The sequence below is a fragment of the Mytilus edulis genome, chromosome 7 (assembly GCF_963676685.1).
Source record: "Mytilus edulis chromosome 7, xbMytEdul2.2, whole genome shotgun sequence".
In the NCBI taxonomy this organism is placed as follows: domain Eukaryota; kingdom Metazoa; phylum Mollusca; class Bivalvia; order Mytilida; family Mytilidae; genus Mytilus; species Mytilus edulis.
Genome location: NC_092350.1, coordinates 264,403 through 336,491, shown reverse-complemented (window position 1 = coordinate 336,491; position 72,089 = coordinate 264,403). Strand labels below are relative to the sequence as shown.

Genomic DNA, 72,089 nt, shown 5'->3' with positions numbered 1-72,089 from the left:
GGGTATCATCAGCTCAATAGTCAGTACGTGGGTACTAGATGATTTATAACAAACCTTTCTAAAAATTGTCCGTTTATAAAAACTTTAAATTGTAAAGAAACTGATCGAAGTTTCAACTCTCTCAGGCAAAGGATACATTAGATGGATTTGGTTTTTATTTTAGGATTCTTTTTGTCATAAAGCTCTTCAACTATTTCGTTTCTTAAACATCCTTGGCTTTTAAATATTTGGCTTTGAGTTTTCCTAATGAAGGTTAATCCAAAAAAGCTCTCTGGACGCATAAAACTATTTAACGTGTTGTTTTATTATTTTTTTTAAAGCTTTTTGAACTGGTGTCAAGGGGTTTCTGTCGTAAAAGTGCAAAGGAGTGTGCATCACCAACCCAAATGAAAATGCAAAAATTAGAAAATGTTGTGCAATTGCCGATGCCATATTTCACTCACGTGCTAAAAGAGGGACGAAAGATACCAAAGGGACAGTCAAACTCATAAATCTAAAACAAACTGACAACGCCATGGCTAAAAATGAAAAAGACAAACAGAAAAACAATAGTACACATGACACAACATAGAAAACTAAAGAATAAACAACACGAACCCCACCAAAAACCAGGGGTGATCTCAGGTGCTCCGGAAGGGTAAGCAGATCCTGCTCCACATGTGGCACCCGTCGTGTTGCTTATGTGATTACAAATCCGGTAAATAGTCTAATTCGGTAGGTCACATTCATGAAAGGGAAGGGGATTGTAGTTACGACGTAAGGAACATATCCGATATCATTTGTTAAACGGTTATTCCATAACGGTCAACCAACTCGTGATGGCGTCCGTAAAATTTACGAAGGGATGATTTCAACTTCACCATTTGAAACTCTTGGTTTAATAGCTTCCTTGTGAGCAGTAACCCTCTATCAAGAAAATCATGATAGGAAATGCAAGCACGGGAATATCGTATCAATTGGGAGATATATACCCCGTATGCAGGTGCTGCTGGAATGTTGCTACTTAGAAATGGAAAGTTCACAATTGGAAAGCTAAAATCATCTCTTTTGTCGTAAAGTTTTGTTTTCAACCGACCCTCATTGTCAATTTCTAGATGTAAGTCAAGATATGAAGCCGACTTAACTGTATCTGTAGTATCTTTTATCTCCAATTCGATGGGATAGATGCGTTCCACATAGTCACCAGTAATAAATAACGAAATTGCTATACCATCACAAGATATTCTGATAAAAAGCCAGTCCAAAACAAGATCTACTCATCAATTAACATTCAGACAGCTCCAATGCAATAAAGACAGTTTTAAATTAATTCTCATTCTTCAGCCAAACAATCAAAGACTGGAATAAACTACCACCTGAAATTTCAAACAAAACTTCTACAGACAACTTTAAGGATGCACTTACCCATGAAGTACTCCTTAAAACCTTTTCTCACTTAAACTAAATGTACCTATTGTTTTTATCTTAATTTAAAAAAAAAATAAAATAAAAAATGTAAAAATTAAAAGTTCAATAAAAATTGTAAAGCTTAAAAATAAAAAAAAATTGAAATAAATTTTAAAAAGCAACCTCAATCAGGCATGTGCCAGAAAGTTATCTTCAAAATGTTGATGGTTTCTGTAACTAAAGAAGAAAATTTTGAATTGTTTAGTGAAAGAACGTCATCTATATAGCGGAAAGTAGAGTTAAAGAATATTGCTAACTTCTTATCTTTCTTCCTAAGAAGTTCCTGCATGAAGTCAGTCATATAATAATAAAGAAACAAGTCGGCAAGTAGAGGGGCACAGTTTGTTCCCATTGGGTTAGCTAAAAGATACAGAACTATTTTTGTATTTTGTAATAAGTTTTACGGTGTGGAATTATAATAATTAAAGTGTGTATTAATAATGTTAATGTTTTTATAACAAAATCCGTACTATGAATTATGGTAATAAGTGAATATTAGTCATTTCCTTTTTTTTAGTCAAAGTTTGTACAAATTACATGCACTTTTTTTACACATTACAATTTGTACTAAGTCAAAATACAATTTATAATTTATACAAAATGAACTGATGAACTAATAATTCAGTTTTCGTAGGCCTAGTGTTACCTCTCCTCGTCAGTAGAATATAGAGTTGTTTTCTATTTTATTTGTTAACAACCAATAGTGCAATAAACTGAATAATTATTAAAAAAAAAGAGAAAAAAAAAGAATATAGAGTTGTAACACAGTGCATGATATATAAGCCATGCAGATGGATTTGATTGCACATTAGCTTTATATTTATCGTAAATAATTATAAGATACAGTCACAGAAATAATTATTTTAAGTACGTCCAAATAAATAAAAACTCTACCCAGATTCATCCGTTGGATCCCAAGTGAACGTGATACACGGGCGAAAAAACATATATACTATCAATAGAAGTATTAATCAATTAAAAAAAAACCCCTCAATTCTGCATAGATTTTAGCTGTTTAGTAGAGGTCAAACTTTGACCTTGTCGGAATATAATCGACTTTTAAGATAATAAGATCACTTCTCCAGATATATAGTTTGTGATTTTTCTCCAGTTTTTGTATCCAAATGCCTCTGGTCACAATAGTTATCAAGGGTACCAGGATTATAATTTAATACTCCAGACATGAGTCTACATTAGACTCATCAGTGCCGCTCAGATCAAAATAATTATAGAGCCAAAAAGTAAAATTACAAAAATACTGAACTTAGAGGAAGATCAATTGGGAAAGTCCATAATCACATGGCATAATCAAATAACAAAACGCATCAAAAACGAATGGACAAAAACTGTCATATTCCTGACTTGGTACAGGCATCTTCAAATGTAGAAAATGGTGGATTAAACCTGGTTCTATAGCGCTAACCCTCTCACTTTAATGACAGTTTCATCAATTTCCGATATTTTTACATGGATGCGAACAAGTACAAGATGAAGAGCATTGAGGAACTAAAATTCCAAAAAAAAGTTGTGCCAAATACGTCTACGGTATCTTTTCCTGGGATAAGAAAATCCTTAGTTTTTCGCATATTTTAAAGTTTTGTAACAGGAAATTAAAATAAATCACCATATTATTGATATGCAGGTCAACACCGAAGTGCTGCCTACAGGGCTGGTGATACCCTCGGACACGAAAAATCCACTAGCAGTGGCATCGACCCAGTGGTGTAAATAGTTATCAAAGGTACCAGGATTATATTTTAATACGCCAGACGCGCGTTTCGTCTACGCAAGACTCGTCAGTGACGCTCACGAGCATTTAGAACCCAAAATTCCAAAACAGTTGTGTCAAATACGTCTAAGGTAATCAATTCCTGGGATACGAACATTCTTAGTTTTTCGAAAAAGTTTTGTAACAGGAATTTATATAAATCACCATATTATTGATATTCATGTCACTACCGAAGTGCTAACTACTGGGCTGGTGATACCCTCAGGGACGAAACATCCCCCAGCAGTGGCATCGACTTTATTTATAATTGAGAGCGAATCCAAGTATTCAAATGATACATAGAAGACAGGCAGAGAGGTGAAAAAAAGTAAAATCACAAAAATACTGAACTTAGAGGAAAATCTTATCGGAAAGTCCATAATCACATGGCAAAATCAAATAACAAAACACATAAAAAAGAATAGACAAGATCTGTCATATTCCTGATTTGGTACATTTTCAAAAAAGATACTGAAAGGTACATTCAAACGCGTTAGTCTAACACAAACAGCAGTATACAATTCAGAACTAGAAACCAAAAAATCGATAAAGTGAGGGGGAAATCAGGTACTTCTGAAGGATTAAGTGATCCTGCTATACATGGATCCAATACAATACGTTAGTTAGTTATATTCTAATAAAATGACATTTTCAACAAAATAAAAAATAAGATGTGGTATGATTGCCAACGAGACAACTGTCCACGAAAGACAAAAATAACACAGACATTAACAACTATAGGTCACCGTACGGCCTTCAACAATGAGCAAAGCCCATACCACATAGTCAGCTATAAAAGGCCCCGATAAGACAATGTAAAATAATTCAAACGAGAAAACTAACGGCCTTATTTATATAAAAAATGAAAAAAACCACTGTATTACAGGCTCCTGACTTGGGACAGGCACATGTTTAAAATAATGTGGCGGGGTTAGACATGTTAGCGGGATCCCAACCCTCCCCTAACTAGGAACAGTGGTTTAACAGCACAACATTTAATAGCATAAGATTTTAATAGTTTTTTTTATCTTACTGTTTAAAAAAAAATAATTTATTATCTAAATTCTGAAATTCTTGTTTCCGTCGAAATTTGAAAGTAATATTAATTGATTACCTGCTAATTACTAGAAATTCGAAAATACATTCCCACCGATCAATAAATATCTTCTTACTTCTTGATCTGAGCAATGCAAAAGTGAGATATACATTTATGGATTTAGAATGATTTTCAAATTATAAATCAGCCAATTTCACCAAACAGTATCAGTATTTTAACCTATTCTTCACTGTCGGTTTTCATTTTAATTTACAATAATGGAACTTTGTTTGACAATTGATGATGTTTTCGGTAGAATTGCTCGAAGCATCCACAAAGCATTCTCCGTGGAGGCACTATGGAATAAACGTATGTTCCTTTGCAAACATTTTTGGCAAAGGTACATTATCATTTTTCGGTTTTTGTTTTTTTTTCCATGTCGTTAAGCACCATAACTGATTTGGCAGCAAAGTGTTCTTGTTCAAGAGATTTCGCTTATCCTTGAATCGATAGCGTAAAAAAAATCAAGGGTATGAATTTATAGACTTTGCATCTTTGATGATGTTTTTGTAATAGTAATTTCAATTCCAATATTACTCTTTCGAAGTCAGGAATATGTCAGTTGTTATCTATTCGTTTGGTGTGTGTTGGATTTTGATTTTGCCATTTGACTTTTCGTAGAGAATTTCCTGCGGAGTTTGGTTCTTTGGTTATTTGACATTTTAATATCATTTATTTTATTTTATTATGGATACGGATTTGCACTAAAATTACTTGGGTCTTATCTTTAAAGACCATTTCAATGTATTGAATCATACATCTTTTGAAACCTACAATTGAAACAGTTAATGTTTTTATTTAATCCTGTCTGATAAAATATATATCTATCAAAAGTGAACTGCTTCATAAATCAACTCTTATCAGCAGTAACCGACAAGAGGTATATAATAACTTTAAAGAACATGAAGGTTTACGCTTGCACAATCTTAAATGAGATAATTTCATAACAAAACATTGAGCACAAGCTTATGCATATTGAGTCTGGTAACGCACATATCTAGAATCTAAGTGAGTATTGTGTTGTTTTTACAAATATAATGAAAGTTATAAAATAAATACATTCAGTTGTGTGTTCTATGAATGTTTAAGTAAGTTATATAGCGACTAATTTCATCAAAATTTTCCTTTTTTGGGGTATATGTCAAGTAAAATAAAGGAAAGCAGACGTCTTTATCTAGTCAGTTACAGTTAATGAAAAATTGAATCCAATATTTGCAGCACATTATTAAGCTACCAAATGTAACAATAATTCAAATTTCTTAGGATACATGTAGCAGAATGAATTGTTAATGAAAACGTTTGAGTTTTTGAAAATGTAAATATATTCATTTGATGTGTTGTATAAAAACAAGGATAGATGGAACAATCTAAAAGTGAAATACCCTTGGGAGATTAACCTCTTTGATATAGAAATATCAGTCTATGCCTCAGATGTATGTTTACACAGTTTTGAGATTGGCAAGTTAATCAAATATGTCTGTTTATATTATTGATTCATTTTTGCAATATAACGGAACTATAAACAATACTCATACAGATGGGAGATTTAGCTTCCGATGGTTGATAACGTATGATGATGTAGTTTTTGTGGATTTCATCTTTTTGAAATCACAATGGAGTTCGATATTTATGTGATACTTTTGTGATAAAAATCGTACATGAAGAGGCTTTGCTATTGTTTCTACTAATTTTAATATGAAAGATATTCATGCTATGAGTTCAGGATCATTACGTTGTGAATATTGATATACATGTATTCTATACACATTGATCTTCAAAGTCGTATATATGTTGGAACTTTCTTTGAGCAGAATACAAACAGGGACAATGGAAATATATAAATTGGCGAGTGCTTCACATCACAAGCACTCCTATATGTGTTCGATGATATTTAATAGTTAAAAAATATATATAATGAAATTGTTAACATGACTTTAATCTGTTTAAGGGAAAAATGGCTTTCAGCTAGTTTTTAGAAGCTGTAAGTTCTATCTGATCAGTACTTATTTTCTTCAGTCTTTTTGTAAATTTATTTTGTACTTTGTATCGATCTCATGAGGCATGGATCTTTATGGATTTATTTTTCTTGTTTGTATTCATATGGTGCTGTTATGCCACTGACTATCTTACGAGAAGGGATGATGTAGGTTGGAGTTCGTGTTTTTTTAACAAAAACGTACAATTTACATTGTTTCTATTTACATTAGCAACACGACGCGTGCCGCACGTGAAAAAAAGACATGTTAACCTTTTCGAGCACACGAAATCATATCCAGTTTGGGGTTCATGTTGCTCTGTCTTTAGTTTTCTATGTTGTATTTTTATATACCGTGTTTCTGTTTTTTGCAGTGGTGTTGGCAGTATCTATTTGACTTACGAATTTGAATATCGCTTTGGTAACTTTCATAATTTTGAAGTTTACAGAAACGCATTTAACTTATAGCACGTTGTTTTAATTTTTTTTTGCACTTTGTCGATAATTCTGATTGTGGACTCTCAGTCCCAGAGGGTATAATCAGTTCAGCATTCAGTACTTCGGTACTAATATGATCTGTATCAAACTTTCTAAAATTGTCCGTTATTAAAGGTTTAATATAAGATTTCAACTCCCAAAGGAAAAGTTAGGCTTATATAAATTTGGCTTTTTTAAAGTCAGTTTTTGTTTATATCCGAAACGTTTTCTGTCCTCATTATTCCTTGTTCCTTATTGGCTTTCGAATATTCGACTTTTGGACGTACCTAGTGAATGTTAATCCAAACAACGATTTTGAAAACAGAATTAAACCAGATATGATATAAAAGTTAATTTGAGGCTGGTTTGCTAAACACTAAGTGCATTTGTGACCAAACATGCTATACATTAGTTTATGAAATAATTCAAATGTTTTTGGTATGAACATATACAGATTAATTGATAGGGGGCTCGGTTGCCGAGTGGTCTAAGTAGTTACTACTGTAATCACTAGCCAGTGAACACTGAGATTGTGAGTTTGAAACCCGATCGTACGGGTGCACTCGAATCTAATCGTAATTGACCAGGATTTTCAGTTTTCCTACCGAAGGTCGGTGGTTTTCTCCGGGCAGTCTGGCTTCCTCCACCAATAAAAAACTGGCCGCCACGAAATAGCCTAAATGCGGTGCTTAAAAGTGACGTTAAAACACCAAAAATCAATCAATCAATCTTTTGGTATAAACTTATACAGATTAATTGATATAGCCCGCTTAAAACTTTCCATAATCGTTATATTCATGATATTACATTTACATTTTTTTTATAAGCAACAGTAATATGATTCGTGACTGTTGAATTTTACCTGATCAACAAGTCGTTTAGTAAAACCAATGGGTTATTTATAAAAATGAAATTTAAATCTGTATTTTAAAATTCTCAGACACAACGACGAATTTGAAAATCGCTTTCTAACAATTGCAAGGGTTTACTAATTGTTCTTAAACTTTATAGAAGTTGATGGTAACGAAATATTTATAAAATGATATTTAAATCTGGTTTTTAAAATTCTCACACATCACGACGCTTGGCAAACATCATAAAAAAGACAAACATGTCATAATTTAAAAGCTTTGTAAACATTTTAAGCCTCTGTCGACATAGGTCATATTTTAGATGAAAATAAAATATAAATATAAATGGTAAAACAAAAAAATGAAAATCGCTTTCTAACAATTGCAAAGGTTCACCAATTGTTCTCAAACTTTATAGAAGTTGATGGTAAAGAAATAGTTATCAAAATGACTTCTAAGTTCCAAACATCTATAAATAGAACTTAAAAAAAAACAATTAGGTGCATGATTTTTTTATTAGTTGTTAGTGGATTTGAACTAGCTGTCAGTAACTGCTAGTACTATCAGATCAGTACTTAGTATCTTTTTATCGTTGGGATATACAAGTACAAGACCACGTCCACTCTATGTTATTATTAGATGTTTGGCTATTTATATCCTTCTGATGAGTAAAGCCTTCTTCAACTGATTTTTATAGTTCGTTCTTATGTTGTTCTGTTACACAACTCTCAAAATAGAGGGAGGGTTGGTATCCCGCTAACATTTTTAACCCTGCCACATTATGTATGTATGTTCCTGTACCAGAAGCCTGTATTTCATTAGTTGTCGTTTTTTAAAGTGTTACATATTTGTTTTTCGTTCATTTTTTGTACATAAATAAGGCTGTCAGTTTTCTCGTTTGAGTTGTGTTACATTGTCATTTCGGGGCCTCTAACAGCTGACTATTCGGTATGGGCTTAGTTCATTGTTGAAGCCGTACGGTGACCTATAGTTGTTAATTTCTGTGTCATATGGTTCATTGCGGACAGTTGTCTCATTGGAATCATAGCACGTTTTCTCTTTTATAAATATTATAAGTCAGGTAAAATAATTATTTTAGTAAACGTAAAGGTTGTATAATTTTGGGTTCTTTGTTGCCTTTGTTATAACGATGAGCGTATGTTAGTAGAGCGACGAATGTTGGGAAAGTCCCTTAGTTAACAAGTTTAAATTACCGAAATAGTTCATTGAATATTAATGTATTAAATTGTCCATCGATTATTAAGCGTCAGAAAAATGATTGTTGTGAATATTTAATGTTGTACCAATGACGTTAAAAAAGCCTTAACTAACGTTATCCAAATTGTAATATACACATCACTGCTGATTTGGTAGACATGTCTCATGACTAACCCTTCAAAAAATAGTTTGTGAAGAAGACAATAACAATCAAAACCAAGGAGTAAACAAAGATTCACAAAACCGAAGGATATTTACATCAACAGTTATAAATACTAATTAAGAAACAACACGAACTCCAATAAAAACCGGGATTGAAATCAGGTGCTCCAGAAGGGTAAGCATTTCCTGCACCGTATACGAAAATTGGTAAATGCAGTTTCAATTGAACCTCGTACACTATAAGGACACTTTAAAGAAGTCATATATGTAAAGTGCAGTGCATCTGAAAATGGTTAAAAATAGCCCTGAAAAATTATTTTAATCAGTTTAATCTAGCATTATTTGCATGTGCAGTATATGTGTACCTTAAAGATACAACAGTAAAGCTACACAGTTGAAATTCGTTTTAAGAAAACTCAGTGACATTCGAATACTGGAAAACTGTAACGAAATTCAACATGACTGCACATTTTTTTTTATTAACCAACAATGCATTTCGGATGCTCTTTTTAAAAAACTTTAAATAATTTAGAAATGCTACACTATTTATCAAGGTCAAATATTAAGATAATTCTGATACTGTTATGCTTTGAAACCCGTGTTACCTTTAAAACATTAAACAAAAAGTTTTTTTGACTTCATGATCAAATATGAAAAAAAAACACATTTTCTGCTTTTTAAACTATAAGCGTACCTACATCGTATTTAAATCTGATATCCTTGCATATAATTGTTGATGCAGTTCACATTTATGTGTGATCATTTTGTTATTTAATAAAAACCGTTGCATTGTTTTCTTCAAGTTTTTATACTCATACCATCAGTGATATTAATAAAAACTTATTTGTAGAGGGTGTCAATAACGCCCTTCATTGTAGCTAGTCCCTGAACAATTATCATACTAAAGAAATTATGAATTATTTGCTCTTAGTATATGATAAATATATTTATGCTGCACGCTTTCTATTTGAGCAGTCAAAATGCGTTGACTGTATAATTCTGTGTATACCTGACATAACTTTTCCAATGAATATTTAGATAGAAGAGCCATAAATGTATTTATTTATTCACGACGACCTCTTCAACCTGTCCTAGTTTCCTGTTTTATTCATAGTTTTCACATTTGTTAGTGGATACATCAAATACCGGTACCTTATCCAAGCCTCGTTAACCGTTAGAAGTATATAATAAATTATGTTAGTATTTGTTAGTTTATTTTGTCTGTAATACATACATTTATAAATTATAATATACCCATCTAATTGTTAGATAATTACAAATATAAATATATTACAATATATACATATATAATTACAAATCATTCACATTTATAATCACGTAATTTTGTTCCGTATTTGAGCTTTACTTTTACATCCTCATAATAGGATACAATCTACCTGACACATTTTGCTGGTTTAGAAAAATCGAACGTGTGTCTCGTTTGATCAAATAATCATGTCCTAGTTTCCAATGTATACAACGAAGCGTGGAACGACCCAAACTTATTTTTTTGCAGTTGTTTGAAAAACATATTTCACTTCTTGATAATTTTTTGTCAAGCCTGCAACTTTTGTTGCAGAAAGCTCAACATAGGGATAGTAATCCGGAAGCGGCGGCGCTGTTAGCGAACTTCTTAAAAGCTTTATATTTTATAAGGTGGGAGACCTGGATGCTTCATTCTTTGTATATAGATGCCTCATGTTACGAACTCTCTGTCAGTCACATGTCTAATGTCCTTGACCTCATTTTCATGGTTCATTGACTACTTAAAAAAAATGTTCAATTTTTTTTAATTTTTTAATTCTCTTTTATTATATGTAACAGGATAACCATATTTGGTATGTGCGTACCTTGCAAGGTCCTCATGCCGGTCAGACAGTTTCACTTGACCTCGACCTCATTTCATGGATCAGTAAACAAGGTTAAGTTTTGGAGGTCAAGTCCATATCTCAGATACTTTAAGCAATAGGTCTAGTATATTGGTGTATAGAAGGACTGTAAGGTGTACATGTCCAACTGGTAGGTGTCATCTGACCTTGACTGCATTTTCATGGTTCACCGGTTATAGTTAAGTTTTTGTGTTTTGGTCTGTTTTTCTAATACTATATGCAATAGGTCAACTATATTTGGTGTATGGAATGATTGTAAGGTGTACATGTCTAGCCGACAGGTGTCATCTGACCTTGACCTCATTTTCATGGTTCAGTGGTCAAAGTTAAGTTTTTGAGTTTTGGTCTATTTTTCTTATGCTTTATGCAATCGATCAACTATAATTGGTGTATGGAAATATTTTATGATCTACATGTCAGTCACGAAGGTTTTATTTTATCTTGACCTCATTTTCATGATTCATTGCTAAGTGTCAAGTATTTGTGTTTTGGTCTTCTTTTTCTTCATTTATAAGCAATAGGTCAACTATATTTGTTGTATTGAAAGAGGGACGAAAGATACCAAAGGGACAGTCAAATTCATAAATCTAAAGCAAACTGACAATGCTATGGCTAAAAATGAAAAAGACAAACAGAAAAACAATAGTACACATGACACAACATAGAAAACTAAAGACTGAGCAACACGAACCCCACCAAAAACTAGGGGTGATCTCAGGTGCTCCGGAAGAGTTGTTAGCTGTACATTTCTGTCTGGCATGGTTCATCTGACCTTAACCTCATTTTCATGGTTTATTGATCAATGTTTAGTTTTCTTTGTTAATGTTGAGGTTATGTGACAGTTGTAATAAAGCTTTATATATAGGACTATCAACATAATATCAATGGTTAGAAAAGAAGGCGAGACATTTCAGCGTGTGCACTCTTGTGTTTCGAACTCTATAACTTATTATGCTTCATACTTATTGTTGATATTTTAGGCCATATTCAAACGAATTCGTTCACCATCGATTGGTGTCAACAGGTTATGTCCATGCCATTTTGTTGTATATTTCTCCGCAAGATGTGAGGCCTCTTGAAAGGGGGATATTTCCCAAAGATTTAAATAAAAAATTTACAATAACACAATAAACAACAAGTGAAAATGTTTTTGTTTCTAGATTGCAGAATAAATACAATAATATTGACCTGGCAGAGCCTCACATTTCCCAGTTTCTAATTCTCATCCTTATATTGTTGATATGTCAAGTCAATACACTTTTATTGTCTGAATTGTTTAATGTCCTTCGGAATTTCATCAGCCATGTAAAGGTAATCCTTATGAATTCCTTTAGACACATCATTATAATCCTTCTGAATTCCTTCAGCCACATTATTCATATCCTTCTCATAATGCCTAACTAACTAACTAATCCTCTTCATGCCGGCTGGCATATAATGTTGATACCAGGTCTCTCTACTGTTATCTATCTTTTGTAATCTTCTCCATATCAACCCGGATCTTTCCCATGCTACTAAATTTGCTATCAATTGTCCTTCTCCGTGTTTCTTTGGTCTTTCTCTGTTTCTTTTACCTTCAGATAGTGTCCATTTCAGAGCTTTTTTGGTGATGTTATCTTGGTCTTTTCTTAAGATGTGTCCTAACCATCTGAATCTGCGTTTTTTTTTTTATGGTAGTCATTTGATCTTTTTGTCCTGTTCTTTTGTACAGCTCTTTATTTGATATCTTTGCTGGCCAATATATCTTACATATTTTCCTCAAACATTTGGTGTGGAATCCAGAGAGTCTTTGACTGTCTTTCTGTGTTATTCTCAAGCATTCTGCACCGTACAATAAGGTAGAAAGAACATTACTCTGGTAGATCTTTATTTTTTGTTTTTTTCACTTATGTTGCCTGTCCGCCATATTTTGTTTAGTTGGTGAATAGATGTTCTGGATTTGTGGATTCTGTTTGAAATGCCTTTTGTTGCGTTGTTTTTGCTGAGAATACTGCCCAAATAGGTAAAGTCGTCTACTTCTTCTAGTGCTGCACCCGCTAGTTTGATAGCATTGACGGTAGGTGTAAGTTGCATTGTTTTCTTCTTAATGATATTCAATCTAATTTGGTGTGCGTATTTGGCTAGATCTTGGGTTTTCTTTTGAAGATGGTCAACAATGCTTGAAAGATGAGTTATATCATCTGCAAATTCAGGATCTTGAAGCATTTATGTTAAGTTCCACCTAATTCAACAATTTTTATTCCCTATTGCTTGCCTCATTACCCAATCGATAGCAAGAAGGAAAAGCATAGGTGACATGATTCATCCTTGTCTTACTCCACTGTTGATATTAAACCAATTGCTTTTTAGTTGTTGAGGATAACGCTACACTAGAAGTTTTTGCAGAAGCTCTTGATTATAAAGATGAGTTTTTCTAGCAATTATATGATTTGAGGATCTGCGATAGACTTTCCCGGTGGATTTGTTTTTTGTCGCATCATACTGATCGTTCTTAATTCATCCAGACGCATTATTTTGATCCTTCTGAATTAATTTAGCCAAACCATTTTGATCCTTCTGAATTTTCTGAGCCATATCGTTCTGATCCTTTGGATTCCTTAACCCACATCATTTTAATCCTGAATTTTTTTAGCCACATTATGCTGATCCTTCTGAATTCCTTTAGCCATATCATTCTAATCCTTCTGAAATCCTTTAGCTCCATCGTACTTATCATTCTGAATTCTTTTAGCCACATCATTCTCATCCTTCTGAATTCTTTTAGCCACATCAAACCGATTCTTCTAAAATCCTTTAATCACATCATACTGATCCTTCTGAATTCTTTTAACCACATCATACTGATTCTTCCGAATTCCTTAAACCACATCATTCTAATCATTTTTAATTTCTTTAAACGCTACGTTATTCTAAACATTCTGAATGCCTTTAGCCACATCATACTGATCCTTCTAACTTCCGTTAGCCATATCATACTGACCCCTCTGAATTCCTTTAGCCACATCATTCAAATCCTTTTGAATGCTTTTAGCCACATCATTCTAATCCTTCTGAATTCCTTAAGCCACACCATTCCAATCCTTCTGACTTCTTTAAGCCACATTTTCCTAAACCTTCTGAATTCCTTTAGCCACATAATACTGATCCTTCTACCTTCCTTTAGCCACATCATTCTAATCCTTCTGAATTCCATTAGCCACATAATACTATCCTTCTAAATTCCTTTAGTCATATCATACTGATCCTTCTAAATTATTTTAGCCACATCATACTGATCCTTCTGAATTCCTTTAGCCATATCATTCTGATCCTTCTGAATTTATTTTGCCACATCATACTGATCCTTCTGAATTCCTTTCGCCACAGCATACTGATCCTTCTGATTTCCTTTAGCCACATCATTCTAATCCTTCTGAATTCTTTTAGTTGTTAATTTCTGTGTCATCGTGGTCTCTTGAGGAGAGTTATCTCACTGGCATTAATACCACAACTTCTTTTTCATATCAATTGTATTCAATGCATTCCATTTTGTTTCTCAAAGTGGTGTTCAACATTGTTCAAACTACTTTTGTTCATGCACTATTGGTCTGTTCCAAATTCAACAGTATTTATCGTACATTCTTTCTTTTTATAGATATGTTTGCATTATGTTTTTTATGGAATTTGGGTGTAGATGACTGATCATTAGTAGACTCTGTGGAATCTATATTAAAATGTACAAAATTTTAACTTTTATTTGTGTTAAATTGTGGCCATTTAATGCTTGTCATTGTAGAAACGTAGCTATTGTGGAAGGTTGTTTATGTTAATCGAATTCTTGAAAGACTTTAACAATATCGATTTATACCTATATAAATAATACATTGCGTTTAATTTTGCCTATCTTATTTTATTTTTTCTCCATGTATTGCCATGCCTTGATCCATTTACTTTTATAAAATACATCTCATAATTAAATACATATGTGCGTTGCATAGATTCAAAGAGGAAAAAGAAGAGCAGTATCCATGCGTGGCCTTTGAAGAATATAACACAAAAGAAAGCTTTTTATCGGGCTAAATGATCAATGTGTATTTCATTGACATCCAAAGATATGAAAAAATAGTTTGTAACATATCAACTGTTACTGAAAGGTAAATTTATATAGTATCCATACAAAACAGGAAATTGGTTTTCTATCTCGTTCTAAAGCTTGTACACAATGTTTACATTTGTTTTTTTTTTATATTTCAGACAGTATTGGTTTGATATTCTAACAATAACCGTTACCATTTCGATGGCTGTACAACTTAAAGGTATTACGCACGAGGGTCAACTCGGTGGCTTTTCAAATGATACTTTTGAAGATTTGGAAACTGAAAACCCTGCATCCAAGGTATTCATTTATTCTGTACATTCAAAGATGTGTAGATTGTTTTTTCAATGCATGTTTCAGTGGAGTTAAATGTTTTCGCAATGTTTTCGTACTGGGGCCTCTGATTATAATACCGGTAATTGTTAATTGTTCATCCTTTTTTCCATAGCATAAAAATATTTGTGTTTTCTTCATAACTGATGAGTTCGCTACCTGATAATAATGTTTGCTTATCAAAATGTTTGGTAGTGTGAATATTGTTTGTGTCCTTATACGTCAAGTTTGCTGCTCTCAACTTTTCCACATATACGGAGGCTGGAATGAACAATTTGTTACCTGCAAGATTAGTATACTGCTGTTCGAAATTCATCAATAGACCAACAAATAAAACTGAGGGAAACACATCAAATATAAGGGGAGAACTACGACACAACAGAACACAACACTAAAAGGTAGCACACAGAGAAACGAACTATAATATAACAATTGGTACAGGCAATTTTAAGAAAAATAATGGTGAGTTGAACCTGGTTTTGTGACTAGGCAAACCTCTCACTTAAATGGCAATGTCAAATATAACACTAAAATGACACCATTACATGGCAGGAATACAGTACAAATAAATTACACCGTTGATTTTCCCGCTTGAATGGTTTTACACTAGTAATGTTGGGGCCCTTAATAGCTTGTTGTTCGGTGTGAGCCAAGTCTCCGTGATGAAGGCCGTACATTGACCTATAATGGTTTACTTTTATAAATTGTTATTTGGATGGAGAGTTGTCTCATTAGCACTCACACCACATCTTCCTATATCTAACAACATTCAGGACAGAAAATTACGCAAAAAACAATACTAACAGTACATTTCGACAACGAAACAACAAAAAAACTGAAGTGAACAAAAAACAAACCACAAAGCAATACACACAGAAACACCTCTATCCGATAACAATTGCCATTTTCTCTTTATATTAACTACCTTAAAAAGATGTCTTTCAATATATAATTAAAACAAACTAATGTAAAATTAAGAATTTTGTATAAAAGCCCGTTCACTAGCAAATTGTTGTTTTACATTTTGATTTCTTCCAAATGTGTAATATTCAATGACAGATAGGTTTTTTATGACATAGACTCTGTAATTTCAGTATAATTCGGCAAATAACAAAAAAAATAATCTGCGAGAGAAGCAATGACTTGTGAAATAGACCCCTTTATAAAATTTGAAACTGCTACTCACATTAAAATATGGTATTGGACTATAAATTTTAACTGTTTGAACGAAACAATGACAGGGAAAAGTGGATCTACTATAATTAACATCGATCCCGTTTCATACTGTTTGAACAGCGGTTTACTACTTTTGCATTTATCTATGACTCATAAATAAAAGAAATAAAAGAAGAATAAAGACTGCATACATGACACTTATGTTGGATGAATAAATCTTGTTCAGTTGACATTTACGGTTTTCAATATTAACATTTCATATAATCGGGTATGTTTATGATCAGATCAGATATAGGATATGTCTCAGTTTATTTTCAATTGTTACCTGATAATTTGGTAAGGAATTCTAAATTGTGTATGGTATAGATATCAAACTATACACCTGGAAAAAAGTATTGCAACACCAAATATAAAATGAAAAAAAACAACTGAAATTTCAATTTTTTTATTTTCAATTTTATTTATCTGATAGAATACACCTTTCCTACTTATTGACCTTCGCCCATGCATTTCCCCATGAGATCTCCGTGCGTGGCCGTCACTTAAAACTTTTAAAAGTCAAGTTTAAGGTACGGGTCAAAATGTATGCTGTTTGTTTTTTTGTGAAAAACTTATCAACAGTTGATGAAAAATGTCCTCTTCAACTTTCTACTGATGTTAGATTGCCCATTATGGGCATGCGAGATGCTGGAATGTCGTTAAGGCAGTTTGGCGGACGCGTGGGCCACCACTGTTAAACCATCAGCAGAATTATAAATAAACATTAAAATACCAATTCTGTGATGGACCTTCCCAGATCTAGAAGACCTTCAGTAACCGATCGCGAAAACAGGACTCTTAGCCGATTTATTCGAAGAAACCCCTTCATTAACAGTACAGTATTGAAAAGACAGTAGTTTCCACATCGTGCACTGTCCTCAATAACTTGGAGAAATCGGCTCAAAAGGCAGGATACCGTTCCCGAAGGCCCGTGAAAAGGGCATTGTTCACGCCAAGACACACAGCTGAACAGTTACGGTTGTGTCGAGCTCGTCGTCGCTGGCATTTGGTACTATCTTGGAGAAGGGGGCATTGATCCGACGAAAGCAGATTTTTTTTTTGGATATCACGGATGGCCGAGTTCGTGTTTGGCGGCAGCCACATACGAGGCTTGTTTAGGGGGGGTATCAATATCCCATATCCTATTAAGTTTTTATCCCAATATCCCGTATCCCTATAATGTTTACCCCTAATATCCCAATAAATAATTTTTACAAATATCCCATATCCCTTAAACTATTTTGAAATATCCCAAAAAGTCATTATGAATTCATTCCCAAGCCCATTTTTTTCCTCATCATCACAACGTCAACAATTTTGACTGGGAAAACAAACTGTGTTCATGGTGTTAAAGGAAATTTACAGTGCATACTTCCTGTGTTAAATAAGAATATATGTGTCCAAAAGATGAAGTGTTCCATCTTAGAGCCTTGTATAACAATATCTTTTTATGTGATCTTAAACGACAAATTTAGTGTAAGGGGTCTAATTTCAGACTTTTTTTTTAATTGTTCAAACCGTGATGCTTATGACTGTAAAATTTCATTTTGATAGCATTCTTCTTTCATTGATAAGAAACTTCATCCTACACGTTAACCTATGTTGGAAAGAACAGAAGGACTCAAACCTGTCTCTTGTCCGAGATTGCTCTGACATCCAACGGCTGTTTTGCCAGACAAGCTGAGACTGTGGGACGTCAGAGAACGTCCATATCAAAAAGTGGATATTTAGCATGCAAGTTTAATAACTCAAAATAAACACAAGAAAGCTTTCTGCTAATGTACCTACATTACACTTAACTGTTGCAATATTTTTACAGCAGGCAAAATTTGCACAGCCCTTGTTTTGCAAAGAAATAACACAACATTTGACTTTATGAATTACATAGATCCCAATATTTTTGTTACTTTTTTTTTAATTTCCTTCCTCACAACACCAGTAATAGAAAGAACATATATTAATTCACATTGATTATTTAGTAATTATTCGTTATTAACATAGTTTATATCGCGAAATATCTACTTTTTGATATGGGACGTGCTCTGACGTCCCTCGGCCCCAGCTTGTCTGGCAAAACAGCCGTTGCACATCAGAGCAATCTGTGAAACGTGGAGACCTCTGAAGATTTGTCCAGAAAAAATAACCATAGCCCCCACCCAGAAAATCAAATGGTTGCTGCCTAAACTCATCAGATGGATACATTTTGTACATCTCACAAAAATCTATGATTATTTCAAGAAAATTATCAATGCATATGAGCATATACTATAAAAAAGATGTGGTATGATTGCCAATGAGACAACTCTTCACAAGAGACCATGTGACACAGAAATTAACAACTATAGGTCACCGTACGACCTTCAACAATAAGTAAAGCTCATACCGCATAGTTAGCTATAAAAGGTTCTGAAATGACAAATGTAGAACAATTCAAACGAGAAAACTAACGGCCTAATTTATGTATAAAAAAAATGAACAAAAAACAAATATGTAACACAGCAACAAACGACAACCACTGAATTAAAGACTTCTGACTTTGGACAGGCACATACATACAGAATGTGGCGAGGTTTAACATGTTAGCGGGATCCCAACCCTCCCCTTAACCTGGGACAGTGGTGTAACAGTACAACATAAGAACGAACTATACAAATCAGTTGAAAAAGGCTTAACTCATCAGATGGATACAAATAGAAATACATCTAACAAAAACAGAGAGTGGACGTGACCGAGTACTTGTACATCCCATCAACAAAAAGACACTAAGTACAGATCTGAGAGTACTCGCAGTTACTGACAGCTAGTTCAAAGCCAATTACAACTAATAAAAAGTAATGCATCTGAGACTAAATTATCAATCATTACACATCCAGCATCCAATGGCACGGTAAACAACATCTCCGTAAAAATGAGGATGTGCTATCCCGTTTGAAATAAGTTTTCTACAGGTAGAACCAAACTTCAAAACCAAATCTAGAATTTAGTAAATATTTTAAGTGATTTGTGGTAACGAAATCCATGACTAAATAATTTACCAGGAATACATAGATTTCGTTCATTAAAATCCAAACCGTTACAACAGACTAGGGCATAGCGGAGGAGTTGTGATATACAAACACCATAAGATAGTGCCAAAGGAACATCACCATCCAAAAAAGGAAAATTAACAATAAGGAACGAAGTATGGAAAGCAAAACAAATACTTTTAATATTATCAGTACATATGAGCATATAAATATCGAAAATAGATCAATACTTTTCACTTGGGTTAGGATAATTTTAAAATAAAACAACAATAAACTCAAATAAATCAACAAAGCACTAAAATGACCTTTAATATTAAACTTTTTTGGGCAATTTTATCAAGTGAGATGTAAATATTTCTGTACTGAACTTTTAAATTCCACTTATTTCTTTTCATGTTAAAAATTCAATATCCTTATAAATGCATCAATATCCCATATCCCATTTACTTTAAGGACAAATATCCCATATCCCTAAAATTAAAATGGCAAATATCCCGTATCCCAATATACCCTATACAAGCCTCACATACCGCATATGCCGAAAGGAACATTGTTGAGACAGTCACTTTCGGTGGTGGCTCCGTTATGGTGTGGGGATGCGTGTCTTATGACTGCAAGTTGGACCTGAAAACTGTTCGTGGTAACCTTTATGGGCAAAGATACGAGCAGGAAATCCTTGAGGCAAGTGTAGTGCCGCATTTTGACAATCACCTGTTGAGGACAAGGCCCATTTTCATGGACGATAATGCACGACCGCATCGATCGCAGGCTGAAACAGCGTATTTTCACGACGAGTCAGTGGAGACATTTCCCTGGCCAGCATATAGTCCCGATTTAAATCCGATAGTGCACATGTTGGAAATCATCGGTCGAAAAGGGCGAAAAATGACCTCTCCCGTTCAAAATCTTGCAGAATTGGACAATGCACTGCACCATGAATGGCAACAGTCAACACAACAACAAATACGACGGTAATGTGGTGGTATGAGAAGGCGGCTGGAAGCAGTGATCCGTGGGAACGGAAGTTATACAAATATTGAAATTTCCGGTTTTAATTGACAATAAACTCATCATAGATACCAAGATTAAAAGATTATATTTACGCCAGACGCGCGTTTCGTCTACAAAAGACTCATCATTCTTATTAATCTTTCTCTTTGAAAAAAAATCAATCTTTGTTTTTGACACATTAACAGTGAGCTTCCACTCAAAACAATATTGCTCAAAAACATTCAGAGCCTTTTGTAATCCTTCTTCCGACTCCGCAAAAATAATTGTATGATCGGCGTACAGAAGAATAAATAACTTGAAATACAAATCAAGATTCTCTATACGTTTTTTTTAAACATAACTTTTAGACCATCCACAGAGTTTTCATCCATATATTCCTCCAAGTCATTCAGGTATAAGGCAAAGAGAAAATGTGACATTTTTTCTCCCTGTCATACACCTACCTCGCACGGGAAAAAATCTTTTTTTAGTTCTCCATTTTTAACACAAGACTTACTATCTGTATACATGCTCAATATAGATTTAAGCACTTTCCCACCAATGTTATATTTGAATAGTTTTTGCCTTAGTCTAACCCTCCACTCTGTGTCAAAAGCTTTTCCTAAATCTACAAAGCGCAAGATAATTTCTTTCCCGAACTCACATATAGTAAAATTAAAGCATGTTTAGATAGACATTAAGAATGAATTTAAGGAATATGTTTGCTAAAAGATAAACCTAGTGAATAACGATAAACTATCAGTAGGTTGTATTTATAAGAGTCCATCTTCATCTGAAGAACAACACAAGGAATTAATCGATTTACTTGTGAAAATTAGCAAATTAGAAGACTCATATTCACATGTGACAGACGATATCAATTTTCCTGATATAAACTGGGAAACCTGGTCTGCTAAAGATAATATTAGTACTTACTTTGTAGAATGTATACGTGATTGTTATTATCAACAGATGGCAGATAAACCAACACGATATCGTATTAACCAAGAACCATCATTGCTTGATCTAATATTAGTAAATGATAAGAACTTTATCCAGAATATTGAAAATCAAGACCCGACTAGGCACAGTGACATATTTTTTTTAGTTTTTAACTTTAAATGTTATTTAACATATGAAAACTCGAAAAGCGTAAAATCTAACTATTTTATTGCCAACTACGACAAGTTAAAGGAACATATGAATGTTAACTTGGAAGAATTACTAGCTAATAAAGATACAGAAGATATGGTTAGCACGTTCATGGAAAATGATCGGATGCTATGAATTTACATATACCGAAAAAAAACATATATCAAAGAAGAAATTTAAAACACCTCTTAGTGCTAAGGCTAGATTATCAATCAGGAAAAAACACACGGCATGGGGAAAATATAGAAACAATAGAGATAACGAAAGCTACAGAGGATATACTAAAGCTCGAAATAAAGCAAAAACAACAGTTCAGTTGTTAGAGAAAGGAAAAATCGGGAGAAGTCTATAACAGAGTGTAAAAACAAACTGTAGAAGTTTTTGGTCTTATGTTAATGCAAAGCGAAAATCTAAAAGTGGCGTATCAGAACTTCATGTTAAAAGAGATGGTAAAAACTTTATTGCAAGTACATACGGAAAAGGTTGAGGTACTGGCTGAATTTTTCACTGTAGAGGACGATAATGATGATACATTTATTGAAAATATACCATATATTGAAGAATCTGGCAATGATAACTTTAAAACCAAAGAAATCATCAAACATCTTAAAAATTTAAATACTTCAAAATCACCAAGACCAGGTACCTCCAAAAGTATTATTTGAACTGGCTGATATAATAGATACCCACTTAACCATGATTAGACTAAAGATTGGAAAATTGGCCAAATTACAACTCTCTTTAAGAAAGGTGACAGAAAACTAGCTTCAAACTACAGACGCGAAAGCCTGACTAGTATTAAATGAAAGCTGATACTTATGAAACTTATAAGAAAGAAAACCGTAGACCATATGAACCGTTATAACCTTTTTACTGATACACAATTTGGTTTTATTTGAAGAAAATCAACCTCACTACAACAATTAAAAGTCCTAGATCACTGGACCAGTATTTTAGATAGTGGTGGGTCAATAGATGCAGTTTATACCGATTTTATGAAGGCGTTCGACAAAGTCCCACATAAACGACTAATCAACAAACTTAGATCATATGGCACAAGCTTACAAATATGTAATTGGATCAAGAACTGTCTGGATGACCGCCAACAAAGAGTACAAATTAATGGATTTTTTTCAAAATGACATGATGTTATTAGTGGTTTTCCGCAAGGATCAGTTTTGGGCCCAATTCTGTTTGTTATCTTTATCAACGATTTGCCGTCATGCGCAGAGTCTGATGTATACATTTTTGCAGATGATACTGAACTATATAGAGCTATAACAACGAAACTGACAACACCATAATGCAAAACGACATAAATTGTATGTTCAAGTGGAGCGAAAAATGGCTGTTACGTTTTCATCCGGATAAATGTAAAGTACTTCCAATTTCTACCAAATCCAATTATGGGCAAGATAGCACTTATAAAATGTCGACATACGATTCATGATCTGAAATAACACTAGAAACAGTTCAATCAGAGAAAGATGTAGGAGTAACTATAGATTCAAAGCTAAAGTTTGATAAACATATACAGACTCAAGTCAACAAAGCAAACCGACTAGTTGGGATTATTAGAAGAACTTTTAAATATTTAGATTATAAAAGCTTCTGCCTACTATTTAAGGCATTAGCCCTTCCTCAATTTGAATATGCTAGTAGTGTATAGAACCCCCACAAAAAGAAAGATATCTAGACAATTGAAAATGTCCAACGTAGAGCAACATGTTACCCAACCTTAAAGTTTTGTCATACGAAGAACCACTAAATTGAATAACTTAGTGTAAATAGGCAAAAATTGATTTACTGTGATTGTTATATAGTCGTTGACAATCTCATCTTCCCCTGGGGCTTTACCATTACATATTTTTTTTAACAATGACAGGATTTCGTCCTCTGTAATTTCCTGATTTATAATTTCAATTAAAACCCTGACTTTTTATACTATTAGCTAAATCCTCATAATCAATATCATCATGCTGATGCCAAGGGTGGTTTTCTGTAGGGGTATACTGTCCAAGATAGTAAATTTATCATCTACCTACCTAGTCTAGTTTTCCCAGGCTTAAGAAGATCCACACTAATGGGTTAAACAAATGTGACCAGTGTGAATTAAAATTTTAAGACTTCTCAATAAGCATAACAACTGATAGCATGGAGAAAGCCTGATGTGTACTCATTGTTCCAAACACTTCAAAAGCAGAACTTGGCAGTAGCAGATCCAGAACTTTTTGTAAGGCCGGCCCGATGGCTGACCTAAAGGGGGGAGGGCTCAAGTCATGCTTCAGTGATTCCCTATATAATCAACCAATGTTTTCCAAGGCCCCTTGGATACGCCTATGCTGGCATAGCTTACCATATGAAGAAAGCAACAGGAACTTTTAATCACATCTGTTCGTTTTATAGTAAAACATTTAAAATGCTTCGCTGACCGCAGAGATCGAACCCTGAACAGTTGGGGCAAATTTGGACATAATATTAAAGTTTGATACTATCTGAATTCGGATTATGATAAAATTTATGACGTTATATAGGTTTCTGACACAAGGTAAATGTGGTTGAAGATTTTAAATCGTATGCGCAATACTGTGCAACTGAAGGTTTCTTCCCGCCCATAACATTTTGTTTTCCTTCTAGGATAAATAACCATCAAACCAAATCCCAGTCTTTCCTTTCTGGTAATGAACCTTGTAGTACAATTTTAGAGAGGTCCATACACTTGAACACAAGAAACTAGAAAAATGTTTGTTTTGCCATTTCTTTTGCCCCTAATTTCTGCATGTTTGGGGCAATTATCCCCGAACAAAATCCCAGTCTTCCATTTGTGATAATGCGAAAAGATCCAAAAACGTACATACAAGTAATTATCCGGAAAATGCAAACATGATTGTTTTTTGTCCCTTTTTGTTCCGTCATTCCTAAACTGTTAGTACCATAACCCCAAAATGAAACCTAACATTCTACTTGTGGTATTGAACACTGTGGTACAATTTCAGAACAATCAAAATTCTTATACACAAGTAATTATCCTAAAACTAAAAACATGCTTCTTTCATGCCCCTTTTTCGTAAATGGTTAGAACCATCATCCCCAACATTATCCCGACCTTCCTTTGTGGTATTGAACCTTCTTTAAAATTTATATAGATCCACTCACTTGAATTAAAGTTGATCGGAAACCAAATGGGTCTTCGGACGACGCAGACGATAACGACATCATAGCAATAAACGAACCGGAAAAAAAAACATTGCCGGGAAACATTTCAGTTTACAGTTTACACATGTCAATACTGTGGAAAAACGTATAAATGACCAGCCAGTTTCTATAGACATATACAAGTTATAAATAGATATAAATATTAAAGTAATCAAATAAGCTTTTCATTGCAAGCCTAATTATTACATTAATCTACAATAAAAATTCATCGCATTTTCGAAAATTCTACATCAGAAATGAATGCCATACAGTGATAATTCATCGCATCTATAGGGAAAATGGATCGCTTTTAATAACTGGGGTCTGTTGTTCAACTTGTCGTTAAATTAAACGAGTCGTTAAATTTTACGAATTACTGCGTTAAATTTAATCAGTCCATTATCATGTTGTTCAACTTGTCGTTAAATTTAACGAGTCGTTTAAAATTGTCAAAGTGTCGTTATATTTAATCGACCTCATTGAGGGTGATTAAATTTTAATCAATTGATTAGCCTCAATCTAAGATGGCTGTCAATGTTTTGTTTCAACCACCTGTTGTAAGAAGAGAGCGACATTTTCGCGGTTTTGACCCTCTAGAAAGGGAATTTTCTGATGAGGAGCTAAGGCAGAGATATAGATTTGGCAGAGAGACCATTGGGTAGCTGTCAGATTTAATGAGAGGGGATCTGGAGCGTGGGACAAACAAGGAGACAGCCCTTTCAGTGGAACAACAGGTTATGATTGCCTTGAGGTTTTATGGAAGTGGATCACACTTGCAAGTAGTTGGGGACACGATGGGATTTGACAAATCAACTGTTTCTCGGGTGATTGACCGTGTGACGGATTCATTAGTTGCCATGAAGGATGACTTCATATCGTGGCCAGATAATCAGAGGAAAAATGTGATAAGGGCTGGGTTTCATGAAAAGGCTGGTTTTCCAAACGTGGTTGGATGCATTGATGGGACTCACATACGGATTACTGGGCCTAGCATTGATGAACCAGCATTTGTTAACCGAAAGGGGTTCCATAGCATCAACGTTCAAGCCATTTGTGACCATGAAGGTAATTTAAAACACTGTATTATACCTATATTATGTTTACAACATGCTTTGTGTGCGTCCTTTTTCTTGACATCTTCAATCGTCCTTGACCATATACATGGCTGGTTTTCTGTTGAACTGGTTTTCAGCTAATTTGAAAATCGATGGAAAAAGAAAGACAACTCAATCTTGTCATATACTTTCTATTGGATTCGTATACTCATGAGTTGCTTTTTACCAGAGACATATATACACATAATGTGTCTCTGTTTTTACCGTTTCACTTTTAAATATGCTGGATCGAATGAACTGCTAAGAGTTTATGAACATAAATTTATTAATCAAAGCAGATAAGGGGTGGGTGGGCAAATCTTTATTTGCCCACCCACCCCTTATCTGCTTTAGGTAGAATTTGTCACAGTCAGGCTTATTAAGTTTGAAACGTCAACAAATAGTGTGCCCCATGTAGTTTGAAGAAATTCTAGATCTACCTCAAAATGTTTCTTTGAGAAGCGCCCCCTCCCCCAAAAAAACAAAAAAAAAACCAACAAAAACATACAAAACTGAAAAACACAAAACAAAAAATAAGTGTCCAATCTGTCATCCAAATATCAAGTTAGCCTACCCATTCTTTTCGGTTGGGAAATAGTGACCAGTCCTTAAAAAATAAGCCAGTCATTGTGCAATATATTTTTTTTTTAAATGTTAAGGGAGCATATAACTTCGATCACGATGTATTGTTTATCTTAATTGTTTATACTATACATCTTATCGGGGCCTTTTATAGCTGACTATGCGGTATGGGCGTTGCTCATTGTTGAAGGCTGTACGGTGACCTATAGTTGTTAATGTTTTTGGTCTTTTGTGGATAGTTGTCTCATTGGCAATCATACCACATCTTCTTTTTTATATATTTTGTTTTCATCACATTGCAAATTCGGCTAATATTTTAATGACCCAATGACTCGAACTCTAATGAACAAACTACATGCATGCACATAAAAGAAGATGTGGTAATGATTGCTAATGGGACAAATCTCCACAAGAGATTTAATGACACAGAAATAAACACCTTTGGGTCACCATACTTATTCACAATCACTGACTTGCCGTTTGCTTTGACAAATGAATTATTGAACTACTTTTTTTTAACTTTTTTAATTATCATATTTTTGTTTAAAGGTAGATTCACCAACATCAGTGCTAGGTGGCCAGGATCAGCACATGATTCTCACGTTTTCAGAACCTCAGCCATAGAACAACATCTTGAGAATGGATATCAAGGAATTGGACAAGGTGTATTGTTAGGAGACAGTGGCTATCCCTGCAGACAGTTTTTGCTGACAATATACAGACAACCAGCTGCTGGTAGAGGTCAAGCAAGGTTTAACAGAAGACATTGCTCAACAAGGTCAACAATAGAAAGGACATTTGGAATATTGAAGAAGCGTTTTCACATTCTAGGACCAGAGGTACAATTAATTCTTTACAAATAAACATAGTAGTAATATGAATATTTGACATGGTGTATGCCCTTATATTTTAAAAGTCATGTTTTTTCTTTTTGTAGGACTGCTGTCTACTAAATCTTTCATTAGTATATTTTTCGATTTCTCTAAATTTCAGTTAAGGTCTTCATAATGGTCCCCTTCTCTGTCTTTTCGTTATAGCTACAATCCTTTTTATACGCCTGTAAAAATTTTGACGGGACGTATTATGGTATACAAATGTCCGGTGTCCCTCCGTCAGTCCGTCTGTCTGTCTGTCCGTCTATCTGTCCGGCGTAAACATGTCGCACCGTAACTTGAGAACGACTTATCTAAATTTCATGAAACTTAATATAGTTGTTTTTTATGATGGTCAAATGATCTGTATACTTTTTGGTGAAAATAAGATTTAAACTTTTTGAGTTACGGCACTTTGTAACTAAAACAGGGGTGTGTTTTTTTTTCACATGTCGCACCGTATCTCAAAAACGATTCTTGATTATTGCTTAAAACTTTACACACTTCTTAGTTATATTAATCTTAATATCTGTATACTTTTTGGTGATGATTCAAAATTTCATTTTTGAGTTATTGAGTATTTTTTTAAAAAGGGGGAGGACTGAGGTTTTTACATGTCGTGCCGTATCTCAAAAACGATTTATGATTATTGCTTAAAACTTTACACACTTCTTTGTTTTATTAATCTTAAGATCTGTATACTTTTTGGTGATGACTAAAAAATTTATTTTTGAGTTATTGAGTATTTTGTAAAAAAAGGGAGGGTATTTTTTACATGTCGCGCCGTATCTCAAAAACGATTTATGATTATTGCTTAAAACTTTACACACTTCTTTGTCATATTAATCTAAAGATCTGTATACTTTTTGGTGATGATTCAAAATTTCATTTTTGAGTTATTGAGTATTTTTTTTAAAAAGGGGGAGGGGGTTTTTACATGTCGTGCCGTATCTCAAAAACGATTTATGATTATTGCTTAAGACTTTACACACTTCTTTGTTTTATTAATCTAAAGATCTGTATACTTTTTGGTGATGACTCAAAATTTTATTTTTGAGTTATTGAGTATTTTGTAAAAAAGGGGAGGTTTTTTTTACATGTCGCACCGTATCTCAAAAACAATTTATGATTATTGCTTGAAAATGTACACACTTCTTTGTTATATTAATCTAAAGATCTGTATACTTTTTGGTTTGATTCAAAATTTTATTTTAGTGATATTTGTAAAAAAAACAGGGTGAAAAGGGGGGGGGGGGGGAGGGTTTCACATGTCCCGCCGTGTCTCAAAAGCAATAAATGGTAATTGTTTAAAACTTTCTCAGAAACTATTTATGATTATTGTATAAAACTTCCACACAAGACGTCGGGCGTATCATGCGATCATGGCGCAGCTGTTTATTTGTTTTGCTGACCACAGTTTGGTTGCCTAGAATTGCTTACATCCACTTCATTTAAACTTTGCAGGATACATACATTTAATTAACAATCACTCCAAATCTCCTTATTTTTATTACGTAATAAAACCCGAAAAAAAATGAAAAATCAGTTGTATATTTAAGGGCTGATAAAACTGACCTCAGTTAAATATTAAACCATGACAAGAACACAATGATCGACAATTCATCACACAGATCAAAACCCTAAAATTATACGGATAACAGGGATCCAGTTGGAAAATTGATAATGTTAGTTCGGTTACTTCATGTAGTCCTGTTTGGGGTAACTGCTCCAAGTTAGTCATTACTGTAACTTTATTAAATCGTGAATGTAACAGTTCATCATCCGTTAGACGGTTTGTTCAGCTTCATGTCTGATTTTGTCCTTTTTTTAATTAAATTATAGTGTTCTTGTAATAAATTTACTTATTAATGAGCAATGTTAATTCATGCTACATACAAATAGTATTTCTGTCACACTTTAAAATAAACGTTTTTAAATTGTATTTCAGATCCGAATGAAACCTGATAAAGCTTGCAGAATCATCATTGCTTGTGGTATTCTGCACAATATTGCCATGAGGAATGAGCCTGAAGTTGGAGAAGAACAATTGATTGACAATCAACCTCAGATGCCACCCTATAATGGTCCACAGGACGGAAAAGGCATACGGGACCATTTTGCTACCACTTTTTTTGCCTAATAAATTGCATGTTTTTATTTTTCCATATTTTCATACAATGTCTTTCATTAAAAAAATGAGGAAATTTGAAAATAGTAACAAATCTTTATATGATCAGTTTGACAATGTGTTGAGAGAGGAAGTGTGAATTTTCGCGACTTAAATATTGGTATAGTAAATGGTGAGCAGTTATTCGCCTATGAAATCAAAAACCCAGTAGCCAGGCTACTGTACTTCAGTACAAGAATACGAATATGTGTTATGATTGCCAATTGATTATATCAATAACCATATGGGAAAAAAAAATTATTTATATTCCCCCCCCCCAAAAAAAAAGCACAAGCCATGCCCGACATTGCAAGGGCTGTATAGCCGGCTAAGGTCATTAAAAACTTTTTGATTCATGTATCACTTATTATTCTTTGAATGATGGAGGTGCAATATGTGTTGCAAATTGTAATTACTGGTCTATTTTCTTTTACACAAAATTAAATGAATATGTTGGCCTCATAGTAATTTCTGAAATACAAATCAACAATATAACAATGAATTTAATACATTTAATACATAGAGGCAAGTGCCTGTGAGAGTGTTACAGTCTCTGAACTGCCACCCACTAACTTCTGCAACAGCTCTATTTTAGTAGTTCAAGTTTGTTCTTTTCTAAGTCCATCTGAATTTTCTGCTTCTCTTGGATCTCTATTTTACCTTGCAGTGCACAATACTGCATGTCGTGTATATCCTGCACTGTTACCTTTTTCGAAAGTGGTCTCACTGTCCTACAAATAATAAAAACATAATGAATTCTGTAAAAGATCGATTAATTTTACAACTCTTTTTATTGATCGATTCAAAGGCATAGTTCCATCAAATAGCCTGCTACTAACAACTCAGGGTTCACTTCCTATATCTGAATATATACAAAAGGATTGGACGTGCCAGTCACAATATGTCAAGTTTTCCGGCTTGAAATATGTGAATAGGTAGGGGAAACTGTCAGAAATATATGAAAAGGTAAAAAAAGTTCCAATTACTTGTAAACTAAGAAGCGTAGTTTGAGACTCATTTTTCACATCAGAAAAAGTCTCGCCATAAATCAAATGAACATTACATACAGAATCTTAGCCCTTATTTCATTGATGGATCCAATAATTTTTACAAGAGGGGGCCCACTCCAGTCATGCTTTAGTAATTCTCTAAATAACCATCCAAATTTTTCCCACAGAAGGCGGAAGGGATGGGCCCTCCCCCCAAATCTGCCTCTGAAATATTCCCCTTTTCTAACAGAACACATCCCTATCAATTGAGTATTGGAATCCCCCCACTTATTAAGGTTCTGACATGACTAAAAGTTTAAACTTGAATACATTTAAAGTTGTTATAAGGAAATATATCACTATAAATCACTATAACATATTGTTCTATCTTTAGCAGAATTTGTCAATCTTTTTTAGGTTAAGGTTTTAAAGATTGTCAGATTTAGTGATATTAATATGATATTAATATGATTGCATTGAATAACCGTTTAATAGCAAAATCGCACTTTGAGGTTCATTGTTTGAAATATAAACATCCATTGACAAATTAAATTTTATGCATTGTATCAAGAAAACTTGAAGTGTTGACCAAATAAACTAGCGGAACCTGTTTCCACAACACATTTTTAAAGATTTCTTGTATACACCCCCATAGTAGGATTGAAAAATATTTTTAAAAAATCTAAAGTTTCGGGAAAATATTCATTCTACTTATGAACTCAAAATCGTTTTTGTTGAAGGTGGCTTATGGTGACCTTAAGTTGTTAATTTCTGGTCTCTTGTGGGGAGTTGTCTCATTGGCAATCATACCACATCTTCTTTTATATCCTGAAAGCAGAGACGGACTTGGTGGACTGGACGGGGTGGACTGTCCCTTATCAGAGATGCTGCAGATTCATACAGATCCTGGCTGGCATCTTCTTCGGGCAAAGTGGCATTGATAGTTGGTTGATATGTAATAAATGAGAAAAAAAATATTCGTTGATACTGTGTTTGGGTATATTTTATTTATTATTAGGGGGGGGGATCAATGGAAACATACTATATCATCATTCATTTAAATTCAGATACAATTTCTTTTAATTGCAAGATAAAAAATATTGCACAAGACTAAATAAGAACCTATTTCAATCCTTTACAGATTATCAAGGGTCTCAGCTATAAACTAATATGTGTTCCTGTCTAAGGTTTAGTCTGCAACAACAAATTGATTAACTTTATTCCGGATTTATGATAACCAGTCCGTATCTGTTTTAATATTATAAATCATGACTGGTTTTCGGTTTAATCCCTTTAATCCATCAACAGATACCAGTTTAAAGACGACTTGGCGGGCACCTGCAGCCACTTGTGAACTAATGTTGTAAATAATACTTTAAAACTGTTATCAGTTTAAGCAAATGCAATCTTGCAATAGTAAATCAAGAGGAAAACCTTCAAACCAACAAGAAACACGTTGGCAATCATTTAATGATAGAAAATATTGGTTAAAATAAATTGTTATCAGTCACGTGATATCAGTTGGGAGTTCCCCTACTTGTTGTGACGGCGGAGCAGACGAAACTTTTACCAAAATTGAATAAAGGAAACCATGTATCCCGGAATTAAAAAGGATACAAATATTTGTGCTAATTTCATTGAAAATTAACAATAACAATTAAAAGAACCTTAAAAAATGTTTGCCAAAAAATGTAAGTTTTTATATGGAAAATAAAAATCTGTTGAGTGAAACTGATCAAGTTACTTTTTACAAAAGTGCAATGAGAAGGGTAGAGCCTTGAGAAGTTCTAATTAAGGGGAAAACACATTTGGGGATTTATTTCAAAGTGTTAAAAAATATTTACTTACTTGTCTGGAATGATTCAGTTTCAAGTCCACCCTGAATCCCCCTGAAGCTGGTGGTGTCCTTCATAAGATGGATTACTTTCACTACTGCAGAGCTAGGTTGTTTTGGAGCTGGTCCTCCCCCAGTTTTGAATAACTCACTCATGTGAGTTGTGTAAACAGCCTTGACCACTCTTGTGGTATTCCTCCACCTGTTTCTAACTTCTGAAGCAGTACGAATGGCAACTCCAAGCGAATTGACTTTCATGGCTATGTCATCCCAAACCTTTTTTTTTCAACTGGTTGGTTACTGTATTTGTTAATTTTCTATTAATGATACTGGAGTGTTTTTCTACAAGTTGTTGGATCAGGTCTTCCTTTCCCACAGTGAAGTTGGTCTTTTTCAGTCTTTTTAGTTTACTTGGGTTTGGTTCAGCAGATTCAGCCATTGTTTTACAGACAGGATGCTCAAAATCAATGCATGATGGGTAGGTTTTATTTCATCAGTTGATTAATCAGTTGATAAATTTTAACGCATTGATTAATCAGTTGATTACATTTTAATTCATTGATTATTTAATCGACACGTTAAATATTGTTGAACAACAGAAAATAAACGACTCGTTATGTAACGACTTGTTGAAAGATTTAATGACTCGTTAAATTTAATCAATCATTAAAATAACGAGAAGTTGAACAACTGACCCCAGATATTCTATGATATGTTGCTTTTATTACACATATTTGAACTTTAAGGATGTACTTAGGTGAGGTTTTGGAAATCGTGTCAAATTTTCGGACTCCTTGGTGTTTTTCCATACAATACAAGGTAAATATTTTGCCCCATAACAGCCAATTATTTTTTCATATAAGACTTGATAGCTCATGAAAGGTCATTTACCAAAATTTTAGAAGATTTTTGATTTTCTTTCTTTTGTTTTAAGACCCAAATAATACCAACGCAAATATAAGGTAAAAAGCCGGGTCAGCCTTTTCCCGCCATATTTTAAAATCTCAAATATCTCGAAAAGGAGGTCCATGACCTATAATTTTTTTAGCTTAATTTTATCCTTAACGACTGCTCTACCAGCTTATACTATCAATTTTAGATTCTTGATTTATTAATTTTCACCTAAACTCACCTAAGTACATCCTTAATACTGTTATTTTACATTAAAAAGACACATCATAATTTTAGTTTCAAATCAATTATTTTGGAATTTTCAAAACGTAAACAAATAAAGCTTTCCCATGATCCTTTATTCTACAGTGAAGATACTCGCATACAACAGTGAAAATGAACTGACTGGATTCTCACTTTATATACACTGACCTATTATATTGTATTAATTTTTCAACCCAGAGAAATCTGATGTTAAACGAAATAAATGTCTTTAATTTCAATATTACTATCGATTTGTTATTATTTGGTGATGATGTTTTAAGTACTTAAGAAAATGATAATATTTGTTTATCTGTTCAATAGTATATAAAAAATACCAAGCTATTTTCTCTGCTTTGACAACCTTAATTCTTTTAACAACACATGTGATTAAAGATATTTTTACATACATGTAATGGCAATACTCGAATGTTCTTGATAAATAACTATTGTTATAACTTTTATGTTATCAATAACGATTCAATGGATTTTAACGAAAGAATATAATATTAAGTTTCAAATCTATACTTACCATTGTGTAGTTGACATCCTTTCCTTTAATTTGCTTAATATAGAAAGATCCCACGCATTATTATGAGAAACACACAGACAGTTTATAATAAAGTTATGTCTACACAAAAAGGATTTGCACATAGGTAATTCCACACAAATAATTCGGTGTGTTTGTGTTTTATTTTTACTGTAAAAAGATGCACTGGATTAAAATCCATTGATTCGCTTCATAAAATTTCCTTTTGTTTTCATGTCTTTATTCTTAATTTATTTGTTAGTATGCAATATTTGATGTGTTCATCAATTAATGTGTATATTTTGTATTGTTTCGGAGAAGACGTTACTAATTTGTAAAACCTTGTGTCTGATCCTTTTGTCATTTTTAACAATAAAATATGTTTTACTTAAATTCTGAATAAACTCATCATAGATACCAGGACTAAATTAGTATATACGTCAGACGCGCGTTTCGTCTATAAAGGACTCATTAGTGACGCTCGAATCCAAAAAAGTTAAAGGCCAAATAAAGTACGAAGTTGAAGAGCATTGAGAACCAAAATTCCTAAAAGTTTTGCCAAATACAGCTAAGGTGATCTTTGCCTGAGGTAGATAAGCCTTAGTATTTCAAAAAAGTCAAAACTTTGTAAACTACTGGGCTTGTGATACCCTCGGGGAAATAAATCTCCACCAGCAGTGGCATCGACCCAGTGGTTGTAAATAAACTTATCATATATATATACCAGGACTAAATTTAGTAAATACGCCAGACGCGCGTTTTGTCTACAATAGACTCATCAGTGACGCTCGATTCCAAAAAAAATTAAAAAGGCCAAATAATGTACGAAGTTGAAGAGCATTGAGAACCACAATTCCTAAAAGTTTTGCCAAATACAGCTGAGGTTATCTATGCCTGAGGTAGAAACGCCTTAGTATTTCAAAAAATTCAAAAATTGGTAAACAGTAAATTTATAAATAAAACCATATCAATGACAATTCATGTCAGCACAGAACATCGTTTTAAAGATACATTGCTGTCACATAAATTTTGAAAATTGTACAAATATGACACAAAACTGTCATCTTCAAAATCATCCAGTATAACAAAAAGACTGTCATCAGTGATGACAACATCATCTAACAATTTGGTTTTGGCATTCAAATCACAAACAATCAGAGGTTGACCATGTTGACCATTATACTTATCAACAAGTTCTTTCATTTCAATATCAACCTCTGTGAACACCTCATTGCTTGTATACTTAGTCTTTTCAGGTGGAAGATACATACAGCCCATTAACAAGTTTTTAATAAAATCGATTTACCCCTTTTCCAATACTACCCACTGTACAAATTCAGAATTAGATTTTGGAAACCTTAAAAACTTTCCTAGATTACTCTTAAATTTTTTTTCTTATATTACCCGACTTTTAAAACTTTTGTTCTATGCGTAGCAAAATACCTATACTCATCAGGCTTCCCTAGAATGTCAAATGTATCAATCTTTGATTCCAAAAATATAAGTATATCATACATCGGCATCAGTTCCTGAAATTCAGGAGACCTAAGCTTCGATCTCAACCCACATACATTTTGGCAAATACATTTCAGAGTATTAAGTGAAAAACAATTATTCTCAGTACTCAACAGATCACTCCTGCTACGGAGTCCATCCTAGATACTTTTATGATATTTACCTTGCTTTTCAGTAGATGAAGGGATAGTATTTGAACTCATATGGCGTTTTTGTAGAGCTGGTGTGTGAACAATTGCCTCAACATGAATATATCCAAAAAATGAGGACAATTCAACAATATATTTATCTACCCCTTTATCACTGATATGTACTCCGCTAGGGTCATTGATATCATAAAGTGGCCTCACAGCATTACCATTTTGACAAAATATATTAAAAGTATCAATCAGAGACACAGAATTATCCTCTTTACTTAATTTATCAAGAAAATTGTTTACAGATTGTGTTGTTTTATTCAATTTTAGTATGCTCTGTCCTTTGCACTTTTTATATATTTGGTTTTGATGTTATATTTGTTATTCTCATAGGATTTTCTCAAATGCTTAGTCCGTTTCTGTGTGTGTTACATTTTAATGTTGTGTCGTTGTTCTCCTCCTATATTTAATGTGTTTCCCTCAGGTTTAGTTTGTTACCCCGATTTTGTTTTTTGTCCATGGATTTCAAGTTATGAGTTTTGAACAGCGGTATACTACTGTTGCCTTTAATTTGCCTTTACGAGGAATGATAATGCAGAGACCTATTTTTGCATTTGGAAATCTTGATTTTACACAGCCAACAGCACTCGCAGCGTTTACATTCACTTCATCTGGGTCCCGAGACAAATAACCATCTTTACGACACTTGCATCTGTGTCAACCATGACGAACAAAGCATGGTAAAGAAGTTCACTTATATTCTCATAAAGAAGGCACCAAATACAGACTTATTTATAACACCAGGGCTGAAATCTCCCAACCGTTTACCATTTGATGCCCCAAGTATTAAAGTTTTTGATTTTGGAATCACATAATGATGTGTCTTTTATACCTGTCAAACGGTGTTATGGAATCGTCAAAGCTTTGTGACTGACCACGTCTCCCTTCAATGATTTCATCTGCAAATTCTCCCATTTCTCGCCTTGTATTGTCATCCTGATATTTTTCACAGTCCCGCTTTATTTGCCCCGCTAACAAACAATAATTGCAGACAACCTCCTCCAGACAGTCTTTAGATATATCTCCAAGCTGATGACAATAAAAGCATTTACGGAGTTGGGGTTTTTCTCTACATTTGAACGACGGGTGATCAGTTCCATTACAGAATTTCAGGATGTTCTATTATTATCGGCAATTAGTCTAATTTCATGTTCACCAAATGATATCGTATAAGGAAGTATAGGTACACAGTTTTTTTTTAAAGTTGTGAATATCTAGTACCATTATCAATACTTGTGTCTTTAATGACACCTCTCCTGATCGAACCCTGGACCACTTGCCCGAATTGCGACATTTGCGTTGTCCCGAAACTGTCACTAAGTTCGTAGGACAAATCTTTAATTGTGACATTTGTTAATTGTTTTTATATTTCAACAAAATTAACTGACCTGTCTCGAATTTTAATTCCAACAGTGATCAATCTATCCCTTTGATTTTTTTCTTTTACAGTAACAACACAGTTTTTCTCTGTAAGTTGTATAGAGTTAATAGATTCTCTATAGATCACCTCTTCAATTGCACAGAGTACTTCGTTGTGTTTTGAACCGTATAAGTACTTTGTTTATAAGTGGATAGATAAGTCTCTATTGATATAGCCCATTTTCTAGTAGTGAGTACTTCTCAGATAAATGTCCAAAACACAATATCACTAACAGTCATAAATTCGAACATTTTCTTCGATTTGAATATTCAATCATCGTTACTAACACTTAATCTGCATATGGGTCAAATTTCATAACTCTAAGATGCTTGTAATTACTTAAATTAGTACTAGTATTTTCCCGGACCCACGAAAGTTCATGTCAGACACTCTCAGGACCGGTAACTGCTGTCATATTTTTTCAGCGTTTTCACATAGGTTATGATACATGTTAATTGAACTTGGAAGTTTACTCTCACAGCCATTATTACATGTATGTACATCTCTGAGTCTGTGCAAAGTATAGATATATTGAGAATTTTAACACGGTGTTGTTTCCAAAGCGAAGTAAGCACGTCTTATTCGAATGTGAATTTATTCTCGTCCTAAACATTAAATATTTGCAATTATAGCTTCAGGAACTAGCAACCAATGAATTAATCGATGTGTCTATAGCGAAGAATTTAAAATCTTTATTCGTTATTCTAAATATAACTTTTATGTTAAGATATATGAAATGCATCTAACCATATAAATAAACATATGACAGAAAAAACTTGAAATCACTTTGTTTTTATATGTGTATCTTGTAGGAAAATGAATATTCATTACCGGATCTAAACGAAACGACAGATGAATACACCAAATCTGTCAAACAAAGTGGTCATCCAGTTGCCATTATGCAGAATGTAATAGCAGATTTCTGGAAGAAACATAAATTGATTATTAGCTATATTGTTGTATTCATTCTGTTTGGACTGTATTGCTGGTATTTAGTTTCCGCTATGCTACATGAATTTGGAACAGAACCAGCCTATCGCCTTCTAATCGGGTCTATAGCTACGATGTTGTTCATTGTATTAAAAAGAGTACTGTCGAAATATCCAGTAAACTGCAACTGTTTTGAACATAATTGTTGGAAGAGAATATCTCCATGGTAAGATAAAGTATTAAAATAAATGTCAGTAGTAACGGCGCGTTGACAAATTCCAATAAAATTTGAAATAAACAACAATTTCATAACTAACTGTTCAGGAAAATTAAAGCATCCTTTGATGAAACTTGTAATTTCGCAACCTTGGTTGTAGATTTTTAGAGTAAAAATACTTGAATAAAAATACTTGAAACTATGAAATAAACAATGCCATTACAATTGTTGGTGAAGAACGCGAAGGTTTTATTTCACGAGATTAGTTATATATCTGCTGCTACCTTTAACTGGGTGTACTCTATGATAGCATATCAAAAGTGATGTTTTCTTTGGTGCTTTAAGAATAGTCGTACAGATTTCTCAGGAAGCGGCTATGGCGATACTTCTTTAAAAAATGTCCTGTACCAAGTCAGGAATATGGTCATTGTTATATTGTAGTTCATTTCTGTGTGTGTTACATTTTAACGTTTTGTTTCTTTTGTGTCGTTTGTTTCCTCTTATATTTGAGTGTGAATTCACATTATTATAAGACGTGTCACGGTGCTTTTCTTTCCCAAATTCATGTATTTAGTTTTGATGTTATATTTGTTATTCTCATCGGATTTTGTCTAATGCTTAGTTAGTTTCTGTGTGTTACATTTTAATGTTGTGTAGTCATTATCTTATATTTAATGCGTTTCCCTCAGTTTTGGTTTGTGACCCGGATTTGTTTTTTTCTGTCGATTTATAAGTTTTGAACAACGGTATACTACTGTTACCTTATTTTGCATCAATGATGTTTTAGTTTGTGATTTGGTCAGTTTATGGGTTAGTGGTATGCACGTTTCGAAGTCTCATCTTCATGGAGGTTATATATTGATCGCTCTATCATCATGGTTTATTGACCTTAACACTTTTAGCATAATTACAGTTTCAAGTTAAATTTTGTTCTAAGTATAATATATATGGAACCTTTTATGATTAGTCAAAGGTGTTTGTTTTGCACTTTTATAAGCATTGGCATTTCTAATTTCCTAGGAAATGTGTTTGGCTATTTCCCTTGAAGAATCGTATAAGATACAAGCGGGACATTCATGATTCATTGACTTTAATGTTTCACACAGTGTATATGTTTTAAAATTGCCATTTTAATTCTAACATTTGCACATTTATTTTGCAATTACAAAAAGCGATATGTACCTCTGTGTCAGCAGTTTATTGTATATAATGGGAACTTCCTTTACTTGTAATAATTTCTGTAATAATCTTTATTTATGCATTGGTAAAAATGAGGAAGATGTTAGGTTCGTTTCGTTTTTGGCAATTTTAAGACTAATTCCAGACGTATTTGCTAATTTTTCTTTACTAAAACGCTTATTTTAAAAGAAATGAATCAGTTAATGGAAATATCAGAAAATTAAAAAGACAAATGCTCTATTTTTTCTGTTCTAAGAGGTAATTTAATGAGCCATAATTTGATCGAGAGATTTATCTAATTGAATTTGTCTTTTCTTTCTACCAGTCGGATCAAACCCAATTAAATGAGGGGCGAAAGGTGCATGAGGGACAGTCAAACTCATACATTGAAAATAAACTGTTATGTTGCTTATTTTATAACCTTTTAATAGTTTCCCAGCCTGTTTGTAATTTGTACATTAAATTGAACAATTTAGTAAAAATATGGAATATCTTATAATTATCATAATTTATTCTGTTTGCTTTTTTTTTAACAGATATATGTTCTATTTTTCAATAGGGTCTTTAAAATAGTAATTGCAGGACTAGCAATTTTTACAGCCACCTACATTATTGTTGATATCGGAATTAAAACACCAAAAAATTTAATTTCCTTATCTGGCATGTTTATTATGATAATGCTTGCGTTTGGGCTGTCAAAGCACCCATCTGAAGTAAGTACCTTAATATTGCTACACTACACAAAGATAAGATGTATATTAAACAAAAGTCATTCATGCATTTGAATATCGGTCAACTTTAGACTCTTTCACATGTTACACAACGTTAACTATTCCAAACCCTATCCAAAGAGTTTTATATGAAAACAGAATTTTGCATGAACTGTTTAGAAAGTTTACCTAAACCTAGGATGCATTAGGATTTTCCAAACATCATCTTCTCATAAAAAAGAATAACAAACATGTAGTATTATTCATGAGAGATTTCTGGAGAACTTCCTGTTTGTCATTCGCACTTTTGAACAACTTAGAAAAATTTCCTCTAACCTAAATCAAATTCTATCTTACAAAAGCATGGTGAAGTACATATATGTATTACATGTATTAACAAGTCAGCTTACAAGTTAGAAGTATGATTTTGATATATTTCAACAACAGTTATGATATTATGAAATATTCATTCATGCTTGTTGATGGCAATTGCTTCGATCAAATTCATATCAGTAATTTTGGATAAACCTTGTGCTTTTGTCGGGTGCTTCAATCATAGCCTGAGTGACTAGCCTTAATATCCACTTCTTTCTGCGACGACTGTGTTTAAATTCCCTACCCCTAAAAACAACGTAAAATTAAAAAAATACAGAAAAATCCAAAACGGAACGTCTCTAAGCAAATGTCAAAATCAAAAGTTTGAAACCTAATTCGTAATAAAAGGTACCAGGATTATAATTTAGTACGCCAGACGCGCGTGTCGTCTACATAAGACTCATTAGTGACGCTCATATCAAAATATGTGTCAAGCCAAACAAGTACAAAATTGAAGAGCATAGAGGATCCAAACTTCCAAAAAGTTGTGCCAAATACGGCTTAGGTAATCCATGCCTGGGATAAGATAATCCTTAGTTTTTCGAAGAATTGAAAGTTTTGTAAACCGGAAATTAAAATTAAAAAAAAATACCACATTATTGATATTCATGTCAACACCGAAGTGTTGACTACTGGGCTGATGATACCCTCTGGGACGAAACGTCCACCAGCAGTGGCATCGACCCAGTGGTGTAAATAGTTATCAAATGTACTAGGATTATAATTTAGAACGCAAGAAGCGCGTTTCGTCTACATAAGACTCATCAGTGACGCTCATATCAACATATTTATAAAGCCAAACAAGTACAAAATTGAAGAGCATTGAGGATCCAAAATTCCAAAGAGTTGTGCCAAATACGGCTAAGGTAATCAATTAATACATTTGTAAACAGGAAATTTATAAAATGACCACATTATTGTTATTCATGTCAACACTAAAGTGTTGACTTCGTGGCTGGTGATACCCTCGGGGACGAAACCGTTCACCAGCAGTGGCATCAACCCAGTGGTGTTAATAGTTATCAAAGGTACCAGGACTATAATTTAGTACGCCAGACGCGCATTTCGTCTACATATCACGTAGTCATGTCATTTTAACTATAATGTCAGGTAAGGCAAGCCAGTTAATCAGGTGCAATCCCCTTTTGTTCTTAAAATGTCCTGTTCGAAGTCTGAAATATGACGATTGTTATCAAATAGTTTGATTATTTGTATGTTGACGTTTGTTGTTGTTGCTCTCAAGTGCTCCAGTTATTCCTTTATTTTTATTTTACAGTTGGTGTGTTTCCTTCGGCTTTAGTTTGTTTTCTCGCAATCGATTAACGACTTTTAACACCGGTCTAATACTGTTGCCTGCATTTATGTGTGTTATATGTGTTACTCTCCATTTCACTCAATGTCTTTTCAGTTAGACACGTTGTGTATCATGAGAATCTTATTAAGTCACTCATTGCTTTAAACAACTAACAATATGGCTAAATCGAAAATTGCAACTCACAATCCAACACACTGTACACCTTGGTGAACCGATGCTCTTCTTAAGGTAACGCCGTTCTTTCCTCACTAATGGAAATTATCGTGTAAATAATTACAGAAATTTTTAATATTTTGGGATACATTAAGAAACAGCATGTCAAGCATAATCACCTGTATGTTCACTATTTTGTAGTCATAATCTTATCTTCCATTTTGACTGGTGCGTCTTACCATTAGGAGTTTTTAACAGGAAAGTGTAGGAATTTGATTACCAATCTAGAACTAGTTTCAGACCACTGTTTCAGGCAGACGGTGATTGTTTTTATGTTTAAAAAGCAAATCCAATATATAATTCTGATTAAGTTCATGTCTTTTGAATTCATTAGATTATTACATAGATTTTGACTCTAACTATTTTTCAACGATAGTTGGTTTTTCAATTTACAAAGCCTATTACATATTTGATCAAAAGACCAAAAATGTCAATGTTTTCTCAATTTTTCTCAATGAGTTCAATAGAAGAGTATGTTTGAAAATTTAAAATAATGTTTTAGCAACTATTACAAAACATACGAATAGTCATACTAAGTGATGTTATTTGATGTATATTTGATGTACAAATGTAATATGTATTTTACAACTAATCACTACCCTGAGTGATTAGTGGATTGTCACAGGGAACATCAGGAGGATCTTGGACACCTGATGGATATTGTGGCAGGCTAATATTTGAAAAAATAGTTACAAAAAAAATATTTTCTTTGGAAAAAATATTTTATTCAGTTCCAAAATCAACGTTTTGTCGATGTAATCTTTACGAGAAAATGAATTAGTAATTCCATGAAACCGCTGAACAATAACATAATAGAAATTATGCAAAACATAATTCCACACATTGAATGTTCATGCATAGCTGATACATTAACAATATAACACTGCAACCATTTATTATCATAATTGCAGGTACATTGGAAGCCTGTCGTGATTGGAATGTTTCTGCAGTTCATATTTGGATTGATTGTATTAAGATGGGACATTGGATATCAGATAATATCTTGGTTAGGTGACAGATTTATAGAATTCCTGGATCATTCAAATAAGGGTGCATCTTTTGTGTTTGGACAAGCATACGAAAACCATCCGTTTGCAATGAAGGTATAATCATTTTGAAAGATATCCAATGACGATTTTTCCCGCCGGGGAGGTGGGCATTAAGTAATTTCAACATGGTAAGAATATACCGATTGCGTTGATAAGACATTTTAGTTCAACATAGCTTTTGTTTCTTGACACCTATTCATATCACAACCCTACATCACGTGATATTTTAATTTTCTTTGGCAGACTATCTATTCCATTATGTGTCTGATGGTTTTACAAGTTATGTCTGTTTCATTTTATCAAATGTTTAATAACTTAAAAACTGTGCAGCCAACACCCCTTAGTAAATTATTTTTATTGTTGTTTTCATGACAAAGTTTTGAAACTGTCTATAATGAAAAAATGATGTTGATATGTCACATGATTATCTAGATGTTAATTGTATAGTGTAACACCATATGGGAAAGAAGATTGCTAAAATGAATACTATATAAATATACTTTGGATAATAGCAAAGAACATATTAAGTAGCCAAGTTGTTGATTATTGAATGAACATAAGTTTTTTGGAGTCTTCATTTTTAAATACTAATTGCTGTTTTATGGACAATGTACATTGCATTTAATTTAATTTGTACAATAACATTACAGATGGTTTTGTAGTTGTTTTCAAATCCTCTATTTTGTTAAGCTTAATACAAAAAATGTTAAAATAATAACGATGACTAAGATAGTATATAAGAATGCAACACCAAATGCAAAATATTCGAACAGTAGCTAAACTCATACCCACCACCCCCAAAATTGCTTTGATGTTTACTAAATACTTTTGTAAGAAGGCATCCTTCTTTATCGGAGCACGATAAAATCATTTCGTTTCCAGAATAGTCGTTTGATCTATAATTGAACTAATAGTGAGCTAATCCCGATTGTGACATCTTAACAGAGAATGAAAACTGTTATAGAGATCTTCCCGAATAGTTCTACCTGCATGTTTTAAGAGATGTCGAAACTGATCAGAAAAGTTTAGTTATCTTATCATTTGTCATGGCATATTATTTGTAAAACTTTCGATTCAGATGTTGTTGTACGAATTTATAAAATTTTAATTATTATCCGAAATCTAATTTATTTTAGGTACTGCCAGTTGTAACTTTTGTAAGCAGTGTGACATCAATCTTGTATTATATAGGAGCCATGCAATTCGTTCTACGACATATAGCTCAGTTTTTGTCGACGTGCCTCGGTACGTCCCGAACGGAGTCATTAGGTGTAGCAGCAAATATATTTTTAGGACAGGTAATACTTTTGATCAACCCTAGTTTTTGGTGGGGTTCGTGTTGTTTATTCTTTAGTTTTTTATGTTGTGTCGTGTGTAGTATTGTTTGTGAGTTTGTCCTTTTCATTTTTAGCAATGGCGTTGTCAGTTTTGTTTTGATTTATGAGTTTGACTGTCCCTGTGGTAAGTTTTGGTCCCTCTTTTTCTTTGGTTGTGATTTTCAGTCTTACATTAAGCAGTTTGTCACAAAGACAAGATTAGTGAAGGGACATGTTCAAACTCTTTTGCGTCAATTTTTGTAACAACAAACAAGAAAACTATGTCATTTGGGTCTTGTTTTGATACTATAGCTGTCCTTTAATTTTACTAGATACTATTTATGTTCGATATAGCGATTCCGTATATCGTTAAGGTATTGAAATTCCAAACCACTGATTGCAGAACTGTATTTGTATGTTATGAGCTACAATTTATGAATAAAATCAACGAACCCATCGAAACAACATCTGATAAAAAACTTAACATCATTAGATATTTTGATGATATATAATCATGACGATGTATGTACACGAAGGAGATATATCCTTCTAAACTGACTTTAAATAAAGTTAATACTAAAAATGGGCATTTCCCTTCCCTTAGTCCTGATATCTTTATCTTCAACGGGAAGATATTATGTTTTATTTCCATTTTTTAATTATTCATTTTGCGATGATGACGTTTCCTTGTCAGCATTAAATGGTGTTTATATATCTCAATGTGTTCGATTCGCAGGTATGTGTAACAAAGTACTCAATTTAAACAAAAGAAATCTCTGTATTACTGAAAAAATATCAAACCAGGGTTTGCGATATCACAAACTAGTCACAAAATTTACTTAATTTTATCATCGGCACAAGAACATCATTCGTAATCATAAAATAAATAGACAATTTGAGAAAATATATTATGGCTGTACTGAGGAATGGACTAATGAGCTAATTATACTTCAATCATATCAGTATGTTATTTTTAAATTGTTTCATATTCTGCTATCGTATGGCCTTTCATACCGTTCTAGAAGCTATGGATGCGTAGTTCGTGTTTGGTGGTCTTTTGAAGATAGCTGTATTATTGCGAATCACACCCATCACCTTTGTAATGTGTTACTATATATGTTTCCGTAAGTTAGACATATAAGTTGGTATATTTTAGCAAGAAGCGCCACTAGTCATCAAGCCATATATTGAACGTCTGACTATGTCTGAGCTACACGCTGTTAGTACTGGGGGATTTGCCACTATTTCTGGGAGCTTGATGGCTGGCTACGTTATATTTGGGGTAAGTTTGCTTTTGTAATACTTGAAATTACACTCATGCGCTTGTCTTATAGTTGGGCTTGATCGCCAAGAAGTACTTAAAGTTTTCACATATGCATGTATGGCCTCAATTCTGCAACATTGTCTTCAGAAAAAACTAATTATCTAGCGTTTTTTTTGTCTGTATGCAATACACATATTTGATCTTATGTTTAAATTGTCTACGTCTTGTTCCATACATTGACAAAATAGTGCTTTGCATATGGATTATATATTTATTATTATTTTATATATATTTTTTTGAATTTCTTATGTGCAACAACAATCCAAACGACAATGTAACACACAGAGAAACGAACTATAAGAGAACAAGTGCCATTTTCTTGACATTATACACGATATTTTAAGAAAAGATGGTGGGTTGATTTTGGTTTTGTGGCTAGCCAAACATCGCGCTTTGATGGCAATGTTAAAAATTAGTGATAACTTTACATGACAGGAATACAATACAAATAAATGCAAGAACATTCAGGACAACGAAATACAAAAATAAGCAATACAATACTACATTTTGATATGCTTATAGCTATCATAAGGTAAAAGGCTTATAATTTAGTACGACAAACGCGATTTTCATCTACATAAGACTCATCAGCGACAATCAGATCAAAATAGTCAGAAAGCCAAACAAGTATGATAGTAGACTTGTTTTTGTAGTGTTATGAATCACAGTGTATGACCAAACACTGTAAAGACCCGTCTAAATTGCATTTCATTGATAAATTCACTTACCGTTATCTTAATGATTTTTTCTTGTTAAATAATCAAGATTTTTTTCTCAATATACTGCGGATATGTACCCAAAGGAACGTACTTTAAATGTATCAAATTTCTACGGTAATAAGTGTCCTTTCCTAGATTTATATCTTTTTGTTTTAAACGGGAAACTCCACACTAAAATGTACGACAAAAGGGACGACTTTGCGTTCTTTATTGTTAATTTTCCCTTTTTGGATGGTGATGTTCCTTAGGCACCATTTTACGGTTTTTATATTTCACAACTCGTTCGCTATATCCGTGTCTGTTGTGACGTTTTTGATTTTACTAAACGTAATCTACGTATAACTGGTAAATTATAAAGGCAGTGATTTCGTTACCACAAATTACTTAAAACCTTTACTAAATTCTTCCATAGATATAAAGATTTGGTTTTGAAGTTTAGTTGTACCTGTAGCAAACGTGTTTTAAACGGGATAGCACATCTTCTTATTACGGAAATGTTGTTTACCGTGCCCGGAAATTTAGAAACGATCCTCGTAAACGTATCGATCCTTTAAATGAACTGATCCGAAAAGGTTACCAATTCAATACTGAAATTAGATCACTGAATATTGTTTTAATTGGTATAAATATTGATTTTGTTATCAGTAAATTAAAAGCAAACTAATGTTTTTGTTATATACATATACACATTCATGGATCTACAATCTGTCGATACCTGTATCTTTGCATCGCACAAAGTCATATTTTTCTCTGACTGTTTATGACGTCTTTACCCTAAATCCATTGGATTTTTGATGTGTACTGATTGATAATTTAGTCTCAGATGCATGATTTTTTTTAGTTATTAGAGGCTTTGAACTAGCTGTTAATAGCTACGATTACACTCAGATCTGTACTTAGTGTCTTTTTGTTATTGGGATGGATTAGTAACCAGCCACGTCCACTTGTATTTGTACTATTTGTATTGTTATCTATCTTATGAGTTCATCCTTTTTCAACTTATTTATATGGTTTGTTCTTATTCTGTACTGTTACACTACTATTCCATGTAAGGGGAGGGTAGAGATCCCGTTAACATGTTTAACCCCGCAACATTCTCTATGTATGTGCCTGTCCCAAGTCAGGAGCCTGTAATTCAATGGATGTCGTTTGTTTATGTGTTACATGTTTGTTTTTCGTTCATTTTTTGAACATAAATTAGGCCGTTAGTTTCATCGTTTGAATTGTTTGACATTGTCTTTTCGGTAACCTATAGTTGTTAATTTCTGTGTCAATGTTGTCTCTTGTGAAGATTTGTCTCATTGGAAATCATACCACTTTTTTTATATAAAGTTAAAGAGCATTGATGACCAAAAATACGGCTACGGTTATTTATAAAGGCAACAGTAATATACCGCTGTTCGAAGTTCATATTCGAAATTTGAAATATGCCTTGTATAAAAAAGTCCTTTGTATTTAAAATAATTCACACATTTGCAAACTATAAATTTATAAAAATGACCATAAATTGATATTCATGACCACACCGAAGTACTAAAATATGGACAAAAGTATCCTGCACAAAAAACCTATCTTTTTTGTTGTTACTTAATCTTGAAAGTAACAAACGTTTCCATTGATTTTGAATTATTTTTGAAATTTTTCCATTTTAAATATGCATAAGAGTTTTTTTTTAGTTTACCTATACATTCTGCAGTTACTAATATCAATCACTGAGTCAACAAATGCTATATTTAATGCATCGGCAAATTAACAGGTTTGGAGTCGAAATTTTACCAAAATTGTTTATTAAAGTTATCAAAGGTACCAGGATTATGATATAGTACGCCAGACGCGCGTTTAGACTACATAAGACTCATCAGTGACCCAGTCCCGTTTTTGTGTTAATTCCAATTTCCAAATTCAGAAACTTTCTATACTGCATATACATCATATAAACAAACTTCGATGATTCATTTAGCAAAGAATTGATAGATAGTGCAGAGTATTCAGACATTTTCTTTGACAACATTTCCACTTTAATAATTTAACCATTCTTATCTAATATCACGTATGGCTTAAGTCCTGTTTTCAATTTGTTAGATTTTTTAATGTTGATTAAAACTTTTATTCAAATACAAATTCGGATTATTTTTAGGTGCCAGCAAATCACTTATTAGCGGCTTCAGTAATGTCGGCACCTGCTGCTTTGGCCGTGTCGAAACTCTTCTGGCCAGAAACAGAGAAAAGTCGAATAAACAGCAAGGATATTTACAACATGGAAAAGAGGTCATACTGTTTAATATACTCTACATGTATATCAATAGTTTATAATTCAGATATCGATAAAACCAAAAAAAAAAAGGCTAACAAGGGTTCAGGCGATTGGTATGATTGCCAATTATCCATCATAGCTCAAATAAAACGAATATAAGCTTTTAATTCTATAAGAGCTTTAGTTTTTTTTTTTTAACTTATATAGGTTGCATTTCTTTAAATATTAACAATGCAATTTCCCGATTGTGACTAAACCTCTTCCACCTTTACTATGAACTTTCGTAAAACAAATCAACGGAAAGTTGAAATACTCTACTTTTTAGTCAAAGATCAAAACAAAGGGCTGCGCGGCATATAAGGAACATATCCGATGTCATTTGTGAAACGGTTATTCCATAACGGTCAACCAACTCGTGATGGCGTCCTTAAAGTTTACGAAGGGTTGATTTCAAATGCACCATTTGGAACTCTTGGTTTAATAGCTTCCTTGTGAGCAGCAACCCTCAATCAAGAAAATCATGATAGGAAATACAAGCACGAGAATATCTTATCATCTTTTTTGTCGCAAAGTTTTTTTTTCAACCGACCCTCATTGTCAATTTCTAGATGTTAGTCAAGATTTGAGGCCCACTTAACTGTATCTGATGCATCCTTTATCTCTAGTTTGATAGGATAGATTCGTTTAACATAATAACCTAATTTTTTTTATTTTTTAGTGAAAGAACAAGAACGTAATCTATATAGGGGAAAGTAGAGTTAACGGTTATTGCAAACTTCTTGTCTTTCTTCCTAAGAAGTTCCTGTATAAAGTCAGCCTCATAATAATAAGGAAATATGTCGGAAAGAAGAAGGGCCCACTTTGTTCCCATTGGAATGCCGACAGTCTTTTGAAAAACAAGTCAACCGACGTAACAAATATGTTGTCAATCAAATATTCAAGCATCTTGATAATGTCAGTTTCAGAGAATGTTTTGTTTGAATCCGAGTGATCCTTTACAAAGTAGGATTTATCCCTCCCTAAGACAGAAACATGTTACTACGTTGGCCATTTTTTTTTATGAAACAAAGCAAAATTAATCATACGTTTGTTGTTTTCGTAAACAAAATTTAAAATATTCTGTACATTTTGTCACTGAAGTTTGTTCACTGAATTATTACAAATAAAAGACATAAATATAATATTTCAAATTCAATTTTATGTTGAACTGTAATACATGTGTGACAGTTTTCACAAAACCAAAATTAACATAGATGCCTTACATATATCTGTTTCAGAGTACATCTGCAGTGCCAATGCAAATCATATGTAAAGTTTATATTCACTGGCTACAATTTACCATATTGACTTGGTCGGATTGATAAATATTAGCTTTTACATTTCAAAAATATCATAAAAACGATAATTCGAAAAAAATAAAATTGCCGTAACGATGTGATGTTATCAAAATTGTATCTCGTCACGTTTAGCCACGACATTGAGGTACTTTTCTGGTTATGCATATGAACTATATCGTCGCCAATAAAACTGTACTAATTTGATATTGCACTTAAAAGTGCAATGCAAATATTTCAACTATATACATATTCTCAAAAGATTTTCAATACGCAATTCTTTGTATCAATCCAAACAGCATATTTTTGTTTCTATTAAATTATATTCCATAGGACATTTGATGAGAGACTTTCCTTTTTTAATTTTCCTTGGAGTTCAGTATTTTCTGGATTTTACTGTCTATTCATCAAGGTAAGGGTTTGGAGCTTCAATTATGTAAAATAACTTGAACTGCAAATTATGAAGAATCAATTGCTTGCCAAGTAGTGGAGTAGATTTATCTTTTTCTTTTTATTTTCACACATAAATCCTTTGACCATTTGTTTTGTGACTTTGAAGGATTTTATGTCTTTCTTTGGAATGGACTTTTTAAAATAAATTTGGAGCTTTTCATCAATATCATATTCAATAATATTTAATCTTACTCAGATTGCACTGAAAAGACAATAATATTAATCAAAATTTGAATATAATGGCTAATACGCTGCTCCACATATGGTTTAATATTAGTAGTTAGCCAAATTTGTTGACTTAAGATGTTTATGCCCGCTTTGATTTCATTTTTTATCTTTGATTTCCTTAATTCAGGCAGATTAAGAATATTGTCTCTCCAAAAAGGATTTTTATTTTGCAGAAAGTAACATAACTAAAATACCAAACTCTGAGGTAAATTCAAAATGGAAAGTGCTAACTCAAATGGCAAAATCAAAAGCTCAAACGCATCAAACGAATGGTAACTACTGTCATACTCTTGACTTAGTACAAGCCGGTCGGATTTTTGTTAGGTTGTTTTCTCATTAACATATTCCTAATATCCATTCTCAATTTCATTTGATAACTTCTAAAACCTATCCGTCATTATTTCCAAAGTTCCAGACGGATTCTATGATAATTCACTTTTAGAATGATGATTTGTGTCATCGTTCTGTTAAAGGTCGATATCTCTACGTTGATCATTTACAGAGATCCGTAGCCTGTCAACACTAAAATTAAGTTTAAACCCCACTAGGGACTACTGTAAAAAATGAATGCAATAAAATACAAACATATGCTTCCATCGGCCTTTAACACTCATAGTCAATCAATCAATATTTGATTGCAAGTTGTGAAATAAAAATACAGAAAACGACTGACTGTTTATTAGAGAAACACACGAAATAAGTTCAACTTGTTTAAATATCTCTGATGTAAGTCAAGAGTAAAACAAAACACACATTGGTTGAGGTTACTCGTCAAAATAATACCGAAACTCTGTTTCTTTTTATGTTGTTTTTATTCTAAACATAATGTTTAAATATGACTATTTGTTTTGTGGTTTCTTTCAATATCGTCTGGCTTTTTTGAAAATATGACAAACTGAAGCATTAAAACCAAACCAAGAGAACATTCGTATAAAAAATACTCTTGTCTGGAATAAAATGCATTTACTATGTTATTGATTCTGTAATGTATATAGACAAGAAGTAAAGATATTAAATAAGTCGAAAAAAATAATACAATTACAGGAAAGAAAAGAACATCATCGAGGCAGCGGCAAATGGAGCATTGGAAACAATCCCATTGATTGCTAGCATTGCAGTCAATCTCATTGCATTTATAGCTATATTGGAATGTATAAACGTTACGTTGGAATGGTTTGGTGCGAGACATGGGTTGGAACCTCCATATATTGATGACACTTTGTCATTTGAGGTAATTTTGTTATACACATATATCATATTTATTTCAATGTTTTCGAAACTTTCTTATAGAAAATAAACATTTTTTCGAGTCCGACATTTTTATAATATACTGTCCCATGTTTTCTTTCCATTCATGTTTTTCGTCTGATTCACTGTTTTTCTGTTTTTTTATAATTAAACTATAATTTTTATTTTAAGATATATAACTATTTATTCAGATATAAAACCTTTATAACAATAAAATAATAGTTATCAAAGGTAACAGACCTATAATTGATATGCCAGACGCGCGTTTCGTCTACATAAGACTCATCAGTGACACTCAGATCAAAATAGTTATAAAGCCAACAAGTACAAAGTGGAAGAGCATTGAGGACACAAACATTCCAAAAGGTACTGTCAAATACAGCTTAGGTAATCAATGTCTGGTAGAAGGAAATTCTAAGTATTTCGAAAAAATCATACTTCTGTAAACGGGAAATTTACAAGAATTACAATATAATTGATATTCATGTCAACATCGAAGTGTTGACTACTTGGCTGGTGATACCCTCGGGGACGATACCTCCATCAACAGTGCCATCGACCCAGTGACGCTCAGATCAAAATAGTTTTAAAGCCAAACAAGTACAAAGTTGTAGAGCATTGGAGACCCAAAATTCCAAAAAGTATTTTATGATTAAACTTTCATTTTAATTCTTAGCTATACTAACATTCATTTAGATATTAAACCTTTATAACAATAAAAAAGCCTTCACGAGTAAATTTATCTGGTTTTTGTTAAGTTGGACCTCACATTTCCAATATAATTCTAAAGTTTTTGTGAATACGTAATCTTTAGTATATTTGTAGGATGGTGACACTACTGTTAGTTTTTAAATGTACTTTTGTGATTCTTTTTATTATGGCACGGTCACAGAATTTAAGGCCTCTACTCATGAAATACAAATCGTCCTTTTCCATATTTGTGTAAATTTCATTTAAATCAACAAAGATTTTGTTGAATTCTTCATTTATAAAAAGAAGACGTGGTATGTTTGCCAATGGGACAACTCTCAAGAGCGAAATGACACAGAAATTAGAAAAAAAAGAATAAGAGAAACAAGCAAATAATAGTACATATGACACAACATAGAAAAGAAAAGATTTAGCAACACGAACCCCATCAAAGACTTGGTGTGACAGTTAAATAGAATTTGACAACATTATGTGAACATAAAATGATAAATTGATAAACAAAACTGGAATACAGCAGACATTATTGTGTTATAATCGAAATCACGTTAAAACAAATAACTATTTTAACATTAAAGAAAACAAAATGACAAAATATATTACGTCTTTTCCTTTAGCTACCAAATTTTCTTTTTTTCATGATTGAAACACTTCAAAACATTTGAATTTAAGTGGAGATCATATCAATATGAAGTGTTCACAATGACGATTTCATTACTAGCACAGTTTGAAAAGGGAGAATGTGGTATCTTGTTTTAAATAGAGGGAAAATGAATTGTTTCATTTGACAGAGTGTGAGTATACTCAACACTTTAAGCATATTCTACGTCACATGGCAAGATGGTTTCATTTCGATATTACTATATTTTTCAGTTCATCTGTTCCTACGTATTTTATCCGTTGGCATTCATCTTAGGTATCGATCCGATTGATTGTAGAAGAGTTGGAAAACTTATTGGGATCAAAGTTTTTGTCAACGAGTTTGTAGCATACCAAGCATTATCAGTTTACATAGATAACCAAAAGAATTTAACATGGTATGAAAGTCAGTTAAATTCAACACTGAACAGCACATGGCATTTCAATGGTAATGACATAGTTTATGATAACTTAAACATCACGCTTGGAGATGGAATCCTTCAGGTAAGTCGATAACTATAAATTTTCCCTTTACATTTCAATTAACCTGATAAATAGAAAAAGTAGTTAACCGATGTTCAAACGTTAAAAATGAATAAAGGGAAAAAAATCCGGGTTACAAATCGAAACCGAAGGAGATACACCAACTATAAGAGGTAAATAAAGGAATACCGAAATGTAACAAAAACTAACATCGAAAAACATAGAAACGAACTACTTCATAACAACTGCAATATTCAAGCTCGATTTATGACATTTTAAGACGGGTTGAACATGGTTTAATGGCTAGCCATCCAGCTTCATGAAAATGTTAAAACATATCGTCAGATTTTTGTGTCGTTGGTTTGCTGTTTTATTACTGTGTGAAAAACGAATTATATTTCCTGGTAACCTGTTTTGTATTACAACAATCTACGAGTTCAACACCTCCAATTAAAAGATGAACAGTTTGAATGTTTTTTTTTATTTCAGCATAAAAGGAAACTGTTAAGGAGAGGCAAAAAATATCAAAGTGATTTTCAAACTCATAAATCGAAACTATACAGACGACGCCATGGTTAAAACAGAAAAAACCAACAATTTTCTTACAAAAGTACACAACATAACACATAGAAAACTTAAGACTGACCAAAACAAACCACCCAATAATTTCGTTTTATCTCAGATGCTCTGCAAGATGAAATCATGTTCCATATATGATATCCGACGTGTTGCTCAAGTGGAAATTCGATAACAAGTATTATTCGTGAAATATCTTTTTAAAGCTTCCAGTAATAGAAACAAAAACTTCGATACAATTGATTTATCTTGTTCGTCGTACCACTGACATTAATGTTTAAAGTGACCTATAGTACCAAAGTGTCGGTTTTGCAATAGTTGTTTTTATATTTCACTGTATTATCTACTATTTTGGCACTTTAATAAACAACAACAATCAAAACCAAGGAGTAAACAAAGACTCACAAAACCAAAGGACATTTACATCAACAGTTATAAATATTAATTAAGAAACAACACGAACTCCACTAAAACCGGGAATGAAATCAGGTGCTCCGGAAGGGTAAGCATTTCCTGCACCGTATACGGCACCCGTCGTGTTATTTCTTTGTTCTGTTCGGTAATGATGGAAGGTATTATGACTGAGGTAAATAACTTGGTTTGTTCGTTACTTATTATAGTGTAAAGCATATATTCCCTTTACTTCAAACCAAAAGTTGAATGTGGCCATACACATATGGTAACCCTTAAAAATGTCCCATCCTAGATTAAACCCTTCAAATGATGTGTTACTGTTTGACTGTGAGTAGTGTATTACTACACATCATTTTCCGTTTTAACGTCGATGACTCCTATTAAAAGTGTTCCACGATTTCGGTACATTACAAAAATCTTGCAATAACCCTTGACTGTGCTTTGATGGAAGTATATTGATATGCATTTTATGTTTATGTGTTACATATTTGTTTGTTTTCATATTTATTAAATTTATAAAACAATGGTAACTACTGTGCACCTATTTTTGACAATTTTGACCTATTATATCTGTTATTTTGCTTACACATCGTCGTTCGTATAATGGAATTTGATGCGACTGTCATACAAGTAAGAGGTTAAGCTAGCTATAAAACATGGCTTAATCCACATTTTCTACATCAGAAAACTTTTGTACTAAGTTAGGAATATAACAGTTGTTATCTAGTCGTTTGGTTTGTTTGAGCTTTTGATTTTGCCATTCACTAGGGACTTTCCGTTTTGAATATTCCTCTGTAGGAATAAAACCACATATTAACTATGTTTATAATGTAGAAGCCATGCGTTAGCGTTGTAAATTAAGTGCAGTTGACTGATATATTTTTTCCGTAATGTGCTATGACAAATATTGCATGTGCTTATTCTAAATCGGATTGACCGGGATCAAGCAATAAACAAATCGCATGAGATTAAGATGGTGCATTTAAAAGATGATATTTAAAAAAATAAAATTTGAACAGACTGATATCTGAGAGTTAGCAATTAACGGCCTTCCCCTTTCACCCTTGGCAGACACATTTGGTGTACAATTTTTCAAGTAAATGCCTTAGATTTTTTATGACATAAGATTGTTCTAGACATCTTAAGCATTGTTCTTTTAGTTTCACAACAATTAGAAAGGTCTATGATTAATGCTTTATACAGTATACGATACGGCTGGTTTGAATGATCTGTTACAGAATACATCCTTAGTTAACAAAATGCACTTTTGTCAGTACACCTAAGATATCTTTTACTTTTGGGTTTAAGTTTTGTTTGTTGAGACCATTGAATCCCCTACATATATTTTGGATTCAAGGCATATTATTGACGTGTGTCTAAAGTCTTCATAACAATAATTCAGACTAACTTCTTACTGTTTCTTTTAATGATAATTATATTAATGTTTGTTGTGTTATCATTGTTTCAAGTTCATGCGAGTTTGTTAAATATCATGGCATTTAATGCATACCTATATTCAGTGTACTTAATTTATTCAAATATCAAAACTGCTTTAAAAGGTACCTGTTGTGTATTTTGAAAATTCTATACAATTTGATAATTGAAGTTTGCAATGATTTACGCTCAATTAAACGGATAAACTATATTTTGATTTTTTAAGGATAAATCAATAGTTATATCAACGTACGCTTTATGTGGATTCGCAAACTTTGCGTCTATGGGGATTCAGCTTGGTGGTTTAGGAGCGCTAGCCCCTTCTAGAAGAAGTGATTTGACAAAGGTTGTGTTTAGTGCGATGATAGCAGGAAATATAGCCTGCTTTTTGACAGCATGCATATCAGGTAATTCAAATTACATTAAAGATAAAACAATTATTATATATTACAAACATATCAAACAATTATATTAGGCAAATCAAAATCACGTGAAATGGAATAGTTTAGTTAATTTTTTTTTAAAAATGCGATGTATGGATATTTTTCGCTGTTAAAGGCCTTACGGTGGCCTATTGTTGTTAATTTCTAGGTCATATGGTTTCTTGCTGAGCGTTGTTTCATATTAATCATAACGCATCTTATTATTTTATTATAATCTAAAAACTAAATAGTAAAAGGTATAAATAAACAGATTATTCGCCAGGGTATAACCTTTCACGAGTAAACTTCCATTAAAATGACTTTACAGATTATGTTCTAAAATGGGCATAGTTGGGTTGGAAACGTTTTAACTGAAGAGAACAAGATTAAACAATGATAAAGAGTCGTTTAGCTTTTTTGCCGACAATACTCCTCGTAAACGATTAGTTGGGTATAATAAAACAATTGTGGCCCCTTAAAAGCGATAAATATAAAAATGGTCAGCCATAATGCTCTCATTGAAATAATCTCTTCAGATTGTCAGGTTTTGATAATCACCTTTTATTCGGATTATAATTGTATATTTAATAAATCAATTGTGACAATTAATATCCTGTATAATGAAAGGCAATTGTACTTCGAAATAACTCTGGTCTCGGGTGAGGATTAATTTAAATTAAGTTTGCAAGAAAATGATATTCCCTTAAAATTAAAGATCTAGCTATCGATCGTTTTAATCGTGAAATCATCGTTAAAATTCTTTTACATTCACATATCGATTTGGATGATTCTAGTAGACATGTTACGAAAAGGTATATTCTCGACGCTGAGGTTGACAAATTACACTTTAAATTTGGGGACGGTGTCAAAACATTGATTATAGATTTAAACAGGTAAAATTTAAATCCTGTGCGTCTTGGTTAATTCAAACTACATTTATCTAGAACATCGTTATGTATGTAACATCTTATACGACAATTGCTTTTGTGATATCATTGCTGGCTAAAACCTTGCATAAGACATAAAAGGTGTACGTGCGTAGGAGTAGGTGGTCTAGAAAAAAGGGGGCTGAGGGTTATACAAGACTTGAAGTTTATTCAATTCTAGATTGATAATCATATATTATACATAGTAAGCAAGTTAAATTTTAGGATTTTTTTGCCAAGTTACTCATTCTGCCTTTTTCAACTCAAAACTCCCGTCCTGCCTTTTTTAAATTTAATCCTAGTCCCCTTCTCTTACTGAACAAAAAACCTGGTACCTCCGTAGGGTAGTAATAGGTAATATCCAACAGATTTAATTTAAAAAAAAACCAAAACAGTTGTTTTAGAGAAACTCCTAGCAGGAAAGACCCATTGGTCATCAGTGTCACTTTGTTCATATTCTCATTTTCTTATGAAACGGTTGGCGAATTTCCACAAATGTTTCAGGAATTTATGAAATACACAATGTCTGCATAAGGTGGTTTTAAGATGTAAATGCAAACTTAATGGTTTAACACTAGTAATGTTGGGGCCCTTTGTAGCTTGTTATTCGGTGTGAGCCAAGGCTCCGTGTTGAAGGCCGTACATTGACCAATAATGGTTTACTTTTTTTAATTGTTATTTGGATTGAGAGTTGTCTCATTGGCACTCACACCACATCTTCCTATATCTATTAAGTCATTATGCAATGCTTTTGAAACTCTGCAGGGTTGTTCAACCGATGAGAAGCGAGTCATATTTTACACAAACCTCTTCTCGTTCTGAACATACATGAAATATTTGCCACTGAACGTTAAGCAACCAACAATAAATCAATCACAAACTATTATACAGAAAATACAAAATGAGCTGTCACTTTTGAAATTGAGACAAAGTTGGAAGGAAATAAAGAAAGAAAATTCATGCCTTCGAAGCTATATGACCGGGCGAAAATTTTCTAAAACTATATAGCAAGAAATGCCTCAAGTTGAAATTTTGTTTAAGTTGTTTTAAAAAAGACCCCGTTAGATAAAAATTTAAGTGGCAAACAACTGGATCAAAATACATACAAGTAAAAGTGTTTGTTTTTTAAACCATATAAAATTGATCGGTACATATATATTCACGAGTAGGTATACATCAGATTATAATACTTAATATTATTTGCAAGATCTATTAAGGGCTTGGCAAAGAATTCACACACGTATGTACCCCGTGTCTCCGTTGCCCTGCACATCTACTGCATTAACGTGATCGAGCCCCCCCCCCCATTTTTTTGCAGTATTATTATAGTTTCTTAAAAATATAATGGAAATTATTAATATGTATTTCTTATATTTCTTATCGTTTAAATGTTATTGAATATTCGTTCCATACGGAATTGCCTGCGAAAGGATCAATGCAGTTTTCAAACAAAAATCCAATGTATACACAGGTAATCTCTTTCGTGTTGTGAAACAGTCCCCACATTTAAAGTGTAATTTGTCAACCTCAGCGTCGTGAATATACCTTTTCGTAACATGTCTAGTAGTAATAATATAATCAATAAGGTAATTGGCAAGATTATGTAAAATGCATAGATGCAAAAAATTATAGCATTACTTTGGCTTTTAAAGGGTAATCGGCTGTCAAATAAATGCTTATAATTAGTGAGTATATATAATATATGATATAAAATTTATATTATCATGATTTGAGTTGTCTTTTTTGATGTATTTGTCCATTATGTGTTTGGTTGCTATTTAGAGAGCATGACACATATGTAGTTAACAGTAACTTAATGAAAAAAACCTGACCTAAAACACTAATGATGTGTTAAGTTTGTTTCAATTTGATAGCTTCTACCCCTTTAATAGTAGTGAATATGAATCACAAAACATTATAATTCTGTAAACTAAATACTGCAATTTGTTTATGTCATGTAGAATGATTATTTTTATTTTTTTATGTTTCAGGTCTCCTTTATGATGGAAGATAAATTTAGCTTCTGATATATGTATGCTTAGACTTGAATATCATACAAACCATTTATATCTTATTCATCAATATTTGAGTGATTTTGTCGCTTTTGCGTTGATTGACGATAACTATTTTGATAACAAAATCTGCTGTATTATTTAAAAAAGATTCATTTTTGTACATACATCACTTTATATAAAGTTGTAAATTACGACTCAAACTGTTTTTTTTTGTCGTCTTTATCCATCTTTGTTTGTTGCATTTTAGTTGGCATGATACACATGTTACTTCAATGAAACATTCTGCATAAGCATATTAAACTAAATTATTGAAACTGGGATCAAACATAGTAAAGATAAAGCACTTATTATGTTCAAATTATGTAAAGTTTTTACAGAGTTTACAATTTGTCGTAACGGATGCTGTAGCTATTTTAATTTGTTGACATGAAATACACTCTTATTGTTAAAAAAAATGATTTGTTTGTGTGTAATTGAATACGTCGTCACTGCAAATATTCGACTTTTATTTTGAACGACAGCAATTTCTGGAATATTACTCAATCTAAAATATTATGGACTAGAGTCTGGATCATGCAATGTTAAAATACTGTTATACAACTAGCCGTATATTGTGTACTGAAAACCATGTTAGACTTTCTTTTTTATATACAGTGTAAGCATTTTACACGAGTCTATGCTAATTGACATTTAAAATGTTTGCTGAAGCTTAAAATCAATCCGACTTTTGGTTTTACTATTATATCTCTACAACTATTTTAGTTATATTTTGAGGAGATCCCACTTCTTTACGTCAACTGTTATCGCCATTGTAAGTATAGGTATAGACATTGTGTCCGCAAATATCTAGTAGGCCAGACATTTAATCATAGTATGGCCAGTTTGATCAATCCGTAACCCAAAAATTTGCTGTTAGACAACTCATGGATAATGTTGAATATCAATATATGTATTCAGTTTTCATTTGATATAATTGTGAACATATTTTATTTATTAATATATAAAAAGGATTGAGCAACTGACATAGCATATAAAAGCACTCTCCATAATACATGCACAAGGTATAAACCAAATGATAACAACTGTATTTTAAATAATATGATGTAATAATGTAAAGTATATTAATATATAGGCAATTACTCATCATGTATTCAAGTACCTTGAAAATGTTAATATCTTTTATTAGTCATTATAAATATATGTATACATAAGGTTTGAAAGAGACACTAAGCTTGCTTAATGGAATAAATAATTTAATGTTGAAGTGGATAGAGACAATAACACCTAAATAAAACAAAAAATAAGAAAATTTCAAACAAAACGTTGAGTGTCACTGATACATTTTTCAGAACAAATTTAAAAAAGCAATAGTCATATCATGTATAAATAATTTGTTTCTAAAAAGTAATACATTCAACAATTATGTCTACAATATCAACAATGGAGTAAATATAATTAATAGGATCTGTCTTACATCATTGTACTTGTGGGGGAATTTAGAAAAAATTGTTAGTTTTCATAAACTGAGTGATTACATGTCAGAACTAAATTTAAATATTGGTGACCTGAAAGAAAATCAACAGAAATTAGAAAAAAGAGATTCATGGTTTTGTGTTATCATCAAATCAGTTGACGAAACAATTTATACATTCAGCAGTCCTTGACAAAAAGCTTTCAACAAAAACAAATTTACAGAACAAAGTTACTCACACAATCACATCAAAGGAAAATTCTGACTTTAAGAAAGCGTTGACAAAGTAGACATCAAATTCGAAACTAAGAACACAAAATGATGCTCTTGAATATTTTTAAGAAGCTCAGACTGAAAGTCAATTTTGACAAAAACATTTTTTACAAAAAAACGAGGTTACTTACACTGTCACATTAAAGAAATATTTTGACTAAACGAAAGCGTTGACATATTTGAAGACATCAAACTCGAACCTAAGAACATAAATTAAGCCTCTTCAGGAATAGAATCAGTTTTAAACAAGAAACTACCTGATCTTGAAAAACAACTTCATGAGATACATGTACCTTGAATTGTATTTGAAGCAACCATCATCACGAACAACCGATTAAAAGTGCGTACTTCAAAAACTGATGACATAACAGATATAAATGAGAAATGAACAAAAAGTAAAGAAAAAATAAATAACTTTGCATTGGCCATAGTACTGATACCCATAACCATTATTCAGTATACCGTTACTTATTACTCTTTACCTAGTATATCGTTACCCATTACCCATTATCTAGTATATCATTATACATTACTCATTAGCCAATATACTGTTAATCATTACCCATTACCTAGTATACCGTTATTCATTACCCATTTCCAATAGTCTATTTTAACGTTACCCATTACACGAAAACCAATATCCATTACCAAGTATATCGTTACCCATTACCCAGTATACCGTTACCCATTACCCTTTACTCAGTGAACCGTTACCCGTTAACCATTACCCAATATACCGTTACTAAATACCCAGTATACAGTTATCAATTACCCAGTGTACCGTTACCCTTAACCCTATAGACTTTACACATTACCCATAACCCTGTATACCGTTACCCCTTACTCATTATCTAGTATACCATTACTCATCACCCATTACTCAGAATATTGTTATTTATAACCCATTATCCAGTAAACCGTTACCCATTACCCATTACCAAGTATACCGCTTATTTATTGTCATCCTCACATGTGCTCATTGATTTAATTCTAGCTTTTGCCAAATTGAATGCAAGTTATTTATTTTCACAATTCCCCCCTTTTTAATCCTCCTTATCACATCCAATAGTCGCATCTATACTTTGTCTAATAAAAATTCAAGAACGATTGCCAGTCCGTAATAGCATACTGTTTTGCGGCCTTTGATCGGAAACATTCATTGAAAGAACGACATTAAAACTAAGCTTCAAATACTCAAAATAAGGTTAACTTAACTGACAAACAATTAGTGATTCCACATCTTTGAATTAAAACACGGACGCTGAAAAGTTATCTATGTGTAACCACCGGTTCAATGTTCATTTAACACTACCAATACCAATCACCAAGTATAGGTTACACTTTGTAAATACAGCTGTTTCTCAAAACACGCCTCTTATGGGGAGATCTTTAATATTCATAGAAAATTAATTTTGTTTACATACTGGTTCCCAGTTATGCTCTCTGTGTTCCATCTCACAGAGACATAACTTGGGAATATTACCAGTAAATAAACATGTGCATATTGTTTACATTGAAATCTGTGATAACCTTTCATTCGAAGTAGGGGTAGTTAAGAAAATTAATTTTAGTTTAAACTCTGAGAAGTACAGGGCATATAAACGTTGAAAATGTGCCGCACAGCCCTATATTTTGACCTTTGAAAAAAATTGTGGTGCATATGAACTTTCAATTCTAGGATAAGATTTTTTTCAAAACTTCATAGTAAAAGAGGTACAGTTTAAGCCGTATGAGGAGTTCCTTTACGAAATTGCATGGTCAATATTTACAGAAATGCAACCTATATAGGATGAAAAAGGGGAATATTCAGAATTTAAGCAAATTTGCGTTACTTCACAGATTTTAAAGAAATTATCTCAAATATGAAGTTTTAAATATGTAATGAAGATTGATAGAATCCTGGGCTTTAAATATGATGACTCAGCATAAATTCACAGTGTACAGTATGCATAGTTTACTTAAAGTCCTGGATACAAAATTAATTCATAATATTTCCATATTTGTTAAAAATTGTTAAGAAGTGCTTATATTTACTCTTCGCAGTCATTGAAACTCATAGATCCTTCCTGAATATTATTTATGGGTATTTGTGTCCTTTTGATAACCCAAAAGTAAGCCGCAACACCTAAATCTGCTTTTTTGTCACCACGGCATAATAAATACAAGCTAGAAAAACAAAAATATCTCAAGAAAACTTACAATAGTGTGTTCTATTCTGAAAATGTACTAAATATTCCAAATAGCTAGAAACAGCAGAATGATTTAGCAAACTTGAGGCCCCAGGGGCAAAAAACATAGAAAATTGCCTACCCCTTGGGTCATAAAACAAATAATTTAACTTGTTAATGCTATGATTTGATGATTTTAAAGTTCTTGATATAGAAAAGAATAACTATGTTTGGAAGTTATGCAAAAATCAGATGTTAGCAGTCATCTCTACAACATTTTAAGTGAATTTATATCTCAGACTAGTATCTGCATACATACAACTATTGCAAATATGGCTTTGTTTGAACACTTCTAGTATATATATATATGCTAAACTGTGACAGATATATGGTTACAGATGATACTGTTATGACAAGAATTCTAAATTGACCATTTGAGGCAGAAAATGTGTTCTTTATTTGACAAATAGGCATACAGTAAGATGTGGACTGGAGACAGAGGCTGGATTGGATACTTTATATAATTTTAAATGTTGTAATGATTGACTGCAAAACATTACATTTATAGTATTCTGATATGCTCTCAATATGTTATTAAAACAGTTTAAAACAAGTTCTAGGCATTTTTTTTTTATCAGAAAATATGCAAATAGAGTATGCTGCCAATAATTAAAGTCTTGTTTTCAAATTCTTTAAAAAAGTGATACAGGGAAGGGGGTATAAGATGTATAGTAAAGAAAAGCTTAGAGTATACGCAGTGATTTCTTTAAGACTATAATTCTGATAAATGAGTATTAATGTGAGAAAAACTGATTTTAGAGAGTTTTCTACTTGAATAAATGTCTGTATAGGTTGCACTTTGTAAGTACAGCTGTTTCTCAAAACACGACTCTTTTGGGGAGATCTTAAATATTCACAGAAAATTGATTTTGTTTACATACTGGTTCCCAGTTATGCTCTCTGTGTTCCATCTCACAGAGACATAACTTGGGAATGTTACCAGTAAATAAACATGTGCATATTGTTTACATTGAAATCTGTGGTAACCTTTCATTCGAGGTAGGGGTAGTTAAGAAAATTAGTGTTAGTTTATACTCTGAGAAGTACAGGGCATATAAACGTTGAAAATGTGCCGCACAGCCCGTCAATAAATAGTATTTTAAAAGAATTGAATACTGTTTTTCTGTAAAAATTGAGACGAAATTAATTAGATGCAAGTTTAAAGTTATTAATTATTCTTACGTTTGCAACAGAGATCAACAGACACGAATCCTGGGAATATTAATTATTATACTTATAATAATTTTACTAAGTAAATAAGTTATAACTGGCACTAATTTCATATACATGGCAAGTCGTTGTAGAATAATTTACTTTCTATTTATTAATATAAATGCATCATTTATCATTTTTAATATAACAAAATATTTTTTTTTTATATTAAAATTAATAAATCTAATATTTAATTTAAAAAAATCGTGTCATTTTTTTATATTAACCATCTGCGACCTATATATATACCGTGACATATAATATTGTTTTTCCGGATTGAATACTATAGTATTGCCCAGTGCTTCTGTTTAAATAAAGTAATTTGTTTAGTTGTAAAACAATTACCAAGTGATAATCCTTTAAGAACTTCACCTCTAGTTTAATTTCAGGTGATCGTAGGGCAATAAATTGCGCAATTGCACACCTGTAAATCCAGTCACAATTCGGGCTACAGAACTAATTATCGGAAAAATCGGACATATATAATTTCACTGTGTAATTAAGAAGCAAACTTTAGCAAATAAATGCGGTACAGAAACCTTTCTTGCAATATCAATTGATCATTACCACATTTTAATTTTTAGATTAAAAGAAATGCCGAGAAAGTAGCTTTCTATTTTTTTGGTATATAAAAATGACCATAAATCTACTTATTCATGGTATGACATCGATATTTCTGACCTGACACCACGTACTTTATATTGCTTAATTCTTTAGAATTTAATATGCAATGTTTCGGGTTCTTTCAGGAATATTCCCAGGTAAACCCTCACCAGAGGCCGACAGGTACTGTCTAGTGAATATTTTATTGTACATAATTAAATAAAGTTTATCAAGAGAAAAAAAAATAAAATCATATAGACGGTGAAACACTTTTAAAGAAAACCTTTAGTCAAGTAAGCCTCAAAGGCAGACAGCTTAAACTCGAAAGAATCAAAATATTTTAATTTGGCAGAACTATAACCAATGAATATTTGTAGACAGAATATATTCAGAAACAAATTTTGTACATGTTGCTATTGTTTCTAATAATTCTCGTAATTTGTAAATGAATTAAATTCAAATAGTTGTACATTTTGTTCACCGTCTTCTTTAAATATTTTAAATCCATCATTTCTCGTTCTTTTGTGCAATTTGATATTATTTTTGTAAGATATTGCTCTATTTTATTGTTAATTATTATGGTCAAATATAGCAATATCAGATATTTCCAAGGAGGCAACTCCACCCATTAAAACGCCAACGATCTGTTGTATTATAATAGTATTACTTCCATAGGTAGCTCATTGACAATCATATAATTTACAATCCAGTTGCATGGTACCTTCTAAGATTTGACACGACTGGCGAATAACTGTATACCTTATAACTTCCATAGTTCACTGACAATCATATTAGTTTCCATGTTACCTTCAATGGTTTGACATAGTGATGAATTATTGATTGTTGGTTACTTAACGTTCAGTGGCACATATTTCATGTATGTTTGGGACGTGATATAGTGATGACCTAAGGTTATTTGCTAGTATAATAGTATAACATCTATATGTCATCGACAATCATATTAATTTGTATTTATTTTCCATGTTTCCAACTAAGGTTTGACTTGAAATTACGATGAATTACTGATTGTGGATGTTTTTTTAAGGCCAGTGACAAATAATTCAATATGTGTAGGGCGATTATATAGTGGTGACCTAAAGTTGTTTTCTAATATTATAGTATAACTTCCATAGTTCACTGACAATCATAATGATTTATAATTAGTTTCCATGTCCTGTATAAGGTTTGAAACGATATAGCGATGCATTCTTGATTGTCGTTGCGTAACAACTAGTGGCACATATTTCATGTTTTTAGGGCTATAATATAGAGATGACACAAAATTGTTTGCTAGTATAATAGTATAAATTTTATGGTTCATTGACAATCATACTAGTTTGTACTTAGTTTCCATAATTCATAGTCAAAGCAGTAACTTGTTGATTATATATAGTCATAGTATGTACTTGATGAATATCTTATAGTCATTGCAGGTACTTGATGAATATCATATTGTCATAACAGGAACTTGATAAATAACATATTCTTATAGCAGTTACTTGTTGGATATCCTATTGTCATAGCAGTTACTTTAGGAATATTATATGGTCATAGCAGGTTATTGTTGAATGACCTAATGTAAAAGCAGTAGCCTATTGAATATCCTAAAATCATAACAGGTACTGGATGAATATCCTATAGTAATATCAACTACTTGTTGAATATCCTACATTCAAATAAGAGAATTGATGAATATCATATAGTCATAGCAGTTACATGACGAATATCCTTTTGCCATAGCAGGTACTAGATGAATATCCTGCATTCATAGCAGTTACTTGATAAACATCCTGCAGTCATAGCAGTTTCTTAATGAAAATCGTATAGTCATAGCAGTTACTTGAGAAATAACATATTGTCAAACCAGGTACTTGATGAATATATTATTGTCATAGTAGGTACTTGATGAATATCATACTGTCATGACAGTTACGTCAGGATTGTTCTATAGTAAAAGCAGGTCCTTGATGAATATTCTATTGTCATAGCAGGTACTTGTTGAATATCCATTTGTCATAGCAGGTACTAGATGAATATCCTGCAGTCATAGCAGTTACTTAATGAACATCATACTGTCATAGCAGGTACTTGAGGAATGTTCTATAGTACTAGCAGTTACTTGATGAATATCCTACTGCCATAGCAGGTAGTTGTTGAATATCTTATAGTCATAGCAGTTACATGATGAATATCATAAAGTCACAGTAGTTACTTGAAGAATATTCTATTGTCATAGCAGGTACTTGTTAAATATTTTATAGTCATATTAGTAACTTGAAAAATATCTGATAGTCAAAGCAGATCCTTGGTGAATATCCGATAGTCATAGCAGGTTCTTGATGAATATTCTATAGTCATAGCAGTTTCATTATGAATGTCCTCATGTCATAGTAGTAACATGACGAATATCCATTTGTCATAGCAGGTACTAGATGAATATCCCGCAGTCATAGCAGTAACTTATGAATATCCTGCAGTTATAGCAGTTCGTTGATGAATATCCTGCATTCATGGCAGTTACTTGATGAATATCATACTGTCATAGCAGGTTCTTGAGGAATGTTCTATAGTAATAGCAGTTACTTGATGAATATCCTGCAGTCATATCAGTTACTAGATCAATATCCTGCAGTCATAGCAGTTACTAGATGTATAGCCTGCACTCATACAGATGGGTGCAGTCCTAACCTGTACAGCACGTTAACTTGATAACCAGTCATTTGGACTGGTCAAAGTTAACCTGTGACCGGATTTAGGACTGCTCTGACCAATCCTAGGACCAAAATCTAGTTAACTTGAAAAGCGGACTTGGTCCTAGGACTGTTTTTATGTCTGCCAAAAAGTTAACTTCGAAACAGGTCCGCTATTGATATAAGTTAACTTCGAACCAGTCCTGCCGTAAAGTTAACATAAGTTAACTTCGAAACCAGTCCTGCCATAAAGTTAACATAAGTTATCTTCGAGACCAGTCCTGCCACAAAGTTAACATAAGTTAACTTTTGCTTTGACAAATCCGATCGAAACCAGACCTGTTCCCAAGTTAACTTTTGACTGGTCTGCTCAACACTAAGTTAACTTGTAACCAGGACCGCTCTACATCGATTTTTTAAAAATATTTTTTAATATCTTTGTTTCGTAGTATAAACATCGAAAATAATGTAAAACTAATACTTCCGTTATATAAACAGGATTTAATACAACTATTTGAAAATAAAGTACGCATAAAACGTTGCTTGTAACACAAATTTATCTGTGATCTGCCAATCTATAAATTAAAAAACGATCTGGGTTACAATGATAAGGGGCACTAAATTATATTCCAATACCTATCAAATTCAACCACATTTGCACTTTATTTATATTTATATCTATGAAGAACTTATTTTAGAGGAAAGCATCATTTTAACACATGACTACAAATTTTTGTTCACATAAATTTAGGGTGCCAGCATGTCCTCCTTTTATCCAAAATATTGATGCGTAAAAAAAATTAGTTACGTTGTGATACCTCATGCTGACTTGTACAACAAAATTATTTGACCGGGTTGACCAATACTGTGCACTTTTATTTATAAATCTATATACCTGCATAGTAAATCAGCCATATTTTTTCAAATTTTTGTTCGCATGAATTTAGGGTACCAGTATGTCCTTCTTTTATTCAAAATTTTGATACGTAACAAAATTTCAGTAGTTTTGTTACCTCATACTGACTTGTACAACAAAATTATTTGACTGCATCAACTAAAACTGACCATATGTGCACTTTTATTTGTAAATCTATATACCAGCATAGTAAATCAGCCATATTTGTTTTGTCAGGATTCAATGTATATTACATTGACAGCAATATTGCTATACAATAACAACAATTTTTTGTTTGCATAAATTTAGGGTGCCAGCATATGTCCTCCTTTTATTCAAAATATTGATACGTAACAAAATTTTAGTAGTTTTGATACCTCTTGCTGACTTGTGCAACACAATTATTTGACCGTGTTGACCAAAACTGACCATGTGTGCACTTTTTTTTATAAACTTATATACCCGCATAGTAAATCAGCCATATTTTTTCAAATTTTTGTTCGCATAAATTTAAGGTGCCAGCATGTCCTCCTTTAATTCAAAATTTTGATACGTAACAAAATTTCAGTAGTTTTGATACCTCATATTGACTTGTACAACAAAATTATTTGACTGCATCAACTAAAACTGACCGTATGTGCACTTCAATTTGTAAATCTATATACCAGCATAGTAAATCAGCCATATTTGTTATGTCAGGATTCAATGTATATTACAATGGACAGCAATATTGCAATACAATAACAACAATTTTTTGTTTGCATAAATTTAGGGTGCCAGCATATGTCCTCCTTTTATTCAAAATATTGATACGTGACAAAATGGCAGTAGTTTTGATACCTCTTGCTGACTTGTGTAACAAAATTATTTGACCGTGTTGACCAAAACTGACCATGTGAGCACTTTTATTCATAAATCTATATACCAGCATACTAAATCAGCAATTTTTTTCGAATCTTTGTTTGCATAAATTTAGGGTGCCTTCATGTCCTCCTTTTATTCAAAATTTTGATACGTAACAAAATTTCAGTAGTTTTGATACCTCATGCTGACTTGTACAACAAAATTATTTGACTGCATCAACTAAAACTGACAATTTGTGCACTTTAATTTCTAAATCTATATACCAGCATAGTTATTCAGCCAGATTTTTTATGTCAGGATTCAATGTATAATACAATGGACAGCAATATTGTAATACAATAACAACAAATTTTTGTTCGCATAAATTAAGGGTGACAGCATGTCATCCTTTTATTCAAAATATTAATACGTAACAAAATTACAGTAGTTTTGATACCTCATGCTGACTTGTCCAACAAAATTATTTGACCGAATCAACTTAAACTGACCATATGTGCACTTTAATTTGTAAATCTATATACCAGCATAGTAAATTAGCCATATTTTTTTTATGTCAGGATTCAATGTATAATACAATGGACAGCAATATTGCAATACAATAACAACAATGTTTTGTTCACATAAATTTAGGGTGCCAGCATGTCCTCCTTTTATTCAAAATATTGATACGTAACAAAATTTCAGTAGTTTTGATACCTCATGCTGACTTGTACAACAAAATGATTTGACCGCATTGACCAAAACTGACCATATGTGCACTTTAATTTGTAAATCTATATACCATGTATACCCCCATAGTAAATAAGCCATATTTTTTATGTCAGGATTCAATGTATAATACAATGGACAGCAATATTGCAATACAATGGACAGCAATATTGCAATACAATAACAACAAATTTTTGTTCGCATAAATTTAGGGTGCCAGCATGTCCTCCTTAAATTCAAAATATTGATACGTAACAAAATTTCAGTAGTTTTGATACCTTATGCTGACCATGTTGACATGTACAACAAAATTATTTGACCGCATCAACTAAAACTGACCATATGTAAACTTTAATTTGTAAAGTTATATACCTGTATAGTAAATCAGCCATATTTTTTGTGTTAGGATTCAATGTACAATACAATGGACAGCAATATTGCAATACAATAACAACAAATTTGTGTTCACATACATTTAGGGTGCTAGAATGTCCTTCTTTTATTCAAAATATTGATACGTATTAAAATTACAGTGTTTTGATACCTCATGCTAACTTGTACAACAAAATATTTTGAGCGCTTCCACCAAAACTGACCATATGTGCACTTAAATTTGTAAATCTATATACCATATATACCCGCATAGTAATTCAGCCATATTTTTTTATGTCAGGATTCAATGTATAATACAATGGATTGCAATATATTGCAATACAATAACAACAAATTTTTGTTACGCATAAATTTAGGGTGCCAGCATGTCCTCCTTATATTCAAAATATTGATACGTAACAAAATTTCAATAGTTTTGATACCTCATGCTGACTTGTACAATGAAATAATTTGACCGCATTGACCAAGAGACCAAAACTGACCATATGTGCACTCTAATTTGTAAATCTATATACCAGCATAGTAATTCAGCCATATTTTTTATGTCAGGATTCAATGTATAATACAATGGATTGCAATATATTGCAATACAATAACAACAAATTTTTGTTACGCATAAATTTAGGGTGCCAACATGTCCTCCTTATATTCAAAATATTGATACGTAACAAAATTTCAATAGTTTTGATACCTGATGCTGACTTGTACAATGAAATAATTTGACCGCATTGACCAAGAGACCAAAACTGACCATATGTGCACTCTAATTTGTAAATCTATATACCATATATACCCGCATAGTAATTCAGCCATATTTTTTTATGTCAGGATTCAATGTATAATACAATGGATTGCAATATATTGCAATACAATAACAACAAATTTTTGTTACGCATAAATTTAGGGTGCCAGCATGTCCTCCTTATATTCAAAATATTGATACGTAACAAAATTTCAATAGTTTTGATACCTCATGCTGACTTGTACAATGAAATAATTTGACCGCATTGACCAAGAGACCAAAACTGACCATATGTGCACTCTAATTTGTA

General features: G+C 32.5%; 1 protein-coding gene across 1 annotated transcript; it reads left to right on the top strand.

Annotated features, from left to right (window-relative positions):
• Positions 1 to 15,121: 15,121 nt before the first annotated feature.
• Positions 15,122 to 59,825, top strand: LOC139482737 (uncharacterized transporter YutK-like). The gene is made up of 11 exons (XM_071266807.1): positions 15,122 to 15,257; positions 38,032 to 38,375; positions 40,105 to 40,258; positions 43,070 to 43,261; positions 44,344 to 44,505; positions 45,680 to 45,805; positions 48,704 to 48,834; positions 51,880 to 52,066; positions 53,665 to 53,934; positions 56,564 to 56,744; positions 59,677 to 59,825. The coding sequence occupies exons 1-11, from the start codon at positions 15,159 to 15,161 to the stop codon at positions 59,697 to 59,699; spliced, it is 1,869 nt and encodes a 622-aa protein (XP_071122908.1). The 5' UTR covers positions 15,122 to 15,158; the 3' UTR covers positions 59,700 to 59,825.
• Positions 59,826 to 72,089: the final 12,264 nt, after the last annotated feature.

What these genes read in the sequence shown, in the direction of transcription:
- LOC139482737 (XM_071266807.1), top strand. Translation starts at nt 15,159, where the DNA reads ATGGCTGTACAACTTAAAGGTATTACGCACGAGGGTCAACTCGGTGGC. An exon ending in ACCATCCGTTTGCAATGAAG is followed by an intron (nt 43,262 to 44,343) that starts GTATAATCATTT and finishes AATTTATTTTAG; the next exon opens with GTACTGCCAGTTGTAACTTT. An exon ending in CAAATATATTTTTAGGACAG is followed by an intron (nt 44,506 to 45,679) that starts GTAATACTTTTG and finishes GGTATATTTTAG; the next exon opens with CAAGAAGCGCCACTAGTCAT.